The sequence below is a fragment of the Humulus lupulus genome, chromosome 3 (assembly GCF_963169125.1).
Source record: "Humulus lupulus chromosome 3, drHumLupu1.1, whole genome shotgun sequence".
In the NCBI taxonomy this organism is placed as follows: Eukaryota; Viridiplantae; Streptophyta; class Magnoliopsida; order Rosales; family Cannabaceae; genus Humulus; species Humulus lupulus.
In genome coordinates this window covers 277,507,237-277,579,325 of record NC_084795.1, presented here as the reverse complement: position 1 = coordinate 277,579,325, position 72,089 = coordinate 277,507,237, and the positions used below count along the sequence as shown (strand labels likewise).

The window sequence follows — 72,089 nt, the reverse complement described above, 5'->3', positions numbered from 1 at the left end:
AACATTACATTTATTTTCGGCAACTAGGGCATGTTAGGCACAATAGGAAAGCACGTTTGTGATGAATTTATACGAGTCATGCTAGTAGACAAAATACATTTGATAGCTCAAATTCAGATTTATTAGTCTTTTTCAATCATTATATCAAGCTTATATTCCTCCATTTTATGAATCTCCGTACAACTCATATTAGCACAAAAGAAAGGTAGAATTTTCAACCTTTCCAATTTTCGTGTGCTAGAACAAGACGAGGATGAATTACTTGCTCAAAGCAACAAAAGAGATCCCAAAGATAAAGAAAGCAGAACGACACCCAGAATTTTATCAACTGTCCAGAATTATTAATCTAGGCTAACAAACAAGAATACTTTTCTTAAAGAAGACAGTGAAGAGTAAGAGAAATTCAGTGTTGGATAGCCTTTGCCATGCCATAAGCAGCTGCTGAAGCAATGGCACCAATGAGAGCGGTTTGTAAAGCGCTTACGAGGGGTCTGCTACCCGTGAAGTAACCCTTGGCATAGCCGAAGATCATCAATGCCGCCAAGGTTACGACAACAGAGGCAACAACAGCATCCGTAGCTTTCTCAAAAAACATGTAAGGAATGAGTGGCACCATCCCTCCCAAGATGTAAGCAACAGCTATTGTGATTGCGCTCTGATATGCTCTCTTTGGATCTGGCTTCTCAAGTCCCAGTTCAAACCTGTCAAAGTTTTATACATTAAGGACACAAGAAAATGTCAAGACACAACACCCTACAATAGTTATGGTTTCATATCATCAGTTGGGTCTTCATATCTCCCACTATAACCTAAACCCTTTCCAAGTTAATTTATTTTCTTGGGTACATTGTTATGGTGTCATTGAACTCAAACATACCCATCAAGTAGTATATAGGACAGTGTCAGTGATCACTACGTTTAGTGAAGAGGAAAAAAAACAAATAAAACAAAGTTGGAAGAGATATTCTTAATTCAAAGCTTTTGATATTGTAATCATCAATATAGATATGATATTGAGTTAATGCTTTTCACTCTCATCAACCTTGCCCAGTCTTAGATAGAGTCACATGGCTTTTGTCCACATTTCAAAAGTGACCCAACTTTCAAAATACGACTGTTCCATAGTGGGATTTGGTTTTCTTATCTCAGTGGGTGGGCTTGGCCATAGCGAATGGACCTATGTGCACACACTCATCCTGCCAAACTGGTCCTCCAAGAATCTTCCAGCTCCACAAACCCACTATACGCATAACATTCTGTAACTTTTATTTATTCTTACACACCAAAAGATAAATAATAAAAAAAAGCTACAAACCTATATAATAATTATTATTGAAAAAATAATAAATTAGTCAATGCATATCCTATAAGCTTTTGGACATGTGGTTATGTTTACATTTTCTTATATACTTGCCACACACAAAATGAAATAATATAAAAAAAAACTTACTTCATCATAAAATCGAGCCAGGCTTGGGGCTTTCTCCTGAGAGCATTAACAACAGGATTATATTCATGTGGCTCGATCCCATATTCTGCGAGTATCTCAGCTACCTCCGCCGCCTCTGCCATTAATATACCATTTTTTTTTTACAAAATATATCTAAATTCAATAAAATATATAATTATATATTTTTTGAAACAAGAAAAACGAAACAACGAGTTTCAAAACCTGTTTCAGGAACAGCTATAATTTCCTCCTGTTCTCTTCGTAACTCTCTCAAATAGTGATCAGCTTCACTTTTTGCAGCAAGGTATCTGTGCACAATAACCAACACCAATGGTAATGGTGTTACAACTATACAAGAAACTTCACGTGTATTGTTTGGTTACTCGGAAAATGAAAAGCGTTCACGGACCCCAATTTGAAAAATATATAAAAATTTAATAAACAAATCGATTTCGTACTAAATTTCAATCGGTTCAATCTTCAAAAAGTACGTCAGGAAATCGAATCTGATATATATAATCGATTTTCAATGATACAACACACACATATACGTAACGAAAAAAGCATGTATTAATCGAATAGAATAGTATACCCGCCGAGTCCCATGGAGATGGCGCCGGCGGCAACCTCAGCGATGCCGGCGGTGAGGACGATGGAGGAGCTGGCATTGGCGCCGGAGAGACCAGCAGCCAAGGCGAAGGGAACAGTGAGCCCGTCGGAAACGCCGATGATAATATCGCGAACGATCTCGCCGGCGGTGAAGTGTTTCTCCTTGTGTTGACTGATGAGAAGTCTCTGCTTCTCCGGGTCCACGGTCCTCGCCTCTTCGTTCGCCATTGGAAGAGTTTCAATCTGATATTTTGGGAAGCCAAAGGACTGTGTAATAACGTGTTATATATATATATATATATAAATAATGATGAGAAAATTAAAGAGCAGAAAACCAAAAGTTGAGAAAAGAGAAGAGTGTGCTCTTATTAAGGATAGATCTCATATACCGCTTTTTATTTATTAATTTATTAATTTATTTTTATTTTTGGCGTCTACTACTAGGATTGACCGTACGTGGAATATAACAGAAAATAATAATAAAAAAATGTAATGACGCGTGCTCCTAACCTGTTGCCACGTTCCTTTCGGTCCACGTCATATATTAATTTGAATCCCAATTATTAAACCTCAAATAAATTATATATACAGAAAAAAAAATTATAAAAAATAAATGAAATCAGTTTATGAATTATTTCACGGTATTTATTTAGCATATATTTATTTGAAGACGAAGGATTGATAAGAAAAGAAAGTGTAGACAAGAGATTGCTTAGCATTTGTTTTGGAAGTGTTTTATTTTATATATATATATATATATATATATTGCGACAGAATCCTTTTATTTTTAGGGTTGACACACATGTGCCTTTAATAAAGAATTTTGACATCAAAACCCCCAATTATTAAGTGCCAACTAGATTTGTAGAGTGTCAGCAAAGAAAGCACGTGTCAATCTTCTATTGGTCCACATGTTAAATACTTAAGGTTATTTGCGGTGAAACTTTCTATTCATTTTAGGTATATTTGATGCGAAAGTACTTAAGTTATTGTGTTTGTAACACTTAAGTACTTAAATTATTTTTTGGCGACAAAAGTACATTCCGTCCATGTTTTGATACAGTTTAGTGTAGCGGCTTGTTTCGCCGTTAAGTTTGCCACCATGACGTGAAATTTACTTATAACTTGAGTACTTTCGTCGCAAATATCTCTTAAATTGAGTACTTTCGCTACAAATATCCATTTAATTTGGTACTTTTGTTGCAAATATTAATTTAGTTTGGTACTTTCATCTACGTGTCATAATCGAACGTTGTACTAAGTTGCACCAAAACATGAACAAAAAATATTTTTATCGCTAAAAAATAACTTAGGTATTTAAATACTACAAACATAATAAATTATATATTTTCACCGCAAATATCCTTTCTTTTTAAGTTGATGCAATTATAATTCTAATCAAAACTTTGAACATACTTAACGTCCAAAAATAAACAACTGCAACACAAATATAATAGTCGGGATTTCCTCTTAATTTTTTTGAATAAGGATATATGTGCGTAAACTCAAACACAATAAAAGATTTTGCCACAAATATCCTTCATTTAAATAAAATTATTATGTCATTAAATTAGACGTTTTTTTTCATGTCTTGTTATTTAATATTTACTTAATTTATTTAATAGATATTTACTTAAATTGACTATCTTACATATTTATTAAAATTGAAATTTTTACACTCATCCATGCATAAATATTAGTGTATCAAATTTTAAGCAATAAAGCAAAGAAGAGACGTGATATTTGAAGAATAAAAAAAAATATTTGTTGTTTTTTTTCTTATGAAAAACCAATAATAATGTGAAGAAATAGATAAAATTATTGACATGACATTGAGGGATTACCACCTTAGAGCACTCACATCCGGTGAGGTATATTACCAAAATTTGTAAAAAAATAGCTAAAGCTAAGAAAAATGAGTATCCATTGGATGATGTATTTTACAAATATTTTTAGATAAAGCTACAGTACAAAGCTATATCTAATGTATATTATTCATCATTCAACTCAATATTATAACATTAAAATATATAGGGATATTATTGATAGTTATAAAATATTTGAAATTAATAAAAAATGTGTGAAAATATAATATTTAAATGATATAGAGAAAAAAAAAATAGAGAATCTGATGTATGGTAAAATGTAAAACTCAGATGTAAAATAGAAAAATGTGTATTTGGGAAAAATATTTTAAAAAATAAAGTAGAACACCAGATAGGAGTGCTCAATGTCAAAATGCAAATGCCAATTAATACAATTAAATGTCACAATGTCTTTTCCCTTTCTATAACATTTAATTGCTAGATAGGGATTCGACAAGGGCTCCAAATTAATTATGTCCAAAGATTATGGTATTTTATAATTTAATTTTAAAGAAATAAGTCGGCTCTTGAAAGGATATTATTGAAACATTTAAGTACAACCGTTAAAAATTGTCCCTATTTTATTTGGTTAGTTTTAATTTTATTACTGTTTAATTGTGATATTATTTAATCTCTTATTTATTTGTATTTTTTTTATAAATAAATACATAAACTTATTTACACATTACAAAAAATATATATATATCTCTCGAGCTCACTTCACTACAACAAAAACTACATTTGGCATCACCTACTAGAGTGAGTCAAAAGTGTTAACTTATGCTTTTTACACTGACATTTTGACGTCAGTCAAATAAAAAAAATATCGTATTTGAGTATAGACACTAGTTAAAAACTAACACCTAAAGTTAAAATTATAGGCTTTCATTCTCTTTATTTGGCTTTTTTTAAAGAATACTCTTCCCTTTCATGTGGAGGAAAAAATGTGGGAATTCAAATAGAATGAGTACTCTAAAGAGAGCACGCCTAGACATATGCCTTACTTTCGACTACATGGAGAGTTCACGAAAGCTACTGTAACAAACATCCCAACTACCTCATCAGACCACAATCCCATCTTCTTGGATACAATGGGAGATAACGAGCGCCTGTGGAAAGTATTTCGATATGAAAACATGTGGTTCCGCGATGAAAGGAGTCTATGGGTAGTAAGGAGGGCTTGGTCGTTAGTGACTCACCATGACCCAATGCTCAACTTCAAACAAAAGTTGAATAGAACTCATGTCGAATTGTCCAAATGGAATAAATCTCAATTTAATGATGTGACTAATCAGATTAAGGAAGCAAAGGAAAATTTGACTAAAGCTGAATGTAACTTCGGGGATAACCTGACAAAAGAGATTCAGGCAAGGGCAACGCTTGCTGAAGCTTTAAGAAGAGATGAGATCTTTTGGAGACAAAAATCGAGATTATCTTGGCTTAAAGATGGTGACTGTAGCACCAAATTCTTCCCCACATCAACTATAGTTCAAAGGAGGCGGAACTTCATCCATGCTATCAAGAATGAAGATGGATTTTGGCTATACGACAAAAAATCCATTGGCCAAAGCTTCACAACTAGGTTCAAGACAACGTTTGTAGCACAACTGACTTGCTTCCCTCCAGATCTCGACCAACTCATCTCTAAATCTTTCACAGCAAAGCATAAGGCCATATACTTGACTCAACCTCGGAAGAAAGTAAAATCATTGAGGCGTTTTCAATTATTGACCTGACAAAGCTCCAAGTCCGGATGGTTTCCTAAGTTTGTTCTATAGACATCATTGGGATACTATCCACTTGGATGTGATTAATATGGTGAGGCAGTTCTTCCACACTTCCACTATGCCAAAGTTTCTCAACAATGCTAGCGTGATTCTCTTGCTAAAGAAAGAGAAACCTACCTCAACGAATGATTTCAGGCCAGTAGCTTTATGCAATGTGGCCTACAAGATCATCTCCAAGATATTGGCAAACAGGCTATGCCCAATACTACATGATATAGTGTCCCCAATGCAATCAAAATTTGTCAAAGGGAGGGTGATTCAAGCAATACGATGTTGTGAGGGAACTAATACACTCTATGAAGTCAAAATGTAGCAAGATTTGTTACATGATGATTAAATTGGACATTGTAATGTCTCAAATTCCCTAATGTGGCTTAGGGAATAAGCGTTCCTAGATTAGGAGGCCAGGAGGGCCAAATTGATTTAATAAGCGTTCATGTGATTATATGCATGATTATGTAAATTATATTATTATATGATGATAATTGCATGCATGTGGGCCCACTTTTTATTAGAAGGGCATTTTCGTAATTTTGACCCATTAAGGGCATAATTGTATATTTATGTGCGTGTATATGATATATGGGTGAGACCACATTGTTATGTGGATATGTTTGAGTTATTCGGCATGAGACTGTGACAGTCAGAATCCCGTGATCCGTAAGGGGAAAGATCGGGTAAGCTGTGCAATCCCACACCGCCTGGGGAAGGTCAAGTGTAATGATTCTAAGACTGTGTAGGTATGGGACTATACAGTTGAAGAGGGCTTAAATGGATTGATGGGTACTACCTATATCAGGAAGGTGCATCTTCTTTATGGTAGCCCATCACTTGAGAACTCCATGGTTAAGCGTGCTTGGCCTGGAGTAATCTAGGGATGGGTGACTTCCTGGGAACTTTTCCCAGGAAGTATGCGAGTGAGGACAAAGCACGCTGGAAAGACTTGTCTTGGTTTGTAGGGCCAGTCGTCATTCCAGAAAGCAGTCATAGTGACGTGGGGTGTCACATAATGGTATCGGAGCCTTGACCCAGCCGGAAGTGTGGCCGACGGGGACGTCGGGCCCGTAAGGGGGGGTGATTGTGACAGTCAGAATCCCGTGATCCGTAAGGGGAAAGATCGGGTAAGCTGTGCAATCCCACACCGCCTGGGGAAGGTCAAGTGCAATGATTCTAAGACTGTGTAGGTATGGGACTATACAGTTGAAGAAGGCTTAAATGGATTGATGGGTACTACCTATATCAGGAAGGTGCATCTTCTTTATGGTAGTCCCACCACCTGGGGAAGCTGTGCAATCCCACACCGCCTGGGGAAGGTCAAGTGTAATGATTCTAAGACTGTGTAGGTATGGGACCATACAGTTGAAGAGGGCTTAAATGGATTGATGGGTACTACCTATATCAGGAAGGTGCATCTTCTTTATGGTAGTCCATCACTTGAGAACTCCATGGTTAAGCGTGCTTGGCCTAGAGTAATCTAGGGATGGGTGACCTCCTGGGAACTTTTCCCAGGAAGTGTGCGAGTGAGGACAAAGCACGCTGGAAAGACTTGTCTTGGTTTGTAGGGCCAGTCGTCATTCCAGAAAGCAGCCATAGTGACGTGGGGTGTCATAGAGACGATCTAGGAAGCAAGTTAGCGGTTTAGTCATAACGGGTTAATTACCGGGCTAGGGGTGAGCCTAGGGGCAAATTGATGTTTAGTACATTACCGAATGAGTAATGAGATATGATTTAGTAATTATTTGAGGATATTGGAAGTAATGGGAATTGGATGACGTTAATTATGATTAACGAGATAGGTGAGAAATGACAGTTATACCCTTGGGTGGCTTTGAGGAATTAAAATGCAGGGCCATTTTGGTCATTGTGATCATTAGATATGTTTAGGCAAGGAAGGTTTTAGAATACACAGGCAGCAAAAACAGAGTTCCCCTCTCTTCTATCTCTCGATCATCTTTCTCTATTTCTTTCCATTGGACTTTTTAAGCTAGGTTGGAAGATTAACTTGAGGATTTAAGGCTTGAGAGTTTAGGCTAGTGATCAGCAACTGAAAAGGGTTCAATTCTGGGATTAAGGTTGTAACGCCCCAAACTCCAGGGACCGTTACAGTGTGCCTTGTAACCAGTGCTAAACTCTCTAATTGAGTCATTTGGCCAAAATCATGTAACTAAGTATGCTTAGCGGTTTAGGGATTAAAAATTTTGTTTAAGATGTAACGTTTCATCATAACGTTTACTATATATATTGGGATCCCAAAAATATAATTTCAGGATCTATTACAAGAAAATATTTACAACAGGCCGATCTAAATGGCAAAACAGGATTTAACCCTAGTTCCTCTTTCAATCCTCGGTCGTGGCGGTCGAGCAGCCGTATATGTACACATCGTCACCTAAGCTCTCCAACTCAAGGATGGTCCAGCTTTCTTTTGCCTTTACCTGCACCACATAGCACCCATGAGCCGAAGCCCAGCAAGAAAACTTAACATGCTCATGAACAGTAATAACATGTCATCAAATCATAAGGCACACGCCTAGCAGATATAGCCCAACTCAAGCAGGCAAATGAGTTCACATATTGTTGAGTATAGCACATCAACCAATGATCATAATAATCATTCAGGGCTTTTAGCCCCAAATAGAAGAGTGACAGTTGTAATAGTCACTAAGGTGGGTTTATTCCCAATAACCATGTGACGATAGGGTCACCGGGGCTTTATAGATAAGTGAGTCTTTCACTTGCTTAAATAGGATAGGTGCATGATGACTAGTCACCAACATAACCTTCCTCATGACCATAGAGTCATAACCATGGAACTTTGTTCCCTAGCCATGTGACAAGCAGTCACCTCGGCCTTAGGCCCTGGCTCTAGTAACTAGTCTTAGACTAGGCAAGCGCTTATAAGTTTCGTCGACCTTAGGGTCGGTCCAGCATTAATACCCCATATGAGTCATTCAATGCTGATATCGATTAGATCTAATCTTCATTCGGCCCTGCGTTCAGGACGCTTATGTCGTTTCTGACTCTTAGGTCAGTGTCCCTGACTAGTCAGTGCCATAAACAAGTAAGCAATGCCACCAAACATATATCATATATCCAATATCCGAATACAGGGCATTCATCATGCTTACTTAACAAATACTAGCACAATTAGGATCATGCATAAACACAGAGACTCAAGCTCTGAAAAATATCATACTCAGTATACAAAGCATGTCCTAATCACATGTTTCTCGTGCATCACATTTAAATATCCAACATGCATCAAGAATAACCATGCATGTCATATATACACAGGGTGCAGTTTTCTTACCTCAGGTTCGAGCAAGAACTAGTAAAAGAACAACCCTTGAGAACGATCAATCCTTTGATCCTTTAGCGGTCACCTTGTCACAACCATATATGGAATCCCATCAATAAAATAAATCATAAAAGGGTTTATAATCTAAAACCTCACTCCCGGGATCCATCCCACACTCTCGGAAATCTTAATATACTCAAACGGGGCAAAGGAATCCATCCCCGAGCCTTAAAAGTCATCCCGAGCCCTAAAATAGGCTTGCTGGAAAATGGACCAGCGCTGCAGCCCTATTAAATGGCGCTGAGGCGCTATTTCCAAGTTAGAGAGGCCCAGCTCTCTGCCCTGCCTAGCGCTACTGAGCCAATTACAGACCAGAAACTTTATGGTCCTTCCTCCTTGTCATTTCTCTTGAAACCAAACCTCCAAACCAATCCCAAACATCCGATTCAACCCCTAAACTTCATCTACATCACACCCTCATCAAAACCCAATCAACTTTACAAAAAACATCCCTTAATTCCCAACCATCCACATCAAAACTATAAGCTGAAAACTACCAAGAAAAATAGAGTATAGCCTATATTCAAGGATGAATTCTTACCTCAAGCTTGATTTAGATCCCCTTCAATGATTGAACCAAAGTCCTAAGCCCTCAAGCGTTGCTCTCCTAGCTTGTTACCTCAAGTTAGCTCTCAAAAATTGAAAGGAAGAAGGTGGAGAAATGGTGTACGGGTGAGGGAAAGAAAGAGATGAGGATGATGATGCTTTGTTTTCAACAATTCCACAGCCTTCTAAACTTAAAGTGCTGATATAAATCTTAGGGGTGAAAATACCATTTTCCCCTATGTCAAATAAAGGCTTCTAAAGACTCCCAAGGGTAAAATCGCCATTTCCCGCCTATCTCGTTAATTATAATTAACACCCTCCAATTCCAGTTATTCTCAATATTCTCAAACACCAATAATTCATATCTCGTTACCCTCTAATTCCTGACAATGTTCTAATCACCAAATTACCCCGAGACTCACTCCGAGCCCCGAACTTTATCCTGTTATGACTAGATCGAAAACTTGCATTCCATGATCGTCTCATGTCAAATAGCTCGAACCAATCCACATATAATGTGGCTATATTAATTAATCACAAACATGCACCAAAATACACAATTATGCCCTCAACGGGCCAAATTACCAAAATGCCCTTATAAAAAAATGTGAACCCATATGCATGCATTTACTATCATATAATAATATAATTCACATAAACATGCATATAATCATTAAGTAGCATAATCAATCAATTATGACCCTCCCGGCCTCCTAATCAAGGTCCTAAACCTTATTAGGAAATTTGGGGCATTATAGAGGTAAGGATTTTCAATTTAAATCTCAAGTTTTTACTCTGTTTTTTATATGGTTTATAAGTGTAACGTCCCAAATTTCCTAATAAGGCTTAGGGCCTTAATCAGGGGGTCAGGAGAGTCATAATTGATTTAATATGTGATTGTGTGATTATATGCATGATTATGTGAATTATATTATCATATAATGATATTTGCATGCATGTGTGCCCACTTCTTATTATAAATGTATTTTCGTAATTTTGGCCATTGAAAGCATATTTGTATATTTATGTGCATGTTTGTGGTTTATGGGTGAGACCACATTATTATGTGGATATGTTTGAGCTATTCGGCATGAGACGATCCTAGGATGCAAGTTAGCGGTTTGGTCATAACGGGGTTAATTGACGGGCTCGGGATGAGCTTGAGGGTAATTTGATGCTTAGTACATTACTGGGAATTAAACGGGTAATGGGATATGATTTAATTATTATTTGAGGAAATTGGGAGTAAGGGAATTGGAGGACATTAATTATGATTAACGGGGTAGATGGGAAATGACAATTTTTCCCTTGTTGACTTTGAAAGATGAAATTGGTCCTAGGGGCAATTTGGTCATTTTGACCATTAGATAGACATAAGCCAAGTAGGCTGTAGAAGTTTTAAGGCAAAACATAGTTTTTCCTCTTCCCTCTCTCGATTATTTCTCTATTTTCTCTCGGATTGGTGTTTGAGGCAAAGTGGGGAATTGAACTTGAGGATCAAAGCTTGAGGGTTTAGGATTGTGTTCAGCAACTGAAAAGGGTTCAATTCTTGGGTTTAGGTAAGGATTCTCAGTTTAAATCTCTGGTTTACTCTTTTTTTTTTTTTTTTTTTTGAGATAGTTTATAATCTTGATATCTTGATTATGTAATTGGATGTTTGAAGTGGTTTTAAGTGTTTCTAGGCTTGCGTTTTGCTATTAAAGTAGTGATGATGTTGTGGTGATGATTAATTACGATATTGGGGATTGGTTTGATGAGTTTTGGTTGAGGTTAAGATTGAGAAAAATGCAGGGGAGCTGGGTTCGCAGGTTCAAGTCGTGATTGAGTTCATGCAAGTCGCGACTTGAATGTGTTTCAGAGCCTCCCCTGGGCTCTGTCAAGCAGGCGCGTTGCGACCCATAGGGTCAAGTCGCAGCCCGTCCCTGGCACTCAGACAAGGGACCTCTCTACCTTGGGGGTGTGTCACGACCTTTGGGGGCAAGCCGCGACCCGCCTATCCCTTTTGTGCCAGGATGGGTTTTAGCAAGTTTTAAGCACGGGTTTCCAATTCTCAAGGCTCGGGATCGAATCTACTGACTGTTTTAGTAGGATTCGAGGTCCCAAGAGCTGGGTTTTAGTCCACGAACCTCTTATTACTCATTTTATTGATGGGATTTCATATTTAGTTATGATTAGGTGGCCACTAAGGGCTTAAGGACAGGATCGTTCTCAATGGGTCGTTCTTCATTTATTTTACACTCAAGTCTAAGGTAAAAAAACTGCACCCAGTATGTGATGCATGTGATGTATATGATACATGTGGTTATGGCATGGCATAAAATGTTGAATATGGAATTAATCAGAGCTTGAGTCTCTGTAATTGTGCATGCTTATGATTATTGGTTAAGCATGTTGAATGCCTTATATCTGGATGTTTGAATGTGCATTGTAACGATCCGGATTTTCAAGACTCGATAATGTGGAAATATAAATGTTTTCATTTAACAAAATGTCTCAAAAACCCATAGAAAAAAAAAACTTTTTAAAAAGTCGTATGGCCATACTTAACATTTAGTTACAAACATGTTTTATAAAGAGTAGAGTGAGCCTAGTTTAGGAAAATTACACAACATTTCCAAAAATAAAACGGCTTCCCAAAAGGTCGGTCCACATGTACATTTGCAAGGAAGACTCCAGCGCTCACTGCTCTGTCTTGCCCTTGCACTTACCTACAACATGAAACAACTAGGAAAGCGAAAACGCTTAGTAAGATCAACTTTCAACAAAGCATATAGAGAATTAGGGTTCCGGACCCTACACAATCAATTTCAAGAATGCTAAAGCGTCCTGGCAAACTTATGGTCATGCCTGATAACCAAGGATAAATTAATTCATAACTAGATAAAAATCCTGCACTTAGAAAATCCCAGAACAAGCAGATATATTATATCACAACTATATCTTATTAACAATTATATCCCTGCACTCAGAAAATCCCAGAGCAAGCAGATATATTATATCACAACTATATCTTATCAACAAATATATCCCTGCACTCAGAAAATCCCAGAGCAAGCAGATATATTATATCACAACATAATTCGAGACCAACGCTCGACAATTTCCAACAATTCATGCGTAACGCGCCCTCCAACATAATTGCTAACCTGTAAAAAAGAACCGAGTCCCCACACTAAGATCTAGCCAATAAATATTCTCATCAAGGATAACTATCGTGTTACCTAGGGCATCGCTACTTATTCGAGAGTGTAATCCAATTTACACGGTTTTACGAAGACTTCTATGTTAATCAGTGGTGCTGGTGAGCAGTTGCCCCTAGGGTGTTTAGCCTCACTCAATCTTGGCAACCCCTAATATCTCTAGGCACTCTCACTGAATGGCCAATATTCACGGGTGTTATCCGGGAATAACTTATCAGAGCACTTGCTCGGATTCTAACCGTCCAATGATTAAGTAAGCATGAGGGCCCCCTAGGTCCCATTTATTTTGGCGCCCCTAGGTTTAACCAGCTTATCCTCATCTCATGGCCACTCGTCGCGGTAATGAACCAGACATAAATAAAATCAAGCAGTGTGACGGGGAACAACCGTCTAGGATATGACGGACATCTACCGTTCATATTTTCTAAATCAGCACTCACTAGACTAACGTCTCTAAGCAACTTTCTATGACAGTCTATATATGTGCATGTATCCCTATACTAACAGACAAGACAATAATCATTTCATGTTGCAGCCATACAATATAAGTTGACTTACTTGGAGTCCTTAGCGCTCAGTAGGTTTTCACCCTCCAACGTTCAGTCCAGTTATGCTTAGCCAATACTGTAGTTATCCATACAGTATACTCGGATTAATTATGGCACTCATAATTCATTATTATTATTTTGGGCAGCTTGGTCATTTTAATAAAAGTCATTTGTAAGGATTTATAATCCTTATTTGGTTTTAAACCTATTAAGGAAAGTCATACAAAATATTCGAGATTAAACCCTAAGTCTCAGGGAGACCTATCCTAAGGTCTCGATACCTAGGCTCGGGTATCACAATGGTATTTTCCCACAATCCGCTAAAAATCTTATTATTTTAAGATATCGCTATTAACCCGCACTTTCGACTAGTTGGTTAAAATATGTAAGATTTTAGCCGGTATTATATCCAGAAAATACTAATAAATTCCTTAATTAATTTTAAAGAAAATAAACTCTTAAATTTTCCTTTTATTTTTCTTAAGGTTTTAATATCTAAAAACCGTTTTAAGAAAATTGCCTAATGTTGTCTTAATTAGGAAAGCCGTTAAAAATTTCCCATTTTGACTAATTAATTTTCCAAAATCAATTAATCAATTTTACTTACTAGAAAAATAATTCATTTTATTATTTTCACAAAATATAGGGTTTTAAACTCTCTTTTAATTTATTAACTATTAATAAATTAAATCTCTTATTTTTAGAAAGAATAAAAACTCTTTAATAAAAATAATTCATTAAAACTCAAAGGGGTAATTTTAGTGAAAATATGATTTAATGACTTACCAATTTATATCTTGAAATAAGCAAAATTTTACTTTTTACCTTATGTTCCAAAATTTCATTTTTACACTAAGTGTGAAAAGCCTATTTTTCACATTTTTAACTACATACTAAGTTAGTTCATAACTTGAAATTTATTTACCCAATTGTTACCAAAATTTCCCAATTCCATTTTTGTTATGCCATTTAGGTCTTTGTAAAATCTTAGGTCAAAATGAGCATTTTTTATTGGTGAAATCATTTTCCAACAATAAGGTAAAAATGACCTTATTTTCAAGTTCTTATTTTCTTCCAAACTTTGAAAGTTAATAACTGTCAAACAGTTCAATATTTTCTTACCAAATTTTACAGTGTAATACTAGGTTATGCCAAAAATATGTCCACAAAATTTTAGAAAAAAATGGGTTCATTTTCCCTATACAGTGGCTGTCCAAACTTGGTTCCGAAAATAAGAATACGAAAAAAACAGTTTTTTACCTAAACTTTGAAATAGCATATAACTTACTCATTTCTAAATATTTTTTTGTGTTTGAAAAGTTCAATTTTATGTACTCAATCTCAAAAACATCAAAGTACAATTTAATTTTACAAAATCAATATACAATGGCTGCTTGACCCCTTGGAAGTCACAACTCAAAACATGTTTTGTTTTACGGTTTCCTACAAAAACCCTTGGGGGTTTTGGTTCCTATTTTCAAAAATCAATACACAAGCATCATAAAAATTATAAAAAAACTACCATAACCTTATTACATCACCAATAAGAAACTTTAAGCATTAAATATTCAAAATAATGCTTAAAACTAAAAACCCTACAACAAAAATCATCAATAGTAAACTTTTTAACTTTTTGGTATTCTTGCTTAAGGTTTGGACCTTCCTATTAGCTTTGGCTCCTTCAAAACCTTTCAAAAACCCTAACCAACTTCCCCCAACAACATAGTTAATTAGCTATTTGAAATTCTATGCTTAAAACTTTACAAAAGTCTAGATTAATGAAACTTTACCTTAGGGAAAACCCTTCCTAGACCAAGACTTAGCTTCCAAGTTTCCTTGGTGTTCTTGGGGTTGAAAATGGAGAGAACACTTTGAGAGGTTTTCAAAAATTAGTTGAGTGAATGAGAGAGAGTGGTGTGATCGGTTGGGGAGGGTTGGAAGAGTTTATCACACTCTAAAATTCCTAAAAAAACACTGAAGTGCTTTACTCCCACTTGCCCACTTGACATTATCCCAAACCTTTAAATAAATGGGATTTAATCTCAATTAGTTAATAAATGGGATTTCAAAACATCACATGACCGGCCACCCATTGTTATATATGTGATCATTTCATTTTTTTTTTTTATAAAGGTTAATAAATGTTTCATAAGTAGAAAAGTCTAAATTGGCTTTTGACACATTTTTCACTCTTATTAAGTTTTAATCACCAAACTTAACATTAAATAATTAAATTAAATGTCTCTCACATTTAATTTAATTAATCACATAATAAAATTTAACCTAAGGTCCATTCATGGAATAAAATTCCTCATTTCGGCAAAATTAGGCATTTAACACAAAATGCCTTAAAATTTCCATTTTATTTTAGGTTTATTATTTTTTACCAAACTTTAACTTTTATGAATGTATTTTATGCCCAAAATATAATCTCCATGATTTTTCATTTTATTTTCCGATATTTTTACCCGATCAGGGTTTTTGTGTCGGTCTAGGACCGAAAGTCTTATCTTGACTTTTAAAATCACAAAATTCATATTTTGGCTAGCAATAACTCATGGAATACTTACAAACAAAATATAATATTATTTAAAATAATATTCTTAACCCGGGAGAAAAATCCCGACCCGAGTCGTTTAAAGGTACCCGAAAACGTAGGACGTTACATGCATGATTATAATTATGTTGGTGATTGTTGATGAGGCATGTTAAGTGCTCTATAAATGGACACTGAATTCATTACATATGTCTAGCAGCATGGCTTACTTGTGAATGACACTGACTTATTACTCAGAAACGACATTGGTGTTTGGTATTGGTTGTGAAGCTCTGACTTATCAGTCATGGTCAGCCATAGTACTGAGCACTGGTTGTATGGTATTGGCTTATGAGTCAAGAGCGGCATTAGCGTGTTTAACGCAGGCTGAGATGATTAGATCTAATCAATATTAGCATTAATTGTTTGACCGACCTATTGGTCGAAAAACTAAAGCGCTTGTCTAGACTAAAGGTTAGTTACTCAGAGTCAGGGCTAAAAGGCTCAGGTAATTGAAACGTCACATGGCTTGGGGCGTAAAACCCCAGAGAAACTTATTAGTCATCTATCTAGAGAGACTTATTAGTCATCTACCTCAAATAGACTTATTAGTCATCTACTCAGAGTGCAGGACTCCATCCTTAGTTATTAGTACTTGTCTGCATGCGTGAATAGAGTTAATACTACTAAGAATGCTTATTATGATTTGGTGACATGTTATTGTCTGTTTATTAGCATGTTTGAGTTTTCTTGTTGAGCTTCGGCTCACGGGTGCTATGTGGTAGAGGTAAAGGTAAAAAGAAAGTTTGACCATCCTTGAGTTGGAGAGCTTAGGTGACGATGTGTACATATGCGACTGCTTGACCACCACAGCCGAGGTTTTAAAGAAGAATTAAGGTTAAACCCTATTTTGCTGCTTAGGTCGACTGGTTGTAAATCTTTTATTGTAATTAATCTTTAAAATATATTTTGGGATCCCAATGTATACAGTAAACGTTTAAGTGAAACATTGTATCTTTGACCCAAAATTTTAACCCTAAATTGTTAATCACATTTAGTTACACGATTATGGCCGAATGATTCGTTTAGCGAGTTTAGCACTCTTTAAAATGCACAGTATAACAGTACCTAAGTAGTAGAGCATTACAACTTGGTATCAGAGAGAGCCAAGATTAAGATTAATTTATAGCAATACTCATAAAAAAAATCCTTACAAGTATCCAATATGCTTCATTAAATTAAGATATTTTGTAAAAAAATAATTAATTGTCACAAGTTTCAGCTTAACTAATATTATAATAAAGACACGTCATTACTAGTGCATATATCTTATTGGAAAATTCTCGGGTGCACTACCTTAAAAGGGCACACCGGAGCACCCCTAAGTATTTTCGGCAAATTTCTTTTTTATGACTGCGTACACTGTAGATATTTAAAGCGTATACTGTAGATATTTAGAACAGCAAATTTTAACACAAAAATTTATAAAAATATCTTGACTCGGTTTCTTTGGGTCACAATCTTGGGGTTTCTGCCACAAGTAGTATTAATGGTCCCACTGTATGTTGTGGACACATCAGTCATTCAAGATTAAGAGTAGTTGAAATTTTGAAAAGACACACTCGTGGATCTATTAATTACAATGGATCCAAAAATTTGTTTTGGCAACAGCTAAAATTTAAACAAAATAATTTAAAATTATTATAGTGGTTTTCGTGACAGATTTGTGGGGCTACTATATACCCTTTTTTATTTTATTAATTTTTTTTAGTGGGGTTATGTGCTTATGTAAATGATTACGTAATTATTACAATACATTAGTATGTTTGGTAAAGTGTTTGACGAGTAAAAAGTTAATTACTTAACTAAAAAGTTCAAGATTAAAACTTTTTAGTAAATATGTAAATAATAACTTATTAAATAATTTACTCACAAGCTATTTAAACATATAAAAAAATCGATAATTATTTTATATAATTTATTATATAGACTATGTAAAATACAAACATTTGAAATAAAAAATATATAAATGTAAATAACTGATTAGAAATTAAAATTTTCAAATATTAAAAAAGTAATGTGTAGCTTATATATATATATTCATTAGTTATATTAAAAGATTATTTATTTTAGTAATTTTATATTTATATAACACTTTAATTAAGAAATTTATCAAACACTACACTATTCCAACTCACAACTATTTTAAATTATAATTTACCAAACACAAAACACAACTTTATGCTTCTTATTATAGTGTGAAATCTTATACTAGCTAATTAATATGGCACTGAAAATCCATATATATATTTAAATGCAGAGAATTTTTACATGTAGAGAGATATTTTAAAGAAAACCCAGTAAAGATGACGAGTACAATAACACATAAATAGATAATACCCTCATATTTCTCTAGAGTACTAATTATAATAGACTAATTAACTAATAATTAATGTGTTTTTAGAATGCTCTGAAAGCCTTGGCAATACTATAAGCAGCTGCAGAAGCAATGGCACCAATCAAAGCAGTTTGGAAAGCACTTTTAAAGGGTTGACTGCCAGTGAAGTAACCTTTGGCAAAGCCAAATATGAGCAATGCCACAATGGTCAAAACTACAGAAGCCACAACAGCCTCCTTTGCTATTGGAAAAATCATATAAGGCAACAATGGCACAAATCCACCCATTATGTATGAAAATGCAATTGTCAGTGCACTTTGTATTGCTCTCATTGGGTCAGGTTTCTCCAACCCTAGCTCGAATCTGCATACACATAATCATGAAAAAGAAAATATATATATATATTAGTTGATTATTTTGACTTTGTTAATAGTTTTGTTTGTCTTATATATTTTGACTTTATTATTAGTGTTAGTTGAAGTAAGTAAGTACTTACTTCATCATGAAATCTACCCAAGCATTAGGGTTTCTTCTAAGAGCATTTACAACTGGGCCATATTCATGTGGCTCAACCCCATATTGTGCTAATATCTCAGCAACCTCAGCTGCCTCTGTTTTATGTATAGAAAAGTTAGTGATATGATAACCTATATACATATATATATATAATAGCTAGCATTATTAATTTAAGATATTCTTATAAATACACCCATGATGAGAGAGAGAAGAAAAAAAACAAGTAAAAGATATTATATATTTATATAAAGTAGTGTAGTGGGGTTGGGGTTGGGGTTGGGGTTGGGGTTGGGGGCTTGTTATATAATAATTAATGTGTTGTTTTGAGACTAGTGTTGGGTCCAAGCTTGACATACATAGTTTTTTAGGTAAGTAGTGGGTGGGTATAGTGGGGAGAACTGTTCCCTATTATCGCATTCTCTTTGTTTCACTCCCACATATATGCCTTGCTTTACCACTACTACTAGTACGACTACTATAATTCATTTATAAAAGGTATATATATATATATATATATATATATATATGATTGAGCACTTTACCAATTTCATGTATGATTACGCATTTATGTATGTACGTACGTACGTATATTATAATAATATGCCTTTTTTTTGCAATATATATTATTAAAATTTTAAGTATTAATTTGGTACTTTATTTTTTTATTTAGTATTATGTATTTTAAAATTGTACATATTTAGTATCATGTGTTTTAAAATTTTACATATTTATACCCTAACTCAAATTTAAATAATAAATTTTACTAATTTAATCTAATTGCTCTCAATTATATGAGTTCAAAATTCAAATTCAATTACTTAATTACATATAACTGATGACAGTTTGATCATATTGACAAAATTTTATCTATCAAATCTAAATTTATGATACAATATATGTATGGTTTTAAAACACATAATACATATGAGTATTATTAAAAAAAGAATGTACAAAAATGATAATTTGTAAAAATACATAATATCAACGAGTTCATTCCATTAATTAAAATGAAGATAGAGAGTTATGAAAAATATTTGGGGTGCTAATAGGTAAAAACTTGAGTATAATGAATATTCATTTTATTTTTTAATAATTGTACTCAAACAACACTTCAAAAGTCTTTTTTTTCTTAATATAAAAATTGACAAGTTAAATCCTCTTCCTCCATATATATTATTATGAGAGAGAGAAGAAAGAAGAAGCGGATCATATTATATATATATATATATATATATATATACTATATTCAAAAGTAAGTATTAAAAATGAATATTTGTTAGAACTAGAAAATATATATATATATATATAAATATAAATATATAGTGTGAGTGGTGAGACCTATATCAGGAACGGCAACGATTTCATCTTGCTCTCTCTTTAGTTCTCTCACATAATGATCAGCTTCACTCTTCGCCGCAAGATACCTGCCATATTTGATTTTCAGGGTCATTTTAGTAATCTTAAAACTTATTAGGAAAAACAACATTATTAATTATTATCTCTAAAAATACCATAATTAATATATATATATATATAATTAGGTAGGTGAGTAGGTACCCGCCAAGCCCCATGGAGATAGCTCCGGCGGCAACTTCAGCAACTCCGGCAATGAGAATAATGGAGGAGGAAACGTCGGCGCCGGACAAGCCGGCGGCGAGGGCGAAGGGGACAGTGAGACCGTCGGATACTCCGATGATGATATCTCTGACGACCTCACTTGACATGAAGTGCTTCTCTTCATGGTCGTGTAGACTCAGCATCTGCTTCTCTAGGTCTGCATATCCTCCATTTTCTCCCATTGTTATTAATTATATATTTATATATATAATCCTATTGGGAGAGATGGTCAGGAGTAGTGAATTAGAAGGCTATTTATAGAGGAAGGAGAAAATATATAATGAGGAATAATGATCAAGTAGTGTCTCTACGTTCATTAAGAAGAATTTAAAACTAAATAAGTAAATAAATAAAGTGGTTTGGAGAAAAGGTGGGATTTTTTGGAATATTCTTGAAAAGAAAAAAGAAAAAAAAGTTTGAATCCTAACTTTTGATAAATTACCTTGGTTTTGGTCCAATTTTTTTGAATTAAAATCATAGATAATTAACCAAAACAAATAACTCTCAATAAAAACAAAACAATTTCACCTAATGATCGTGTTGTCATATTTATTTTTTTCTTCGTCAAAATTAAATTCTTAGGTCTATATTTAAACTATTTTACAAAATAAAAAATTCAAAAAATAATATATCAAAACACATAGTTCAAATATGTAGTAAGACAAAATACAAAATAAAATAGTCCTAACAATTATTCCTATACTATTTACCGAGCTTGTTCATTTACAATATAAGTATAAATATACGAAACGTAAAGAAGCATGAACAAAACATATTTATATATACAAACTCACAATATAATTAATGAAAATAAATTTTTATTTAATCTTTATTTTGCAAAATGAGTTTTGATTATAATTTTAATATAACCATTATATATTTGTAATTTTAATATATACAGGGCACTCTTAATGATTACTGTTAACCATTAGATTAAGATCAACAGTCCATATTTATAGTTGTTAATTAATATTTCTAAAAATAAATTTTGATTTTTTTCAATTTTTAGAAATACTACCTGATTACATAGTGGTCATATATTTATTAAATTAAAGAATTAAAAAAAATTCTTATTTAAGCATTATATATTAAAATTCCAAATTAATATAAAAAAAAATTACATGTTGGTGACTTACTATACTAAATTACTATGTTGACACATCATCATAATTATTAGTACGACGAAGTCTTCTATGTATATATATTTTGGAAATTTCTTTGGTAGGGCCTTCAAAAATAGCTCTATTGTAGAGCTCTCAGTGTTTCTCGACTAGTGAACAGTTTTCGGCGCGAATTTTTTATGACCGTGTATATTGTAGCTATTTAGAGCATCCTGCAAAGTTTCAGAAAATTCCGAATAGTTTACAGTACCGAAAACTAGGTTCAAACATGTTGTTGCACGCGTGACTAATTTTTTTTATGCACGTGGAAATCAACATGTTTGAACCTAGTTTTCGGTACTGTAAACTATTCGGAATTTTCTGAAACTTTGCATGATACTCTAAATAGCTACAATATATACGGTCATAAAAAAAATTCGCACCAAAAACTGTTCACGGGTCGAGAAACACTGAAAGTCCTACCGATAGGGCTTAAAGTGAATCTCCTACATGATAATTGTCCTATATATTTTATCACATATATTCACATGGGTATTTTTTTGATAAATAATAAATAGGGGAAGAAGAGTCATTGTCGGTGGGGCGAAGCATTGAAAGAAAGAAAACATAAAGCCGCCCGAATAAGAAAATAGAAAGGAAAGTGCGTGTGTTGGGCACGGGTCTCCTACAAATGAGTGGAGCATGTGTGCGCCACAAGCCATGCCATGCCTTTCCCAACTTTTTCTTTCTTTCTTTCTTTTTGAAAATGCCTTGTCAAGTTTTTGTTGTTATTTTATATTTATTTGGATGATGACAAGTCAATTTTTTAAACTACCATACCATCGACTCAATCACAAAGCTTAATTATTTTGTCAATTAATGTTGTTTTGTCTTAAGCACCAAAAATCCTACGACCAAGAATAGAAGGTACATGCCCATGGTCCCAATGCTAACTCTAAACAAAGGGAATTCTTATGGGGCACCAGTAGTGGTGTACAACACCACAAGGAAGTAGTGTATCGCAATTGGTGCAGCTTAATATCGGATCCTATGTATTTAAATTTAATATGTATTATGGGATATCACTAACTAATTATGAAGTGTTGCCTCGTGTGGTGATGGGTACCTTAAAGTACTAAATAAAAATACTTAAACAATAACTAGGGTTGCACAATTTTCTCGTCGGAACAGATACCTACAGGATTCGCCCGTCCCTACTAAAGTGGGAATTCCCTATTTAATGGGAAATGAAAGAGAGACGTGAACAATTTTCTATTCTCGAATATTAAATTGTATAGGAGTAGCCTCGCCGTTAAAATTTTATTTGGTTTTTTTAATATTATTTTATTTGTTTTGTATATTTATTTATGTATAATTGTAGTATATTATAGCAGCTTTTTAAAGATTGTAAATTATATTTGAGACTTTCTCTAAAAATATTATATTTGAGATAAAATAATGTATTTTAAATTATAAATATTTTGTAATATTTTAATTTTTATATAACTTACTAATTTTATTTTAAAATGGTAATCCCTCGTCTCATCCCAATGAAAAATATGCTGAGATGGAGACAAAGACGGTGGAGTGCATCCCTTAAACTACTCATCCACGAAGCCAATAATTTATTATAATATGTATAAACTTATTTTATATATATAATTCTTTTGTATATTACCATTATTATTTTTTTATATGTGTAAAACAAATCTAATAAGGATATAGAATTAAGATTCAAGTAGGTTGTGATAAAATAGTAGGGGATCGAGAAAAAGATTAGAAGCAAAGAGATTTTTATTTTTATTATGGAAAAAAAATAGGGCCGGCTAATTTTTTTTGAAAAATTTACACAAATACCTTAAAAATACAAACTTATTCCAAAAATACATTCAACCAAATTATTTACACAAATATAAGTGTCACGTCAGCATAGCATACCCGATTTTGAAAAAAAATTAGGAAATCTTGCTTCTCGAAATTTTTTGTTTTTTATAGGTTGTAAAAAATTATATTTTGGTTGCTTACGATACTAATTTTTTTATATATAAAAAGTTTTATTTTTTTATCATATTATTTCATATACATTTTTATTACCTCCAAAACTTATTTGTAAACATATTAATATATCAATTAGTTATTTTTAGGTTATATTATGGTATCTTATTATTTAAGATATATTTTGGTAACTTTCAAACTTAATTTAGAAACTAATGAGTTGTCATATAATATAACAAGTTAATTATCATATAGTTTATTAATAAAAATTAATTTAGTATACTATACAATAATTTTTAAATGAAAACTTTTAATAGATTTTTTTAGTCACTAATATAACTTACATGTCTTATCATTTAATATATTTTTACGTTACTTTCAAATCTATTTTAGAAACTAATTAGTTATCATATAGTATAAAAAGTTACTCATATAATTCCAACTTACTATGAATAGCTTATTAGAAAATGATATTATTTAGTAAACTGCATAATTACTTTTAAGAGCTATATTTTTCGTTGTTTTTTAAATCTTTTAAAATACAATTTTGTTACCTTTTGATATATGACTAAATTTTTTGTTATAGCACAAATTTAAAGCAACAAACGAACTTAGTGAGTTACTAAAATGAGTATTCTTATGTTATATTTAAAAGTTACTAAACAATATCCTAAAGAATATTTTTTTAAAAATTACTTAAAATATTTTTAAAGTTGTTTAGAATATCACATAGTATCTTTGTAAAATAAGAATACACTTTTTTTGTATATTAAAATTTATTTATATTTAAAATATAGTTACCTTTTGGTTAATAAAATATAAAAAAAAAAAAAAGCTATAAAAGATTTCTTTTTATTTTAGTCATTTATTTTTGTGATGATGAAAAAATATATGCTTTATATATATTAAAATGACCGCCTTGAAAAATGTCTTAATAGTACTATTTTTGAGCTCATCCGACTAACGGTGTAGCAGGAAATATTTAAAAAAAAAAAGGAGAAGAAAAAGATGGAGATAAACTTAAAAAAAATGAAAAGAAAGAGATAGGGAGAGATGTTAGAAAAGTCAAACAATTTGTTTGGCAGCTTTTTTTTTTTTTTTTTTTGGTTATTATTTTATACACTGTTTATATATATTGAGAAAGAGATAGAAAGACAAATAGTAATAAAAATTTAGAAATGTTGTAGAAGAAAAAAACGGTGGAAAAAATAAAAAACGTTTAAAAAAAATACGATAAACTTGTAAATAAAATATTATACGTGATTTTTGTAATTAAATTAATAAATACGGTTACAGGTGTAAATATTTACTTAAGTTATTTTGTTTATTTATTTATTTATGTTTGTAGTCCTTTTAAAGTTAAAAACTTCAGATTGATTGAGCTCTAATTAGGGATCTTGTATTAATGTAATTTATAAAATGAATTTAGTACATTTATTTTACTTAAATCATATTTAAACAAATTTTTTTTAAGAACGGAACAAAACAAATTATTTAAAAATACTAGTGTGTAGATTAAGTATACATTTGTGGACTATTAATATTTTCATGAGGATGAATTTTTAATAGAATTTGTTGCAGATTTTCATTAAATATCTCACTGTAATAATTTTGTAATGATATTTACAACAGTTAGAAAAATCATGATTGTAATATCTTTAGAAAAAACCAAAGTACAAGTTTCATTAAAAATATATATAATTTAATACAAGGATATATATGTTGAAAAAAAATAGACCAAAACAATTTTTATCTCATTATTATCAACTATAAATTGTAGAATTGTATTTTTGTCAAAATGAATTCTAAAAAATTGAGTTCTCCTCTCCTTCAATCATAGATGTTGGGGATTTTTTTCTTCATATTATTATTATTTTTTTACCTCTTAATTTTTCATATATAATCAAGAGCAATTAATTTAGCTTTTTAATTTCAATCATAATTTTGTTTTTTATATACCTTTGAATGAAATGACAAAATGACTGAATAATAAATTATCATTTTAAGGGTAGTATATATGCATTTAAGATATAATAATCTTTTCGATTGTCAAATTCAGTATAATATTGATTTTCACATGATTATATATAGGAATGAAAATAGGACAGATCAATAATGATTTTTATTAAATTATTATCCTCATCTTTGCAGGTTTCACCTATGATATGTGTCTTAACCAATAAATAATAACAAAACTTATTATAATTATTGTTACTGTATTGATAATAAAAAAAAAATAGTAATAATCACACTAAAGTAACATATAATTGATTTAATTTTTTTTTCTTCACAAGTTAGATAACTCTTCAAACATAATAATATAAAAATTCCAAAACTATAATTTGTTGTATTTTTTCTATTAATAAACATAAAAATAATATTATATGTATTTACTTTATCTTTCATCAATCACCAGGTTAAAATGTAACTAATCTCACATTACTTTTTGAAAACTTTACAAAATATAGTATTTTTAAACTTTTTTTATAAAAATGGAAAAAAATAATTCTACAAAAATATAAGTAGTTGCCCAAAATAAAATATAAAAAAGAGATTATCATAATCAAAATTACAAAAAAAACCCCATCTCACTCTCACTTTCTCATCTCTCTCTCACCTCCTCAAACCCTCTTATAGTCTCTTTTCTCTTTGCAACGATAGAGCTCCAATCCCTCCAAACACCATCTCTCGGCAAAGCTTCGGTTCCCCTAACTTCGATTCTTTTATTTTTTTTTTCAGATCGACATGATTTTGCTTTTTAGATTAGTTTAAGTAACCATTTACAATCATTGTGATTTTTTCATGTTCCCAAATTTTTTAAATTATATGCATATTTTTACAATTATCAAATATGATCATTTATTTTGTAAAATAAAATAAAAATACCCTCAACTCAATAATTAAGACAATTGGGGCTCCTCATTCTCACTTTTTCTCTTTCCTTTGTTCAAAACAAATAGTCCTAATTGTAATTGTTTAAATCTGATGGTTCAATCTAGTATTAAAAAAATAGAAGATATAAAATAAAATGATATAAACCTTTTTTAGAAAATGTAATTAATTTCTTAGGGTTTGGGAAAGAAAGTTTTTGGTAGGGAACGTCCTTGACTTGATGACTGTACCAAGGCAGTGTATTTATTGAAATAATAAGTTTCAGTAGCTTTTTGGACAAAATGTCATCATGTACTAGAACCTCTTTCCTCCCAATATTATTATTACACATGGGGAGATTGTACTGTATTACCTAAAAAAGAGAATAATTTTTTGCACAATTTTTTTATGACTGAGTTGTTAAATTGAAAAACAATACTAGTGAGCATTATCAGTAAATCAGATTCAAAACAACATTACATGCTCATACAACAATCCAGGAACACATTTTATTTAGAGCATTGAATTGAATATACATAGATGAAACATACCTGACATTGAGTCTCCAATGTTCATCCTTGAATCTCTCCACGATCTACACAAAACAATATTAGAAAAGCAATGCAAGAGAGATCTTATGGAGAGCAACCCTTACCAAACCATATGCCACTATTTGTTTCCCAACAACATATATGTTCAATATATATGTCTCATATGCCTTCTTACCCTAAGGGGTATATTGGGCCTATTGGGCTTATATTACAGATATGGTGGACTATGATTTAATGGGCCAACCTATAGTCTTTAGGGTGCTACCATGTGCCTCAATTGCAATTAGATTAATATTAACCATCTCATTATGGTCTTTAACTATTCGTAGGCACTCTAGAAAATGATTGTGATAATGGAATAATGTTTGTAATTATATTAGTCCATATAAAATTCTAACATGAGTATTTTATAGTTATTTATTTAGAACATATTATCAATTTTTAGAAAATTTCAAATAATTTACAATGTCGAAAATTAGGTTTAAAACAAGTTGTTACACATGTGACTAATTTTTTTATGCGCATGGAAAATAACATGTTTGAACCTAGTTTTCGATACTGTAAATTATTCAGAATTTTCTGAAAATTTGCAGGATGTCTTAAATAACTACAAAATACACAATCATAAAAAAAATTGCACCAAAAACTGTTGAGTCAAAAATACACAAAAGTCCCACCCCCTAGCATAAAATTTTCATATATATATATATATATAAATAGTTTCTTCTCTCATCACTTTTCTTAAGTGCTTCACAAATTGGAAATTAATACAATGAACCATGATACAACAAACTTACAATTAAATATCCTTTACATGCCATATCATTTCATTATATAGTACTTCTCTTCCATGCAAAAGTTTCTAGCTTGTCTTACTAATTAATTAAGTGTAGTTTTGATACAATAATAAGGCTAAAGTTTTATTACTATGAAAGTAATAAAAGTTTTATAATGGTTTTTTTTTTAGTAAGTGATTATGTTATTGTTTAGTTTAAAGGCATACCTAACTAGCTAATTTATGAGTCTCTTTATTTTCAATTTGATCAACATGAGTTGGAGATGATCACTATGAAAGCAACACTACTTGAACTTGAGCCCCATTAATTAAATTTCCCCAAAAGAGTAAAAACTTTTTTACCTGAATAAAATCAACTGAGATATAATTAATAATAAGTCACCCAACAGGCATTATATCTCAGTTAATAATAAAATCAACTGAGATATAATTAATAAAATCAACTATGGCACCACTAAAGAAAGACAATATTTTTGAAGTAGTAGTATCTGATCTAACCACAGGGATTTCACTTTGTTTTCTATAATGAGGAGTAAGATTATATTTGCCCTTTTAGAATTCTCTGGAAAATTCTTATTCCTATTCTTTTTATTTTAATTTTTTTGACAAAAAGAAGATCTTTTTTTATATTAATATATTAAACGTGAGAGCATTAATATATATTTATTAATTAATTATTACCGGCCATTGATTGATTTTAATAATAATAATTAAGAATACTAGATAGAATCTTAATATAATTCTAAACTATATTTTATTGTTGTTCTGTTTTTGTTTTATTTTTTATTTGTACACACTCTTGTATATTCAAAATCATATAGCAATATATATAATACAAAATAAAAATCTAAAAGTAGGAACATATGCAATATATCTATATGGTACATATATTCTTTTATCATATGATAAATATATCTTTTCTATGTAAAAAGTGTGTAGATATCAGAAATTTTTTGTTTTAACGGGTTATTTTATTAACTTTAACGAAAAATTCTAAATATTTAACGGAATATATCTTTAAAACTAACTTAAAAATAGATATTTATTAATTATCTTAATGTAAATTCAAATATTGTAAAATATCATTATTATAATAATATTTAATATAAAACTACATATATAATAACTATATTAATATAAAATCAAATTCAAATGTTAGAAAATATCACTATTATAATAATATATATTACAAGATTAAATATTTAATAATTATATTAATTTAAATTTAAATGTTATAAAATATTATTATGATAATATATATAATCCTAATTTTTTACTAATTATATTAATATGAATTCAAATATTATTATAATAATATTTAATACTTATATTAATATAAATTTAAATATTATAAAATATCATTATAATAATATATAATATATAATCTTAATTTTTATTAAAATATATTATTTATATTTAAAAAGGTTATCATATTTTAAAAAACCATAAATAATGTTTTGGTTTAATTTTTCATTTAATATGATTATGTCATTCTTTTATATATAATATTGTTTATTTATTTAAATTTATATGACAATGATACAAATTTAATAAAAATAATTAATAAATTGTTTAAATAAAACTAAGTAAATGTGTAATGCACGTTGTTTGCTTAGTTTTAGTTATGGAATTTTTCAATTGTATTTATTAAATTTGTATAAATGTTATATAAATTTCAAATAAATAAACAATATTATATATAAAAGAATGACATAAATATTTTAAATGAAAAATTAAACAAAAATATTGTTTATGATTTTTTAAATATATATAATATGATAACCCTTTTAAACATACATTATGCATTATTTATTATTATAATGATATTTATAATATTTAAATTGATATTAATATAAGTATTAAATATCTAGTTAATTATAATATTTGAATTCATATTAATATAATTAGCTAGTAAAAAATTAGGATTATACATTTTTAAATATTTAGGATATTTCATTAAAGTTAACAAAACATATCTACACATTTTTTTATATAGAAGATATATATATATATATATATGCATATTGTTTTCATTCTTAGAGCTGCAAAAGAATCATAATTTTTGTGTGGTTTAATTTCTTTTGCTTTTTGGATTCATTCTTAGATTATATCTAGGAACATATATGGTATGAACCAACCATAAGAAAAAGAAGCCAAAAGTAAAAGAAAAGAAGAGAATGTTTCTTTTATATAATCTGTGAAGTGGTCCATATATATCATTTATATTTATATATATATATATATATATATATCCATATATCCATATATATTAAAATGTATATATGTAATGGCACAAGCAAGCCACACGCCCCCTCATTTGTTGGAATTGGAAACAACTAAATGATAATAAGATCACTAGCTATATACTTTGATAATAACTATATTGATTGATAAATTAAAACCCTAATATATAATTAATCAAATATAGTATCAGTATGTAAATTTGAATAGAATAATCTAATTTAAAAAAGCTTAGAGATTCTGTATATATTATTTTCATACTTTATCTGAAAATTGCCTGAATAGACCTTCTACTTTAATAATTTACAAACTGTCTTATATTGACTTGACTTATTCGACCTTTTGTATGGAGACCTTATTCTCCAACAAATACACTCAAAATTCAAATACAGATACATAGTAACTTTGAATATAAAACTATATGAAGTATTCATTAAATTAATAATGATATTCCATTCAGATATCGTCCTTTTTTTTATTATTATTATTACATACAAAGTTTCAATCATTAAAAAAGCAATACTCCAGCTATGAGATAGACAATAGCAATGTCAATATTATTGAATACATCCTAATCTTACCTAAGTAAATCAATATTAAATCTTCTTGTCTTTTATGATTAATAGTCAGGGACAATATTTAATGGAAACTAAATAACTCCCACTTGAATATTGATGAATATGTAGTGGGAAATTATAACCTAAATTTTTTTTTATATAATGATGTATATTGTAGTTATAGTAGATATCCACCAGTTATCAAAAATTTCTAAATAATTTACCATGCTAAAAACTAAAGTTCAAAATAGTTAGTTACACGCGTATTAAAAAAAGAGTAATGATATGTACACCCAAAATATGCACTCAAATATTACACACAGTGACGTGTCACTGCATTTTAAAACAGTGGGTTCTAGTTTTAATAAATATGATTGACTAAGTTAAACTACCACATTATTATATGTAATGTTTTGGTGTATATTTTGTTTGCACATATCATTACTCTTAAAAAAATACTTGTACAATTGGCTGTTTGAATTATGTTTTGGATACATGTGTCTAACATATTCACATCTAATGATTTTCTACAAAATGGTGACGAAAAGTATAATTTGTACAAATCTTCCCGAAAACTGATGAGATTTCTATTATAACTACAATATACAACGTTATATAAAAAAAATGATCATAATTTATCTATATATCGAAATCAGAAACACTCCTACCAATAGTAGCTAAATTAATAACCCTGCTATATAATTTCAATTTATATAATATTTGTGCGCAAGTACATATGCCCCCACTTTGGCACTTGATATGTTTTTCTTGGGAAATTTGATAGATAAAGGTGGGTGGGGTTTGGGTCCACTAAACTTGTTGGTGTGGTGGTGGAGCAATAATTTTCACTGCCATGGAATATACAAGAGTATCACTTTGTGATAGGTCATTATGGTATGACATTTTTTTCTCACTAACCTTTTTTCTTTCTTTTTTGTCTTTACCCTAATGGTATGTGGAGGACGCGTGCCCATTATTTTTTTATTCAACTTTCTATTATCTTCTTTTGTTATGGATATATATGACAACAACTACAGTACTTTATAATAGAATTATTGATGATATCACGTGTTGAAAATTTTATACCAATTGATTTTTGTATTCTCCGTTGAGAATTGCCAAGTAGATGTATTGTTATTGGTAAAATTTAATATCGGATTTCATACATTTTAATTAATAATTATCATAAAATATCACTAATGTCATTTTTTGTGGTGTTGAATAACTTAGAGTGTCCAATAGCAACACTCTTCTCAAATTTATTATAATGATACGCTGAAACTTTTAGAGATATAATTATAGACATATAATTTTGTACGGATGATCTTGATCTACAATTTAATTACACCCAAAAGAAAGAGAAAAACAAAATGTTAGTGAATATATATATATAGGTTTTCTTCTTGCACACCACCTTTATAGTGCAAATTTTAATACTTTATTATACAGCTAAAATTTAATAATATGATTAAATTACAAAAGTTTGATTAAACACTCTGAGAATAGTATTAATTAATATTTTTGTTACTATATATATTAAGCTACCAATAATGTCTTTCGCTTTCGTGTGTTGTTTTCTCTTATACGTCAATTGAGAGACATTTATACTAATTTATATATATGTGTGTGAACACATGTAGATTCCTTAGGACTAATTTGATGTCTTAATTACTATATATATATATAGGTATATGTGAGCATATATGGTTCTGGGTATTCTTCGATCGAGAAAGAAAAAAAAATTGCTTACTTGTAATTTTTCTGTGATAATTTTATAATGTCATAATCATGAGGTATATATGGTGTTGGAGCAATTAAAAAAATTGTGATATTATATATATATAATTAGAATTATAAAAGTCATTAATCATTGCCTTCTCATCATTGTGCAAACACTTAATTGTTTATAATTGTTCGAATTTACTCTTTTGGTACCTTATGTTTTTGCAAAGTATCATTTTGATACTTTCTGTTTTCAATAATGTTCATATGTTACTTTGTATTTTAAAATTATACATATTTGATACCTTAGACTCAGATTTGATAGATAAAATTTTGTTAATATGATCAAACTGTCATCAGTTATATATAATTAAGTAATTAAATTTAAATTTGAAACTTACATAATTGATAGCATTTTGATTAAATTGGTAAAATTTTATTAATTAAATTTGAGTTTAGGGTACCAAATATGCACAATTTTAAAATACAGGGTACCATATCAGCATTATTGAAAACAGAGGGTATCAAAATGATATTTTGCAAAAATACAGACTACCAAATAGTTACCTACCCAATTATTATTGCTAGAGTGCAAAAGTAAAAGATATCAAGTTCGAATTAATAAATATAATTTTGTGTTTTAAAATTTACATATAATGAACTTAATTATAATTACCATGCAGAACGAAGAAGATACTATATTTGTCCTAATTGTGTTCAGTTAAATATAGTGCTAAGATTTTAATTATAACTCCAAATTACTTTTAATTAAATTATAGATAAAATAAAATTATAAATTTATATACATCTTGATTTTTTAATTGAAATAATTAATTAATATAAAATTAAATACAAATATATAAAGATTTTCATATATAATGTGACTAAAAAAACGATAACAATATTTTCTAAGGAAATCACAATTATATATCAAAAAAATTAAACCAAGTCTTATGTATATATCACATATATAATCTATTTAAAATAGTAATATAATATATATTTATAGGTGAATTCTACTATAGAGACTTCACTTTAAGCCCTATCAGTAGGGCTCTCAGTGTTTACAACCCGTGAACAGTTTTCAGCGCAATTTTTTTTTATGACCGTGTATAATGTAGCTATTTAGAGCATGCTGCAAATTTTCAGAAAATTCCGAATAGTTTACAGTACTGAAACTAGGTTCAAACATATTATTGCACGCGTGACTACTTTTTTTTATGCACGTGGAAAACAACATGTTTGAACTTAGTTTTCGATACTGTAAACTATTCGAAATTTTCTAAAAATTTACAGGATGCTCTAAATAGCTACAATATACACGGTCATAAAAAAAAAAAAGTCACGTTGAAAATTGTTCACGGGTCGAGAAACACTGAGAGCCCTACCGGTAAGGCTTAAAGTAAAACCACTACTGAAAAATTTTCCTACATTTATATATGTTTGATAATTGCTATATATCACCGTATATCTATCAAGATATAAAACAATTATATGAGCAGCAAATAAACACATTATTGTTACTCTTAACGAACTGAACAAAACCCAAATTTTATTACCAATTTATCAAAACACTAGAGGACCGAGAAAGCTCAACTATGAAAAGAAAAAGAAAAAAACTACTAATTAATTACTGAAAAAATCCTCCACAAAGAAAAAAAAAGCAATAAACGTTCCAATCAATTTAAATTGCTGCATAACTAAAATTAAGGTGACGTTTATTAGAAGAAATAAAAATGGTGGACAGGGAGAAAAAAGAATATGATACTTGCCTACCATTTCACTAGCTTATTAGTGCAATTATTAATTGGTTCTAAATATATTTATAATATATTTATTAGTTACAATTTAATATATATATATAAATAGGATAATTTTTCTATAGGGTTTCACTTTAAGCTTTATCAGTAGGGCTTTCAGTGTTTCTTGACCCGTTAATAGTTTTTTGTGCGATTTTTTTTATGACTGTATATATTGTAGCTATTTAGAATATTCTATAAATTTTAAAAAAAATTCGAATAGTTTACAGTACTGAAAACTAAGTTCAAACATGTTGATTTCCACGCGCATAAAAAAAATTAGTCACTCGTGCAACAATATGTTTGAACTTAGTTTTCGATACTGTAAATTATTCGAAATTTACTGAAAATTTGCAGGATGCTCTAAATAGCTACAATATACACAGTCATAAAAAAAATCGCACTGTAAATTGTTCACAGGTCGAGAATACTGTGAGTTCTACCGCTACTGATAAGATTTAAAGTAAAACCCTGCATGAAAACTCTCCTTTATAAATATATATTACAATTAATTCCATTAATGAGATAATGCCTCCATCATCAGCATCACTGATGTCTGAATTATTATTCAATCTTCCATCCAAATAATGATGGCTACCACTATATATGAGGCATGATGATCATTATTATAGTTGTCACTTTATTAATTTATCTGTTTACATATGAGATAATGTACATATTTATATATATATATATATATATGTATATATAGATTTAAATAATACTGGTCAGGTATAACATTATCTTTGTCGAGATAAATAATTGGATCTCATGTTTTCAAAACAATATTGTCACCATGCAAGTTCTTCAAGTCGACTACTCTTTTTTCTCTCTTTTTCTTTTTTCTAACATTTTGGTTTTTCCATGATATGTTCGATGATTAATTATTTGAACATACTCTTTTTTTTAAGAAAGAACAAACTTTAATTTAACTCACTACGCAATCAATTTGTGAATAATAAAATATCATGATCATATTATAATGAGTTACTTATTATAACTAAAATTTGTTTTGTGACTAATTATTTTGATAGCAGAAAATATATATATTAATGAAAAGTTAACTACAAAAAAATACAAAAACAAAAGTTACGTTGGAGCCCATCAGCTCGTTTATTACAAGAATGTTCGTTTAACATGTAATAAATCTCCATTAAGTAAGAATAATTATAATCAACTCCAATTAATAAACTTAATTGTCTCGGCATCCTATAAATAGGGTTAAGGCACACATTATTAAGAATGTCAATTTCTAGTTTCAGAGTAAGCTCATTCGTTGTTTGAAACCCTCAAGAGAACTTGAGTTTTGCAAGTTCTTCACATCCTTACAAGTGACTATGGACTAAGGTACATTGATTCACAACTTGAACCACGTAAAAATCATGTGTTCGATCTTCTTTTCCTTCAAGCTTTATTTTATTTAGTTATTAGCAAAAAAACTAGTCAACAAATACTACTAGAAATATTTTGAAAGGCTTGGCTCTGTTGAGATCTTCTCTGCAAAATCTTAATTTGTTCATTTTGAAAATACTCACATAGAATCGAATCACTAAATCAAATTTAAATCTTTACCTAAAATCTTGACTAGTTATTAGCAAAAAAAACTAGTCAACAAATACTACTAGAAATATTTTGAAAGGTTTGGCTCTGTTGAGATCTTCTTTGCAAAATCTTAATTTGTTCATTTTGAAAGGGAAATTTGAGTTTTAATGCAATAAGTGACACTCCGTTTGAAAAATACATTATCATTATATAACTCTCGTTTTGGTGCTACTAATGCTATTACTACCCAAAATACCCCTGGCATAATTTTCCCTCTCTTTTTCTCGTAGTCTTCACTCTCTATCTCTTATGTTTTCCCTCTCTGTCTCTCAAACTCTCGTACACACAAAAAAAATCCAGCCACTATTAATTTGCATTTCGGATCTAGGGGCAAGTTGTGAGTCCTTTCAAGTCAAGAAACTTCATTTTGGATTTCGGATCTAAGGAAAAAATCTTATGGGTAAGTATATATTTGTTATATGTAGTGAGGAAACTTATCTGGTTACATTACTTGTCTTATTTCGAACAGATCTGTGTATGCCTTCATGTTTTATTGCAATTTTTCACGCAATGAATTTTGGATACTTCGTGCGTTTTTTTCTGGATTTTTTTCCTGCCTCGATGAGTTTCGATGAAACTTGATAGGTCTCGATGTGTTGCATGCATGCTGGCTCGATGGTCCTCAATGGACCTCGACATGCCTCGATAATGTTAGGATGTTAGTACCTCGATGGTACTCGATTGTACTCGATAAAACTCGATAGGTGTATAAGAGTTTAATTGAATTGTTTGCCTCGATTGTACTCGATAAAACTCGATAGGTGTATAAGAGTTTAATTGGATTATTTGCCTCGATAGTCCTCGATTGTACTCGATAAAAGTCGATAGGTGTGACCTCGATAGGACTTGACATATATCGATAGAAATCGATATTTTCTGTTTTATGTTGTAGTTTAACTTTTTGACCTTTTTTTTTGTTTTTTGTTTTTTGCAGATTCGACTGTTTCCGTATTTGTTGCAGTCAATGGTGTTTGGGAACTCGAAAATAGGGATTGGATTTTCAGAGATGTTAAAAATCAAGTTCTGCCCGTGGAGAAGGGTGTGACATATAAGCAACTGCTTGACATTCTGTACGATGAGCTTGAAGTGAATAAATGTGTGCATGACTTGAAAATTGAGGTCCCGTACACATGCCTATCACAATCCGTCAAACCTACCGTTATAAAAAATGATAGGCATGTGCGTGCATTCATTGGGTTAGCATCGAAATCTGTAGAGAATCTCATTCTTCTATGTGTCACATTGATTAAGAAGGGAGGTGTAAGAAATGCATCGACTTCTGCCAGCGTTAATAAAGAAGTTCGATTTGAAGAGAACATTTCTCCTCCATGTCATGGTTTCAAAGGAACTCAAGGTGACGTTGGAACGTGTGTTCCCGAGAAAAATCCATATGTCATAGTCCATGATGATATCCCAGTTAGAGATCCTTCATATGTGCATGACACGGCGAAGTACGATCCCTATGGCTACGAACCTTATGTCAACGACGATCCTGTTGCTGATGCAACAGATCTTGGTGGGCCAGATGTTAGGGCAGATTTTCCAACACAGAGTTCAGATGTTATGGTAGTTGAGGAGCGCAGAATAGGAGGCCGGCAAACACCTGGGACCAGCAGTAGTCATCCAGGTCCAAGTAGAACCAATGATAGTTTTAGATGGAGTTCTCCATTGGACTTAGGTGAAGATCATAGAACATGGAGTGCTCCCATGTTCACCAAAGAGGATATAGAGGCCTCACATCAACATCATTCCTCAACCAGCAAAGCTTCAGGAGAATTGCACCTTGGGAAGTTCTTTCAGAACAAGCTTGAATTGAAAACCAAAGCATCCATATTTGCGATGAAGAATAATTTTGAGTTTATGGTGAAGAAATCTGGAACTAATGTGTGGTACATTACCTGCAAGGATCCTGATTATGGTTGGAGATTGAGGGGTAAGAAAAAAATGCGATCTGAAATGTTCGAGATTACTGTATACAACAAAGTACACACTTGCTTACAAGAAATTCGAGATAAGGACCACCGTCAAGCATCACCATGGGTTGTTGGGCACCTAATCAAGAGGAAATTTGCTACCGATGGTACTCGGTACATGGCAAACAACATAAGGGAGGACATGAAGCACCATTTGGGGGTCGAAATGAGCTATGAGAAGGCGTGGAGATGCAGAGAAAAGGATCTTATGTATGTCAGAGGGACACCTGAGGAATCATACTCCAAGTTACCTGGATACCTGTGTCAGTTGGAGCATAAGAACCCAGGTACAATTATTGATTTTGTAGCAGAAGATGGTCGTTTCTTATATTGCTTCTTTTCCCTCGGTGTTTCTAGGTGTGGTTTCCAGTACTGTCGTCCTGTAATTTGTGTGGATGGCACATTCTTGAAGAATAAGTATGGTGGCCACATGCTCTGTGCTATTGCGTTGGATGCAAACAACCAGTTGTTTCCAATTGCGTTTGCATTGGTGGACAGTGAGAACCATAACTCTTTGACTAATATCATGAGAAAATTGAAGGAAGCCATAGGGAATGTTGAGAACCTTGCTTTTGTATCGGACAGGCATAAAAGCATTAATCATGCTTTGGAGCTTGTGTTCCCAGATGCGTATCACGGTGCATGTTACCATCATATATGTATGAATGTTGTGACAAAATTCAAAACTGACCACTTGGAAGACATCATGGAGTGTGCAGCGTACGCATTTCGAACAACGGAATTTCACAAGTTCTTTGAAAAGATTCAGGTAATTGATCCGCCCATTGCTCAATATCTAGAGGGAATTGGCTTTGAAAGGTGGAGTAGTGCTTATTTTCCTGGTAACCGATACAATATCATGACGAGTAACTACGCAGAAAGCTTTAACAATAAGACCAAGGAGGCAAGGAGCTTTCCAGTCGCCACTTTTCTTGAATTCATAAGATTCACTCTCCAGTCTTGGTTTGCAGATAGACGTGAAAGAGCTGCAAAAGCAACAACTGTGTTATCACCTGAGATGGAAAAGGATTTGAAGCAAATAGGTGACAAAGCAATTTTTTGGATGTCCAAGTCCTTGGTCATCACAAATTTCTTGTGGTTGATGGTAATGGTGGTGAGGTGAACTTGGCCACAAAATCATGCTCTTGTGGCATGTTCCAAACCATTGGGATACCCTGTGTACATGCTTTTGCTGCAGCCAGAAAAAGAAGCATAAACATTTACTCATTGTGTTCCCCTTACTATAGAATCGAGACATTGAATGACACTTATAAAGATACTATTTACCCTGTTGGGAATGAGGATGAATGGGTAATCCATGATCACATCAGAGATACAGTTGTCGGCATCCCCGCTGAGAAAACCCCTGTAGGAAGGCCCAAGAAACAGAAAGTGGGTAGGCGAAAGACAAATCGCTATGCTTCACGCAGGGAAAAGATTGTCAAGCCACGTAAGTGTAGCAGATGTGGTGGTAATTGGCACAATAGGAAGTCATGTAAGGCTAGGATTTAAAATATTGTGTTATGTAATTATTTAATTGATTTTGCTTCTCCTCTATTCTAATGGAATTTTATTTATAGGCTGTGATAAATGTTTTTACTCCAAACATGTTATTGAACTCGTTGTTTTGATATAAACATGTTTTCCTTTGTGCTTTGGTGAATATGAAGTATGATAAAATATTGTTTCAAAAAATATTGTTTGATAAAAAATAATATACAAAACTAACTATATGCTATACTATACAAGATGTGTAAGACAAAAATGTAAAGAGCATCACGGGGCCAAATTCTGATAGAACAAGTCCACACACCACTTGGTCCTGAAATGCTGGATGTTCTCATCGATAACAGTATCGAGTGGTAGCCTGGCAACCAGATGCTCGATATTTTTTGATGGCATTTTCGCTTTGGTCATATTTGTTATGATAGGATTCAAAGACTAACAAAGGCTGGGCCTTTGAGGGAACTCACTTAGGTGGCCTACCTGTTTGTGAATCTAGTCTCGAGGGCAGAATGACAAAGCGTCCATTCTTTGTGATAGGAGAAAGGGCCAAAGAACCACTAGAGCTAGTATGTTCAAATGTCTGGGGACATATGAATGTTCAAGCGAGGGGTGGTTATGAGTATTTCGTCACCTTCATCGACGATTTCTCTATAGACTCATGTAAGTACCTAAAGCATAGGAATTCTGCGAATTTGTTAAGAAGTTCAAAGAATTCATTGCTGTGGCTTTAAAACCAAATTAGGTAAAACGTTAAAGATCTTGCGATCTGATAAGGGTGGAAGATATTTGGATAATCAGAACCAAGATCATTTAATTGAGCTTGAAGATTTGTCTAAACCAACTGCCCCAAGGACTCCGCAATAGAACAGTGTTGATGAGCAGTGTGAATCGCACGTTTATGAAAATGTGTGCTCTATGATAAGCTATTAAACTCTATCAACTTCTTACCCAGATCTTTTCTGGAGACATACTACCTAGACCGCATGTGATATTTTTTTTAAATGTTGTGCCGTCTCAAAAGTTGTCTTCAAGACACCACTAGAATTATGAAATGGTCGTGAACCTGGTTTACGTCATTATGGAATATGGTGGTGTCGTGTTTTTGACATGAGGAAAAAGGTAGAAAGCTAGAACAATGAGCTGAGGGTTTTCTTGTTTTATGGCTATTCTAAAGGTACTCAGGGTGGTCTGTTTCATAGTCCAGTAGACAAGAAAGTGTTTGGCTCTACAAATGCGACTTTTCTGGATAACGACTACATAATGAATTTCAAGTCTCATAGCAAAATAGTATTAGATGGAAAAACAATAAACTATTGTTCCATCCTTACCGACGCAAGTCGATGAAAACAAGGTACATTTAGAAACCACTAATCCAAGTCAGAAAGTTACGATGCCTCGTCATAGTGGGAGGATTTCTCAGAACCCGGTACCTATGATATGGATAGTGAAACCCACAAGTTGGTTGGGAACACAAGTAACAATGATTCGTTAACCTTTAAATAGGCAATGGGTAAGTCTGAAAGGGATTTTTGACTCAAAGCCAAGTACCAGGTAATAAAGTCTAAGTACTCTTAATTTGTCTGAGATCTTGTAGATGTGCCATTGGACTTTAGGCCCATGGGGTGCAAGAGGATCTATAAGAAGAAGAGAGGAGCTGATAGAAAGGTCGAGACATTAAAGGCTCGCCTCGTGGCAGAGAGAGAAATTTGACTTAGAGAAAACTTTTTCTCCGGTAGCCATGTTAAAATTCATTTAGTATACTCTTATCCATAACCACAACTCTTGATTAAGAGATAAGGCAAATGGACATCAAAGAAGCATTTTCAATGGCTATCTTGATGAGACAGTTAACATGCATCAATCAGAAAGATTTAAAGTAGTTGGACAAGAAATTCGGCAAGCTGAGTAAGTCAATCTATGGACTTAAACAAGCTTCGCGCTCCTGGAACTTAAGGTTAAATGGAAACATTAAGACTTGAGTTTTTGAACAAAATATAGTTGACCCTTGTGTTTGACAACTTAGGGAAAAATACATTGTGGTGTTTTGAATCCTTTATGTAGATGATATCTTATTCATTGGAAACAATGTCAAGAAATTATCAAACATAAAGAACTGGCTAGAAATGAAATTTCATATTTCATTGTAGCAAGTCGTGTTCTTGGTATCCAGAACATCAAGGAAATAAATAACTGAACTTTAGCTCTAACTCAAGCGACCTACTTTAGTGAGGTGCTTGGTCATTACTCTGTAACAAATTCCGAGAAAGGATGTTTAGTGTCTTGACATGGAGTTTATTTTTCTAAGCAACAGTCTCCACAGACTCCTCAAGAGAAAGAAAGTAATGAATTCCTTATGCATTTGAAATTAGAAGTCTAAGGCATGCTATGTTGTGTGTTGTGATCAAAGATCTTCTATGTAGTGGGAGTGGTGAGCAAGTGTCAGTAAAACCTTGGAAATAAACAATATATGGAAGTCGGTATCTTTGATGGACTAAAGACTATATGTTAGTCTTTTCAGGTGGATCTTTATACCTATTAGGCTACACATATTCAGATTTTAGACTGATGTTGATGACAAGAAGTCTACTTCTAAAAAAATGTGTTTACTCTTGGGGGTGGAGCTATGATTTGGAGAAGCGTTAAGCTATCTGCCATTTTAGAATCCATTTTGGAGGCTGAGTACATAGCTGCGTCTATGGCGGCTAAGGAAATAGTCTGGCTAAGGAAGTTCTATATGAATCTCGGTGTTATTCCAGAAATTGATAAACCACTCATTTTGTCTAGTGACAGTAATGAGGTAATAGAGAATTTGAAAGAACCTCGAAGCTACAAAAGAGCAAAGCATATAGAGAGAAAGTACCACATTATCGAGGATGTGTGGCGAAGGTGCGAAGTGAAGGTGATGAAGATAGCATTATAAGGCAATCTTTCATAATTTTGAAGCATGTAGAATGGATGGTTTTGAGAAACATGTCCCATTTGTTTTATAAGGGCAAGTGGGAGTTTGTTGGGTTTTATGCCCTTATAAAACCATGTCGGACATGTAGCACGATTTCATATTATCAATAAAAGTAGTAGAAATCATTTAGTTTGAAAACTGTGTTGCTTGCTTGTTTTATTACATGATTATTGAAATAATACAAATATTTATAAAATCCCGAACATATGAATAGTTACAATTATAGTGACTAGGTCACAGTGGATTATAGTTGTAATTATATGTTCAAAAGAACGAGTCCTAAGATTAGATCAGTGCATTGGATTTTCACTGATTAGGCAATCTACGATATGATCTACTTACACATTCAGGGTGTGATGTCTTGTCCAAGGCATCGACCAAGTAGATAAGATCGGATGTATTTAGTTACATCGGACTATGACCGATATTGATTATTGATTGATAAATAAGTATCGTTGTTATCAAATCTAATCAATGTCACAACGTTGACCATATATTAAGTCAATCTTAATTCTGAGTGATAATATTCTGCTAATTATATTATTTAAATCTTTTGACTAGTTCGTTACCAGCTTACCCTACGGTCTAACCCATAGTTACATCTTGGAGATTTAGTAATGTAATTGAGTGGGAGTATTATTCATAGATATGAAATCTATAACTTCTGTATGAGAAGTGAAAAGATGATTTCCTTAATTGCTTTGTTCAAAAGGTTAAATGATTGAGATCTCATTTCTGTGATTAAGTTCATGGAAATATCATTTATAAGGAACTTAGTGGAAGTTAAGGATAAAATACTGATGAGGGGTAAAACGGTAATTTGCACCCAGCTTGTTAGTAAGTCATCGATAGAGGATTGACTAACTGTAATGGTTATAACAATGGATAACGTATTTATGGTTTGGAAAATACGTTCTATGAATTCAAGAGTTCAATTCCAAGTCTATAGTGGAGTCACGAGGAATTAATAAGGTAGTGAAATTATTCGTAAATAAATTCACGGTAACTTATTGGAACTTGATTTCATAGATCCATGGTCCCCGCATCACATTTGAGTAAATCATCTAGAATGTCTCAATTAATTGATTTAATTATCAATTATGATTTTTTAAAGTTGACTAGGTCAATTTTGGAAAATTTATAGAGATATGAGATTTAGATAATAAAATATAATCTTTGGGTAAATTTATTAATATTGATAAATTGGTATCAATATAAATAAATAATATTAAATCAAGTTTCAAATTATAATTAGTTAATTTGAATAAGGATTTAATTAATTAATTAAAATAAATAAATAAATAAAAGGTTTTGAATTTAGGCCCAGTTGGGATTTAAATTCAAAACAAAGAGATTGGGCCCAAGTCCATTTATGGCAGCCCAAGGCTTTTATTTTTGTTTATTATTTTTAATTAATTTAAATTTAAATAAATCTCATTAAATTGCCTATATAAGGAATATGATATCTACGGTTTTCAAAAAAATAAGTCTCAGTTGATTTGGGTAAGTGAAAACATAGACACTCTAATCCTTTCTTAGCCACTCTCTCTTCTTCTTCTCTTCAAGATCTCTATCTCATGTGTTGAGAACCAGCCCACACTAGTTCTAGGTTGATCAAAGGCTTGGTGAGGAAGACTATATTGCTGATCTTGTTCAATCTCTTGATAATACTCTACTACAGAAAGGAATCAAGGGTTAGAGAGATTGAAGGATGGAGTTGTTCCAGTTCCGCTGCGTATTCGTAAGTTTCTACATCATTGTGTTTATGTTAATTTACGAATCTAATGTGGATATGTATGTCATGTTATTTTATGTTTCTATTATGTGTTTGGAAAAATAATAGGAAGCATGCATCTAGATTTAAATTCCAAGATCCTACACTAACTGCATGGTTGAATAACATGTGTCAGAAAAACTTTAATAAAATAAATCGTTAATCAATTAATTTGTGACATTTAACAAGATAAAATGGAACTTACTCGACAATTGGCGAATATAGAAGCCAACAGAGCTGTCGAAATAGTGATATCAGTCTTCGTAGCTCAGCTGAGCATCCTCGGAATCTGATTCCCACTGTTCTCACCGAACTTACTCCCGAGAGAAGACATGGCCTCAAAAGCTCAGTAAAGAAGCGCGGGTGCATAGCAAGTGAAACTATACTTCGCCTCCTTCTGTTTTTTGCTTGACCCCTCTTTCTTCTTCTCCTCATAGTGTTTCAATTGCTTCTTCATGTCCTTTTGAAGGCCTTTGCTAACCTTCTTAAATGACAACTTCCCCCAAGGATACTTGAAAAAGTAATCAATATCCTCAACCATCCTCAGGGAATCTCCCCATATCGTTGTTGTCTTCTCTGGGGCATTCAGTACCCCCTCTATCAAATAGCACAAACCTAGCTTAAATGCATCTTCTGGGTTTGTGGAGGCCTTCAATGCATCTTCCAACTGACCAAAACTAACCTTCGAATCACCATTAAAATATTCCTGGATGATCCGATCACTTGAAAGATGCTCTTTCAATTCATCTGGGGACGGTGATTTCCCAAAATTTAGCCCGGTAACTAGGGCAAACTGTGCAATACCAAATCTACACAGAGTGTTGCCCAGGTAGAACTGACCCTCTTCAGGCTTCTTACTTTCTACCTTACGCAACATTATCTGATGCAGCAGAAACCTAGAAAAACTAAACGGTTTTGCCTTAAAGAACTGTCCCAACGGGCATGCATGTGCCCTTTCAATAAGACCATGCCTCTTAAACTGCTCTATAAGGGTATCCAAGTAGGCACTACCCCTATAAGTGACACGGCCAGGAAAGTGTTTCTCCAACGGCACAATAAGTTCAGGTGTCTGGAAAAAAAAAAAAAAAAATGTTAAAAATGTAAAACAATCTGGTAAGGTAGTTACTATCGAGGCAGAAACAATCGAGTTCTATCGAGTCTTATCGATACCTATCGAGGTGGGTTCCAAAATCATAAAAAATAATATCATCGGGTTACTATCGAGTCTTATCGAGGCCTATCGATTCCTATCGAGGTGGGTCCTAAAAATCTCAAAGCCGTGTATCATCGAGTCTTATCGAGTCCTATTGATTCATATCGAGGTAGGTTCTAAAAATTCCCAAAGCCGTGTATCATCGAGTCCTATCGATTCTTATCGAGGTAGGTTCTAAAAATCCCAAAGCCATGTATCATCGAGTCCCCTATCGAGTCCTATCGATTCCTATCGAGTTAGGTTTTAAAAATTCCCAAAGTCGTGTATCATCGAGTCCCCTATCGAGTCCTATCAATTCCTATCGAGGTAAGTTCTAAAAATTCCCAAAGCCTTGTATCATCGAGTCCTATCGATTCCTATCGAGGCACAGTCTAATCCATTCTTCATCCTATACTATCGAGTCATATCGATTCCTATCGAATTTTGATACAGAATTTTTCTACCGCAAGTGTACGGTGTATTGCAATATAGTTTTAAATTAAAAGATGTCGAACCCAGAGGGATTAAATATTAAATTCACTAATTACTATTACTGTTAAGTCTATAATTTTAATTAGAAAAGACAATAAATAAATCAAACAATAAAATAAAGAATATAAAATAACAAGATAACCAAATCTTATGCTCTTGAAAAGTGATTAAATAGAAGATAAATGTACTAGAGTAATGATTTCACTATTCAATTATGAACATAGTTTCTTTATTATTCTAATTAATTCTCCTCATTTGTAATTTCTAGAATTCTAATATAATGCATTTATCTCTCTCAAGCATATATGCAATTAATCTCAATTAATCAATATGATATCTCTATTCGCTATTAATTAATCAAGACGTCATTAAGCAATAATTATTCTAAGCCAAATTCATAGAGTTCAAGGAATCTCTCAATCTCACAATCACTCTATGTCAAATCTTCTTATGTCCAATCTAGGTTTATCTTTCTCAAGCATAAACCCTAGATTTCAATTCACAATAATGATGGCCAAACATTAATATGAGAAAATTAAATCAAGAAGATATGAACAAACGAGAAGAATTTCATAGAAATAATAATAAAAACCACAATTCAATAATCAAAATAGATTCATCTAATACTCTAGCACAAAAAGAGTTTAGTTCTCTATTATAAACATAAACATAATAACAATGTATTTGTTCATAATTAAAAACTAAAAATGAAAGGAAGAAGAAATAAACTAGATGTAATGGTGATGATCTTGATGATGTCTAGCCTCCTCTTCTTCTCCGAGCCTCTAATCTCTTATCTAATCTCCTTTCAAAACGTCCTTAGACCCTAATTAAACTTTTCCTTATATATCCCTTGCAAAAAGCCCTCTTTTGCCCTTCAAAAATCTCAATTTACGATCTCCGTACGGCTCCCGGTGCTGCAGCCCCTAAGACAGGCGCTGCTGCGCCACAAATGTGCCAAAAATGAGTCTCTGTTTTAGTCAGGCGCTGCAGCCCTTAAGGATGGCGCTGCAGCCCTAATTCAGCCCAGAAATAGCGATGCAGCCCCTGAATATGGGGCTGCAGCCCTAATTCACGAATTTTTCATTTTTCTTCGTTTCACTTCCGTTTTGTACAAATTTCTCGGCACTTTTCCTTGGACCCTGCACAAACACAACACAAGTATAAAACCAAACAAAAAAACACCCTAAACACCTACAAATTAGATATAAAATGACACTAATAAGTGAATCTAAAATTCACTTATCAAATTTCATGAAAATATCGAAAAAAAATTCAGATTTCTTCATTGCCAGCCCCGATCTATCCTATGAACAAAAATCAACAAAAAAAACCAGGCAGATACACATATTGCAGATTAAAAACGAAATCCCTCACCATCGCTTTCTCTGAGGTTGTTTCCTAAAAATTTGGTTGCCTTACTCGACGTTTTCTCCTTCCCCTTCTCTGATCATCAAGTCCGACCTTTGGGAGCTCTTGTTCGTGCTCGTGGAAGACAATGAAGATTGGGTTCTATGGATTCAATCGAGGCCTATCGATTTCAAAGTTTGCTTGGTTCGGGTATTTTGGGAGAGAATACGGAGAGTTTGAGAAAATTATGCCAGGGGTAGTTTGGGTAGTAATGGCATTAGTAGGACCAAAACGAGAGACTTATAGGGATAGGGTATTTTTCAAACGAAGTGTCACTTATTGCATTAAAAATCAAATTTCCCTTTTGAAAATACTCACATAGAATCGAATCACTAAATCAAATTTAAATCTTTACCTAAAATTTTATTTTTCTCTATATATGGAGTCATCTAATTTTCTTTACTCATTTTGAGCTCGTAACATTTGAATTTTATAATTTTGTGTATGTTCGCAACAAAATTTATTACTTAATTATGTTCATTAATGTTAATATTTATTTATTAGTTAAATTAATTATTGATGATAAAAAATAATATTCTTTTTTTGAAGTATTGTATTAGAGATAAAATAGTAATTTAAAGTGATATAGATAATAAAATAAAGTTGAAGATTTAAAATGAAGTTTAAGTTGGAGATGGGGATAGGTATTTATATTTAAATTTGTCTTTATTTTATGTCCTTTTTCATTTTATAGAATCAATACATACATGACCTATAACTCATTCAATTTTAACTCTTTCTTTTTTGTTTTCACCAAATTTGTCTTCTCCATATATATATATATATATATATATATATATATATATATACACATTCATTTCCCCATAAAACAACCAGTTATTTCTTGCTTCCTAAGTCTAAACACTTTTTGTGTTTATAAAAGAAATATCATCATCCATTCCATACTATGTTACTCTTCTTATAACCCTAATATGTATCATTCTAATTCTTTTTCACTGGACACACATCAGAGGATCTATCTATTGTAAATGTCTAATAATAATAGTAAAAAAAAAAATTGACCATTGTGTGTGAAGAAGAGAATTCATCATTGTTCTTGTTTCGATATAGTGAAACAAAAATCAAAGATTCATTGTTTGAGTTGCACCATAACATGCTTCATTTATCCAAAAAAAAAAAAAAACAGACTTAAACATGCATTGGTATTTGGTAGATGACAATTTGTTTCCCATAAATCATGTAATAAATTGTACAATATTAAGTCTACATAATTCACAATTATTTATATTTTTTATTATTTTAACTTATATTTTACTATGTTAAAACCAATATATTATGTAAGACCTTCTCCAATAAATGGGGCAAATTTTATGCCTAATTTAGTACAAAAAATGAACCAAAGTTATATTTAACCTAATTTTACAACTAAACTCTAAGGTACAAAGTGCAAATTAAGATATACAAAAAAAAAATTATTTAAATAATTAAATAAAAATTAAAAAAGCTTTTAATTAAGATTTTGTATTAATTAGTGGCAAAATAGTACATGAAAAATGTAATATTTATTGTGTCAAATTTTTGCCAAATTTGGTACATTTTTTTAGAACACCATTTCAGTGATTTTTTTTGTAAAATGGGCTAAATTTAGAGATGCTCTAAGATATATATAATTTCCTACAATTTATAATATTGAACACTAAGTGTTCATCGACATCGAGGATTAGAAAAAAAAAATCAATCTGCATTATGCTGAATAAAAATCAACTATATTAATCAAAGACAAATAGGTTAACAAAACTGTGAAAAAACATATTTATAAACGTACAAGTTTCACATCTCCCACTCGAGCTTTTATGTTCTATTTTTTTTTTTTAGCAATTCTTGTGAAACTCAATTGCTCTTCATAATGGTCACAGCAAGCCAATCTATTATTCTTTAAGCTGATTTTTCATTGATAAAACCTTCCTTCCTGCCTTCAAATCCCGGTCGCATGAGCTTCTTCTCCCTCTTTGCGATTCGCCTCTGCTTCTTATCTTGTTTCTTCAGCTCTATGTTCTGTGACCTCTTCTGCTGTCTCTCTGATTTCAATTTCTCAGTCGTTTGAACCCTTTCCTTCCACTTCTCAGCATTCTTCTGTTGCTTCTTCTTCTCCTTGTGTAAGCTCTGTTTCAACAGCTTGGGATCGTCGTGAACCTTTTTCCCAGCGGCTCTACTTGTTGCTGCATCCCAAGAATGCTTCTTTGAGATAATCTCTCCTTTCTCTGGATCATTCTTTGCTTCCTCTAACTTCTTGGCTCTCTCCAGTTCTTTCGCCTTTGAAACCCTCCTCTTCTTCTTCTCGTGCTCTTCGTCATTACTGAGCTTGACATGACCAAATGAAAGCACCTTTGAGGCTTCTTCAATATCTTTCTCTACTTTCTTCTCTGAAATACCAGTTTCGGCTGCTGCTTTGTCTCCGGACTCATTTTCCCTTTTACGCTTCTTATACTCAATGCTTCTCCTCTCATTTCTCTCGTACCTCTTGGTTATTCTAGGCTCCGAGTCTCCAGTGTTTCGACTAGACTGAAACTCTTCGATTCTGCGACGCAATCGTTGCCGCAGCTCTTCGTATGTGACCGACCTATTATCATCATCCAAACCAGACAAAACAGGCTTAGTCTCGGTTTCATCTTTATCATCACTCTCAACATCCTTTTTCTCCTTCTCCAAGCTTTCCTTCAGCAAATCAAGGGTTGTTGCAGAAGACTTATCGGGGTCTAACCGGTTCCTTCGAGCTTTCTTAATGTTCTCCCTAGCTTCCTTCTTGGCCGAAGCCTTTTGGGCCTTGCTAAGACCCTGATACCAGGGCTTATCCTTGTCATCAGTAGGTAGATAGAACTTAGCAGGTATAAGCTCAACTAACTTGTCAAAGAACAGAGAATGATTATGAATTAAAGACTTCAAATCCACAACAGTGCTCGATTCACCACCAGACTTGACCTTTTTCTTCTTCATCTAAACCAGTTATTGAAATTTAAGATTTTTCAGAAAGTTAATCACCAGTAACAACAATTTTCATAACAAATAAATCAAACAAAAACAGACAATTAAACAACCATTTCATAAACATATATCAAGAAATATCAACATATACAAATAAATTGTCACATAAATTAATAAATAAGCAAATAAAGTAAACTCAAACAACAAAGCAAAGATAATTATAATTGTTAACATACACAAGACTTGCTGTATGTTATAATTGTTAATATACCAGCATGTCCTCATTTTGAACCAAATTAGTTGTATGCAACTTTGTGTAAGTTTATGTATAACTTAAAAAACTTAATTAATGGTGGAAAAAATTGGAATATAAGAATAAGTAATCATAGATTAAGATTATAAAGTTGTGGTTTAAGCTCCTTTATATAAATATACAAAGGAATAGATTAAACAATATTCACCAAGTAAGAAACTTCTAAAACTCTTAAAGTATATGTAAGATTTGTAATTAAAATAGTTTATAGCAGTTTAAATATCTATAACAATTGGTTCATATCTTAGAAACAGATACCTTAGAAATTTCCAAAACCCATTTAAGTGAAGAACACACACACAACAAAAAGGGTACCAAAGATGAAATCAAATCCCACACAGAATAAAAGAAACCAATTTTCTCCAAAGCATAGACAGAACCCCTTATGAAATCACTATTATAGCTCTAATAATACAAACTCAATAGCAGAGATTAGGCAAGAGGTACTTATAGAGAAGAGCACAACCAATAGACAATTAACAAAACACTTGGGAATATTTAGTTAGCTTCTGGCAATTATCACAAGTTGTGACTAGCATTTGGTAATGGAAATAGCACCACACAAGACAATACATGTATGGGTTTCAATAATTTTTGCAGTCACATGTAATGGTGATACAACATATGGAGGGAGAGATTTGAACCAATTTCTATTCTGTGATGATGATGTGATGAGATGAGGACCACACAAGACTGGATAAAGATACTCAAAATGAAAATGAGCACGAGGCATAATACTAATCTCATCTTCTTTTTCTTTAATTTAATAAGATGGTTGGTTATTGAAACATGGCGGTTACTACTTGTCAGTCAAAAAATGGGATGATGTCCCTTTGTTTACTTCTACCAATTCATATGATCCACAGTGCACATGCATATGTTGCTTTTTACTCTCTTAATTACTAACTTCAAACATATGCCCGCCTACCAAGATAAATTTTATCCATAATCTCCATCTGTCATTTAGGTAAAGGACTCTCCCAACTCCATACTTTCCTATTACTTTAACTCATTAGTATAATTATATCCAAACAACCCATATATATATAATATTAAAATCTCATAATTTGTAAGCATCACATTACGCACCAAGGTACTCAGAATACACACAATTAAGGTTCTGGGAATCTAAGGTACTCAGAAGACATAGTTTACGAATCTCAGCATCACATACTCATACTCAGACGCATATACTAACACTAAGATAATCTCAACCAGATTCGCACAACACAAGGATTTGAGGGAAAAAATAAAGAAACACACGAGTGTGGGTATCACTGCTACAACTTCGAATAGAGACAGAGCTGAAGAAACCGCCGCCGCGAGGCAGCTGCGACAGTAAGTAAAAGACAGAAGAATTGTGAAATTGTGAGAAAGGCAGCTAAGCTAATGTGTGAGAAGAGAAGAGAAAAAGATTTCACCTAGCTTGTTTTAATTTATTATATTACAACTCCAAGAATTAACTTTGAAGAAACTCATTCGCTCTAAATCATTTTATTCAAAAGTGCCCAAAAAAAATCAAGCAATGAACTAAAATGTCTCTTCAGTTCAGGTCTCCATAACATTCCTCACATTTTTTATCAGAAGAACGAAAGTTATTTATCTTCGATCATCTTTAGAGACCACACAAATCGACGAAACACGAAAAAAAGAAAAACCCTAAAATCAAGATCGCATAGATGAAGAATTAATGATACGAAAATTCCAAGAGAGGGCTAGAGATTTGCATACCTTGTGGAGCTTCTTAGTGTCCGAGTAAGATGTACAATTTCAAAATAGACGAAAGCGAAGACTACCTGGTTGTATAATGAGTTAGAACGATAAACCCTAACCCAGCGATGCAGGGGTTTTACGCAGACTTCTGTTAATTAGGGTTTGGGCCCAGAGAGAGCCCATTAGTAAAATTGTGGGCCGAATAAACAAAGTCGAGAAATACCACTTTTAATTTCAATCATTTTTCAACCTACACTTTTAAAATTAGTCTTAGGATGTCTCCCTTCGTAAAAATATGATATAATGTCGAATAAAAATAGTAATGAAATATTAACTGCTTCATAAAAATATCAACTATTAAAAAAAAACATTAGTATAAAATGACAATCGCTAGGCAAAATTAATTACACGAAATGTCAACAATTTCATAAAATATCAACATAGTGAGAAAATTACCATGAAATATAAATTGCTTCATTAAAACACCCGTGAAATGCTAATTGCTAGAGAAACATTATTGTAAAATCTCTAGTTTAGAATAAGAAAACCTATGACAACCAACAAAGACAAATTATCAAACACAAAGAAAGCAAGAATACTAAGAGGGTGGTTGTTTTAAGTAGTTGAGTGACTTTAAAAAGTGTAGATGAGCTTAGGAGGATGGATGTGATATTAAACTGAAGTTTATAAAATAGTGGGACCCACAAAAATTAAACATAAAAAATGTTTTAGATTCTCATTCTCACTTTCACATTACCTCATACCAAACACCTCCTAAGTTTATACTAGTTCGGACCACCTCCCCTCGCGAAAATACCCTACACTATTTTAATATATTTTAAATTATTTAAAAATCAAAACTTAAATAGATTCAATCAATGTAGTAATCAAATGTTTATTTAATGCATATTAGTATTAAATGAATCAATTAGATCAATTAAAAAATTTGGTTCGTAGATGCTCAAAATCACGGTTTGGATATATTTTTTATGGTGCTTCCATGCATGTCGATGCAAGCAAGAAATGATAGTCAGAGAAAGTAATCGAGCAAGTACTCTTTATTCAAACAAGACCACAATCCTTATCCAATTTCAAACTGTGCATTTAAAAAACTGAAGATAGTAAGAGAAATTTTTTTAAAATAAGTGTACGATGTATCTTTGTTTTGAAATATAAAATTTTCTGTGATAGATAAGTATCACACCAAATTTGTTAACAAAACTGTGAGATTATGAAATAATTTTATTATTACGGTAATAACTAATAATTCAGGCAAAGTTTTGGTAGATTGATTAAATGTGTATTGATCATATTGTGGAACTGAATTTATGAGAAAAACAAAATTCTACATAGAATCATAAACTTAGTTTGATGATTGAACTATAACTTTAGACACAGTAAAAGCAAACCCAACACAATTATACAACAGATCACACTGTTGTATAATAGGATCAACATAATAGATTTTATAAACTCTACAGAAATGTCACTACAATTTGCCAGAGGCGACTTTAAGAACACAGACACTAACCAATAAGAATATAGTTTAGCATAAAAAACAAAACGTTTCACCTATTTGTGGGTGCCGCTTACCATTTTCTTCGCAATGCCAATTATAATCTAGTCTGAGTCATGTTTAGATGAGTGTTCTAAATCGAGTTTCAGCTTGAAAAGCATAATATGCATATAGATAACCAAAAGATCTGTCCAATCCCAAGTAATCAATTCTTCAGCAAAGAACAAAATGTACAAATTAAGATGCCATATAAACAAGCTACAAGGATGGCAACAGCCCTTCTAAGACATTTGTGGAGCAAGATCTATGGTCTCAAGTCATTAATGCAATTAGTAGTAGTAACCGAGTGCATGCCAGGTAAGTTCAGCTGCTTACAGGTATTACTAGGGACTGTTTCTGCCATTAACAAAATGTACTTCTCAATGCTATCATGCCTACTATTTCACTTGGGATTCCTAAGCACTATGATCACCGAATCTCCGCGGAGGAACATTTTACTGATGAATCTGTCTTTGTTTACTGGTTGAGCCTTTTTCTTGCCTTTCCCAGTCTTTGGTACCTAAACATTACAAGTCATGTATTAAATAATGAATGAATTGAAGTATGATGGGATGAAGAAGAACAATGACTAAACAAGAAGTACCTCGGTCCACATTTCTTTAACATTTTCGAGAACCATGTTGCAGTGCCTATCAAAAGCTCTCACTCGACCGAGAAGCTTTTTGTTGTTTCGACAATTTATGAGCACCTATTTGACAGAAAACATTTTCAAATTTATATTAAAAAAAGAACCCTAAGATGCAAAAAGCACAAATAAAACAAAGATTTTGGAATCATAAGAGAGCATTACTTGGGTGTTGTTTTTGACACTCATCATCAGAACAGAAAGTGGTCCTGTATTAAATTCCTCGTCTTCAGTCTTGACAACCTGCAGTGATCAACTTCCATCAGCATCAACATTTAAGTAATGCAAAGATACTTTCAAAGCGTACATAATAAGCAACAGAGTAGGATTGACTTACATCTTCTTCAATTGGCCGACTGGAGAAGCAAAACCACAAATCCAATCCAAGAAAAGATTCATCAGTAAATACAGATGCAGTTGAAGATAATGAAAAAATAAATGCAAAAGCAACATAAGAACAAAGCAGTACCTCATTGTGAACTTTTAATGCCTCTTAAATCCAATCCACTCGAATCCAATCTTTGCTTTGATCTGAAAAATCACATACAAACAAACAAAAGATATCAAGTTAGAAGAGTCAATACTATGAAATATATATGTCTTCAAAGAAAAATTGGAACACTTGCTGAAATAAGGCAGAACATCAAATAGTCACATTATATATTAAAATAAAACTTCTAACAAACCAAGAATCCTTGTTACAGGAAAAAAATAAAAATATCAACACACGCCACTACAACAGATGTATGGTTCTATAAATCACCTAGTTCAGCCTCTTCAGTTCAGGTCTCCAATAATTTTCCACATGGGATATCTCGGAAGAACGAAAGTTAATAGTTTGATCATCCTCAAAGGCAATAGAAAATTTTACAAAATGTCTGAAAGCAGTAACAACATTCAGGAACGAACATAAGTAAATGAACTATTCACCCTAGCAATGGAAACACCTTGAGGACTAAATGCCCAATAAATAAATGAAGATTTGCTTCAATATCATTTCAGAATAAAAAATGGCAACACAACCACACCCTATATGTCCAATCGTCAATACCCTAATTTTCTAACTGTGGTTCCACAAATCACCTAGTTTAGCCTCTTCGGTTCAGGTCTCGAATAATTTTCCGCATAGGGTATCTCGGAAGAACGAAAGTTATTCGCTGCTCATCCTAAGAGGCAATACAAAATATTCTTCTAAAACATCAGATAGCCGTATCAGTTTTCAACAACTTCCAAGGTCATAAAATGAACCTTACTCCCAGTAATGGAAGCAACTTCAGAATTAAATACACAAAAAAAACCAAAATAGTTCGCTTCAATATCAGTTCAGAAAGCATAAAACACTCAAAATCTAAACAGACCCCCACTGTATAAAACAGTCTCATAATTCCTAGGTCACTAATTCCTGAAAAATTAATGTTACTTCCCAATCCAGAGGTCGTATATCATTAAACTCAGCCTCCTCAGTTCAGGTCTCCAAAAATTTTCCACATGTAATATCTCAGAAGGTTGAAAGTTTTAGTTCGATCATCCTCAGAGGCAATATTACCATAAAACCCTATTACAACTGACTCCCAAATAAAAAATCAAATTTGAATGGTATTCGGTATTCCAATCGAGTTCAAGAATCTCACTCCACCAAATTCTTAAGTAATAAAGTTGAGAAAACTCTGCAAGACCCAATTGTAAACAAAATCAGGTGACTACCAAAAAACTTTAAATCAAAAGAAGGCCCCGATTCCTAATAGTTTCTTATCTTTTCCAGAAATCCAAACATTTTGGAAAGATTTATCTTATATACATTGTTTTTTAGTAAAACTAAAAAAGAAACTGCAATGAAAAATATCACAACTCCAAGCATCAACTCCTTATGCATCGAAATTAAACCGAATAAACATTTGCTCTAAATCATTTTAGTGCCCAAAAAAATCAAGTAATGAATTAAAATGTCCCTTCAGTTCAGGTCTCCATAACATTCCTCACAATTTTTTTTATCAGAAGAACGAAAGTTATTTAACTAAGATCATCATTAGAGACCACACAAATCCACGAAACAGTAAACACGCAAGAAAATAAAAACCCTAAACTCAAGATCGCATACAAAAACAACGGAAGATACAAAAACTCCAGGGGAGAGTTAGAGATTTGCATACCTTGTAGAGCTTCTTAGTGTCCGAGTGAGATCTACAATTCGAAAGTAGAGTAAGAACGATAAACCCTAACCCAGCGATGAAGGGTTTCCCGCCGACTACTGTAAATTAGGATTTGGGCCCAAAGAGCCAGCCCATTAGTAAAATTGTGGACCGAATGCCCCCAAAGAGAGTTGTAGAAATGATGAGAAGTTAAAAACCAAAAGAAGTTGAGAAATACCATAATTTGTTTGATTGTTAATTTCATCATTTTTCAACCTAACATTATAAGTAAACTTTTAAAATTAGTCTTAGAATGTCTCCCTTCGTAAAAATATGTCATATAATGTCACTCGCTAGAAAATATAAATAGTTAGGGTCCTTTGGCAAAATGACCTATTTTTTAAAATCATTTTGCACTCTAACCTAGTTTTAATAATTATTTGCAAAATGACCTCTCATAATTTAGACAGCTAATCGAAAATTTAGATAGGTGGTCGAAAAATTTAAACAGCCGGTCGAAAAATTTAGACAACTGGTCGAATTTTAGACAGAGGTCATTTTGCAAAAAATTATCAAAAGTAAGCCAGAGTGCAAAATCACTTAAAAAAATAAACAATTTCCACCAATTTCTTAAATAGTTATGAAATATTAACAACTTTATAAAAATATCAACTATTAAGTGAGAGAGAAGATAAGTGTTTAGTGAAATTGTAAGGGAGGGTGAGGGCTTGAGCATTGTTATTGAGAACCCATGGTGTCCAAAATCGCCTTACAATGATTGATACAATTTAGTATCAGGTCCCACATATAATATTTAAAATTAAAATATGTGGGACTTGATACTAAATTACACCAATAGCAGTATGTCGTGTGAGGTGGTGTTAGGCTCCACTCGTGCTTCTTAGTTATACTTGTGAGGGCTTATGTGTGGCGTTTAGGTTCGTGTGTGTGAGAATTTTTAACCTAACTTATTTTTCTTTTTTCTTTTTTTGTTAAAAAAATTTATTGCATACTTTTATAAATGATTAAAAATGTAATATTTTAACTCTTTAATTCTATTTGTAAAGTTTTATGCTTTCTTGTTATATCCAATGTCTAACTACATTAAAATTTTATTTTATTTTTCATTTTAATTGAGTCTTTAAAGTAATTTTTGTAAGTTTTTATTTTTTTCATAATTTTATATTTGAGATTGTATTAGATCTTTAAATATATTTATTTATTTTAGTAAGAACAATTCAAATTTATAATTTATTAATTTTTAATAAATGAGGTGCATAATTTCTTTTACTTATATCATTTTTTTTATTTTAAAAAATGTATAATTCAAACCTAATATAAGCATTAAATGGAGTGTAGTATGTTTTTATATTTATGGATTAAGTGTATATTAGTTTGGGGTGTATTTATATATTTATGAGGTGTAAATATAACTTTCATTTAATTTATTCTATTATTTTACTTTTTCACTTTTAAGTTATTTCAGAACCTTAGGGGCTGATTGGTAGTGAATCCAAATTCAATTTTATGATTTTTAAAACTTAAATTTGGTAGGGCCCACATGTATATTTGATTGGTTATTTGTTTTCAAATTCTCAATCCAAATACTAATTCTAATTTTAAGCTACAAAATAGAAAACACTATTTTAACGTTTTCTCCAAATTCAAATCACTACATCCTAAAATCCTACAAATCTATTACTTTTTTAAATTTTCAGATTCTCTACCAATCACATATTTCGTTTTTTAAAATTCAAAAATAGTTTACGGATTCTGGATCAATCACATTTTCAAATACTTGTTTTAAGACTATAAATCCAGATTTTCATTTTAGAAACATAATTTTTTAAAATACAGTTTTCCAATCACAAACCAATCAGATCCTTAGGATCCAAGGTTTCCCTTTCTCCTTCCTTCTTCTCGACTATGGGTGTCATCGCCTGCCCTATCGTGTGTCTAGCACGCTCTGTTTGAGAGGGGTTGTCTTCAAGGCTTACTATGGTGGGCGGTTCTAGGTTTGTTGTTGGGGAGGGGTTTTGTGATGGTTGGCTTACTTTTGCAGTGTTTCCAACTTTGGTTCCATTGGTAATGGTAGGGTAAAGGGCACTTGTGACGGGATTTGGTGTGCTGCATGAATCCACGGCCTCATCGACATCAAGGATTGTGGAGCTTGTTAGTGGCAGAGGCATTTCATTGTAGGTGTTTGTGCCTTTGTATCTATTTGGTTGCAACGTTGTTTTTGGGGCCATGATCATCTATTATTTGGTGGTCGGTGGTTAGGGTTGTGGTTTCATGGCGGGGGGTGGCGTGGTGGTCTTTTTCGTTTTGGTTTTTGTTTTAGTTTGTATGGTTCTAGTTATTGTTGTTAGGATTAATGCTCTAGCATGTAAAGACATTTTATTGATTTAAATAAAAGTACAATTTTATTATATTTGAATGTTATAATTATTGTTTGAATTAATTATATAATAATATCAAAAAAATTCATTATTCATTCATGAGAATATGATCTTGTATTAGTACGATAGAGATAAGATCATATATATAATGAATAAAATAGTCAGTAACATATTAAAGTAAGGAATCTTTAATGAATGGTTACTAGTGCGGTTTACTAAGCACACAAGATGCAAGTGATCTAGATTCAGATTACTGATGTGGATGGACGTCTTAGTAAATGTGTTGTATATAATAGATATTATATATGACAGGACCGATCATAGTTAATTATCATTATAAACTTGTCGTTTGACATAAATATTTAATTCTTATCATAATAGATGATCATTTGTAGATCAGTCTAAATCCTGAGTATTCATGAAGTTCTGTTTATGTTTATTGGATCTTTTGATTCATTTGTTAATGTTTCCTAGTACAATGAGGGTAATGATTTTTTTTTTTTTAAGATTCAATATCATGAATGGATGGGAACATGATTTACAATAATGGAATTCATATTTTCCTAACAGTTCGAATATTAGCTCCCTTAAGGGCTAATTCTGGAACCAGATAGTTATTGAGATCTAATATATAATTTTATTATAGATTAATTATTCGCTAGTGAATTAATGCTACTTAAGGATCAAGAGGTAATTAGAAAGGTAAAACGGTAATCTTGACCAACTTTAATTAACGAACCAATAATTGGAGGACAATACTACATTTATTGATTATATCAATGGACTACAAGAGAAAACTCTGTAAATATAATTCTATAAATACTTAGAATGCGATTCCATATTTATAGTGGAGTAATCATGAAATTAATAAATAAGATTATTATATTACAGAGTTTAATGAATAATCTAGTTTATTAGAGTTTCGTATTATAGGTCCATGCTCCCCACATCACATTTGCCCTACACTGTCAAGGGTAAGGCTATCAAAAGAAAGATTTGTAGAGAGAATGACTTAATTGCAAATGAATTAATTTTCGAGGGCAAGGAAATAATTATGGGCAATCAATTAATTGTGAATTAATTAATTACTTAACTATATAATTTTTATTTTGAAAAACTATATACTAAAATAAATATTATTCATGTTTGGATTAATATAAAGAAAGAGATTAATAATTATCTTATTTATAATAGTTTATTTATTTATTTAACGGTGTTAGTTCACCCTTGTCCATCATGGACTTTGGCTTTGGCTAGTTTTGGTTCGATCTCTTCTCCTATCTCAAATTAGTATTGGTCTTGGACCTTTGTTGGTGTCGTTGATTAGGCAAAAAGTATCGTCACTCGATTGTAAGATCTTTAAAAGGTGTCTCACAGGTTGTGTATCTATTTTGGGGGTTTAGTTTTGACTTTCCTAATTGTGGATTTTCATTATATTTGGTTGATTTATTATACCACTCTATTTGGCTTGGTTAGCTATTATTTGAGTCATCTTCATTGTGAGATCTATGCTACTATTTGAGTATTGCCTAACTTGTAAGACAAATGAAAGTTCTACCAATATGGTCCATTTTAACTAATGAAAGTTCATTTTCTTTTAATTTTACATCATTAAGAATATAATAATTCGTGTCTTAATAAATGAATTATTTTCAGGTTAATCTGACCTGAGTATTAATTTTATATTTTATCTAATTTTGAGTTTGGTGGGTTGACTTGATTTGGATATGAAAGTTTAATCGAGCTAAATTTATTTTGACCTAAACTTGTTTATGTTTAACTCAAGCTTGATAATTATGTATTGTTTTCAAGTCGTGTTATAATATTGTGACCTATATTGTAGACCATATCCCAATAGGGATGGAAACGGGGTAGGTAATGGGAGAGGAGTACTATCTCGTCCCCATCCTCGTTAATTATTTTAATCCTTGTCCCAACCCCATCATTGTATATTCCCCATCTAGGGTAGGTCGGGTGATTCCCACAGGGACCCATTTGTTCAAAACACAATAAAACTTATAAATAAAAAAGATAGAGCACATAAAAAAATTAAAATATTATACTATATTTATAATATAAAGTACTAAATATTATCTAAATTAAAATTAAAAATCTTTCAAAACTTTATAATATGCTACAAAAATACATAAAGAAACATGTATATAATAACTAAATATACTATCACAAATTAAATAAAAACTAAACAGGGTTCCGTTGGGGCGAGGAATGTCATGCTCATCCCTACCCCATTTAACATTTAGAGACAATAAATTGTATTTGTCCTTGTCTCGTTCCCCATTTAGGTAAAAAATCCCCACCCCATTAGAGGCAGGTCTCCACGAGGACCCATTCTCATGCGAAAAAATTTCATCCCTAATCCCCACTATATAAAACACACTCATAATTCATTGGCCACTAATTTGTAAAAAAAATCATGTTACTTCCCAATCCAAATGTTGTATATCATTAAAGCCTTTTCAATTTAGGTCTCCAAATGTATTTCTCATGGAATATCTCAATGAACGAAAGTTTTTAGTTTGATTTCTCGAATTCATATTACAACTAGCTCCCAAATAAATTTTATCTCAATCCCAATAATCTTACTCCACCAAATTCATAAGTAACAAAGTTGAGAATCTGCGAGTCCCAGTCGCAAACAAAATCAGGTAACAAAATCAGTTGAGAAATGCATTCCAAATCAAAAGAAAACCCACACTTTTAGTGGTTTCTTATCTCTTTCAAAATCAAAGTTTGAAAAGATTTATCTTATAAACCTTGTCTTTAGAATTAAAAAAGAATATACAATGAAAAATATCAACCTCAAGTCACAATTAATTATTATTAGTAAATTCATACACTTATTTAAGAGATATTGACTGCAAAATCTTTTTACTTTTAATTTAGTTGCACTTAAATGTCTAATATTTTTTCTTTTCTTTTTTTATTTGGGATTTTTGCCCTCCGAATTATAACCTATATATTATTGTGCCACTTGATTTTTTCGGCCTATTAAAATTGCTCCGCGAACTATTCATAGTATTGTAAAGTGAGACTTTTGTCACATGTGTAATTTAAAAATATTAAAAAACTCTTTTTTTATTAAAAATTAATATGTAAAAATAAATCATTACACTAAAAATAATTTAAATTAAATCAAATCTTACTCTTTTGTTTATAAACTATGATTTATTTTTAATTTATTAATTTTAATAAAAAAAGAGATTTTTAATACTTTTAAATTATTTTTTAAATATATATGTGGTGCTAAGGTTGACAAGACACATCAGCAAGCACAGAGCCACGTCAGTATGTCGTTAGCCACATTGGAAAAAATTTGATGGAAATCCTACTTTACAATACTGTGAATAGTTTAGGGAGAATTTTTAACAGCCCAAAAAAATTACTGGGCACGATAATGTATCATTATTCGGGGGCAAAAATCTTAAATAACATTTTTTTACCACAAAACTCCTTCTTGTGTATAAAATGGTGTGTTAGTTCCTAATCTATAAGTGCAATATAGACACTCGTGTTGCTTTAAATTTTTCCATGTCATTTAATTAAAAAAAATGTAGGACCTATTTGACATTATTTTCTGTTATTTGTTTTCAAAATTGTGTTTTCAGAAATAAGAACAAAAAACAGTTTTTATGGTTGTCAAATAACAATTTTTGTAGTTTTCAAAAAACAACATGCGTTTGGTTAATGTTTTTTAAAAATAATTTTTTAGTTTTATTTTTTTAAAATCTTAAATAAAAAATTAATAAATATATTTACAAAGAGAAAAATCTTTTATAAGTTTGTAATAATACTGAGATAAAGTAATATGAAAGAAAAAGTGATGAAAAATAAGGAGAGAGAAAATGGCTAGATAAAAAAATGAGGAGAGAGAAAATGAGAATATAGGGAGTGATGAGATAGAAAATAATGAGATAATAAGTGATGAGAAAAAATGTAATGTGAGAAAAAAAATTGACAAAGAAAAAATTGAGAACAACTAAAAACAACTTTTTGTTGTTCTCATAATTTTTTGTGTTTTGTAACTTTGTTTTTAAAAATTGTTTTCTAAAAACAATGCCAAACACCCCTACTTGTTTTCATAAAACAATTTTAGGTTTTAAAAACAAAAAACTGTTTTTTAGTTAAGGAGCCAAACACCCTCTATAGTTTCTTAAATGATTTTTTTTAGAAAAAAAAAACATAAATCAAAACTTAAAATAACTTATTAAAAAGATGAGGGATATTTGCAGAGTGAAAATACCTAAGTTATTATTATATATAGGGAGCAACTACGGTGCATCCATTTTTTTGGTTGCATCGGTGCAGTCATTTGTGTATTTTGGCATCTAAATAATTTTTATATGAGAGTGTACATTGTAGTCATTTAAGACATCCTGCAAATTTTTAAAAAATTTAGAATAATTTTCAATACTGAAAACAATGTTCAAACAGTTGAATTTTATACACGCATATAAAAAAATAAATACGCGTGCAACAAGTTATTTGAACTTTGTTTTCGACACTATAAATGATTTAAATTTTTAAAAATTTACAGGATGTCTTAAATAACTACAATGTAACTCAAGAGTCAAATTTGCTAGGGTCGAATTCGCGTGCGCACATCCCCTGATGCATGCTCCAATCGTCTCCATCAAACCAAATCTTGGTTTTTTCGGCCAACGAACTAGAGGTTTCCATGGTTGAACGCTACCGATGGGGAGGAGGCAAGACAAGCTGGGTCTGGAGCCTGAATATGTTGACCAGTTTTCTATTGTGACATGGGATCATCCCTCTATCTATATACAACAAATTGATATAACAAGACAATCATGCAGACTAAGAAGAACATATACAACATCAAAACAAATGAGGAGCTTCACACTGAAGATCCTTTGCGACCAACATCCTTTTTTATTAATATGAAGGTCAACTGGACTTACCAAGATAAGTCTTTATTTTACTTAAATCAAAACTAAAAGTACTTAGTTACAGACACCCAGATTGACCAACGTCACTGGATCAACTTGTTCCAAAGAATGAATAAACAACTTAAAGGGCAATTATAAAAGACCAAGCTATATAAATATATGTGGCACTCAAATTCTCTTTCAAAAGTACACATTACCCCACATGAAGTTCGAAACAATGAAGGGTAACCTAGAGTATATGCAGAAACATATTGATTGATCGTACATAATCTTACTCTACTTCACTGAGGATTGGAACGATTAGTGGTTTCATCTGTGCGAGGTAAACAATTGCCCACCTAACAGATATGAAAAAGTAACAATAAGTCATTGACTATACAGGTAGTGCATATTTAAAGAATTATCAAAAGATGAGTGTTGGGAAATATTTGCAAAACATGCTTCTCGGGGAAATCTTAATATGTTTATTGAGAATCCAAGATTGGGAAGTATTGGCAGAGAAGTTGCTAAGAAATGTAATGGCTTACCTTTAGCTGCTAAAGTTCTAGGAGGGCTCTTGAGATCGACGTTGGATGCTGAGAGATAGATGGGAACAAATAGCAAAGAGTAATATTTGGGAGCTGACAGATAAAGGTAGCAAGATTCTTCCTGCAGCTTTAGAAGTGAGCTACTACTATCTTCCTCCATACTTAAAAAAGTGTTTTGCTTATTGTTCAATATTCCCAAAAGGCTATGAATTTCAAAGAGAAGGGTTGGTCTTAATATGGATGGCAGAAAATCTTGTGAAGCATTCTGAGGGGAATAGAAGAATGGAAGAAGTTGGCGATGAGTATTTCAATGATTTAGTATCTGTGTCATTTTTTCTAAAGTCCAAGACCAGGACAGGTGAATCTTGTTTTGTCATGCATATCTTATTGTTGATTTGGCTAGAACTGTTTCTGGGAAATACTGTTGTTTATTAGAGCACAATGAAGACATTGCTAAGTTTGAGAAGAAGACACGTCACCTTGGATATGACACAAAACTCTTTCATTGTGATGACAAGAAATCTAGTTACGATTTTGAAGCTGCTCATTTGCGAACTTTTTTATCAATTAGTGAAAGTGGTATACGCATTTCTAAGGAAGTAGTGCACAATTTGCTGTTGCAGTTGAAAAGTTTGAGAGTTCTAGCTTTACCTTGTTATGGTATCACCGAATTCCCTAGTTCGATTGGTGAACTAAAACATCTTCGCTACTTAGATCTTTCTTATAACGACATTGTGATGTTACCAGATTCTGTTGCTGTGTTATTCAATTTACAAACATTGAAGTTAGAAGGATGTTATCACCTTACAACTCTGCCTAAAGATATGCATCATCTCATTAATTTGAGGCATCTTATTTTGAGTAGTACAATTGATTTGGTAGAGATGCCAACCAAGATAAATAAATTAACGAATCTCCAAACACTGACAACATTTGTTGTGGGAAAGGAGAGTGGTGCTAAAGTAGAAGAGTTGGCAAAACTTCCAAGTCTACATGGAGAACTTTACATTAAGAAGTTAGAAAATGTGGAAATAGCATCGGATCAAGTCAATGTACTGGATAAGAAGCAGCTTGAGAAACTGAGTTTGGAATGGAGTGGTAGAAGGAGTTTTGATAATGTTGTTGTTGATCCAAAACATGGAGAGAGTGTGCTTGAAATGCTTTCACCTAACACAACGTTGAAGCAGATTAAGATTGTTTACTACCGAGGCACAAAATTTCCAAATTGGGTTGGGAATGATTCGTTTACCAACATTGTCAAAGTAAGGCTTGAAGATTGTAGCCGTTGCTCAAATTTACCACCACTTGGGCAACTGCCTTTGCTGAAAGATCTTTACATTTCAGAATTTTATTCGGTAGTAATGATGGGTGCTGAGTTCTACGGGAATAGTTATGTGAAAAAGCCATTTTCATTATTGGAGTTCTTAAGCTTCAATCTAATGTTATCTTGGGAGCAATGGGATTCAATGCAAACAGAAGATGCAACAACATACGGTAAACTCAAAACACTTGAGATTAGTAATTGTCCTAAGTTCATCGGGAATTTGCCTCGCTTCTTTCCTTCGTTAACAAAGCTTGACATTAATGGAACTAGTGAGCAGCTTGTTTTCAATAACACAAGATTACCATGTGTTAGAGAAATAAAAATTATGCATTCAGAAAATATAGAGTCAATGTATGATGCAATAAAGCCAACGAATCCTTCTTCTACTTCTACTGGATGTTTGCGTACCACTACTCCCAATCCATTCTACCAACACCCTCCTCTTCAATATATTTTTTTGCATGAATGTGGATCATCCTTTAGATCCCTCCATATGGATTTATTTCCCAATCTCAAATCTCTTGTTCTTAGTGAATGTTACTATGTTGAAGCCCTCTCAATGTCTGATGGGCAATGTCACGAACTAACATTTCTATCTTCTCTAGAAATCAGGGATTGTCATAGGTTTGTATCTTTTCCAAATGGTGGACTTATTGCTCCCAAACTGGCTTACTTTAGAATCATGTATTGTCCTAACTTGAAGTGGTTGCCAGAGAAGATGGCTTCCCTCTCATCTTTGAAAACTTTGACAATAAAAAATTATCCGTTGATAGAGACTTTCCCTGAAGGTGGTCCACCCATTAGTATGTCTAGTCTTGAAATATCCTATCGTAAATTTTTGGTGATGAAATGGAATGAGCAAACACTACCCCATCTTAGGGATGTTACAATTCGTGGAGAGGGAGAAGATATTGAATCATTCCCGGAGGAAGGGCTACTACCTGCCACCATTACTTCTCTTGATATCCACTTCTTTCAAGAACTTGAAAGCCTGGACAAAAATGGGCTTGGTCAACTCAAATTCTTGGAAGTACTTAAAATCAGTTCTTGCCATAAGTTGCACACATTGTCAGAAGAAGGGTTTCCAACCTCCCTCAGAACTTTGAACATAGACTGTTGTACTTTGCTAAAGGAAAAGTACGACCAGAATGAGGAACACTGGAGCAAGATTAGTCACATCACATACCCCACGTTACATTTCGTTGAGCTTACATTTACCATTCATAATTTCCTAATCATCCAGACAACAACTCCGGTTGATTTTAATTCAGGTATGTTCCAACTTAACCATGCTTTCACCACTTAATCAATATCTATTCGCTAAAGCCTAGCTTAGTTTCAGCTCAAGTGGACATTTTTCTTGTCGATGGATTTGTTTTTTCTAACTAACCACCATTATCTCAATCACACAATCACCTCGTACAATAAATGTAGAAACAGAATTCTTAAAAGAATTAGATATCAGGCACTATAATATGAACTCAATCCAATTTTATGCAAAATGATCTTTCTGTGTATGATTTGTTATGGTTGATATTCTTATTCATTGCTCACTTTGTTTTCACAGGCTTTTTTATTATTTTTTATGGAATCCTATTTTTCTGAAATATCAAGATCATCAAATTTGAATTGTAGATAGCTCCGGAGCCAATGGTGTGCATGAGCTACCTAATGCCCAGTTTCCACAAGTTTTATGTACTCTCAAATTCATCAGGTGTGTTGAATTACAACTTACGGTTTGGGTTCACACTTCACACTGTTAAATCACACTGCTTGAATTTGAATCTAATTTATAAAATTTTCTAACATGAGGGTCTTAAAAACATTTTCTTGAAATACTTGTAAGATATCTCAATAATAAGTTATTGAAAGTTTTGAAGTCTTTTGTCTTTTAAAAAATATCTGTGGTGGTTTTAACAGAGTTATCCCCAGGTTGCTAAATAACAGAATCATTAGATGTCCAGATTTGTTAATTGTTGTTGTTGTGGATTATAAAATGTGCCATACATAATATAGCTTATAATTTATAGTTTCAATGGCTTTCATTATTACACAAAAAAAAAAGCATATAGTGTGCAAATATTATTGGGCCTTATGTACCTAATAGTAATCATGTGTAATTAGATTGAATATTTAAAGGATAAAAATTACTAGAGATATCCTACTTAGTACATTAGGACAAATGATAATTTGAAATGGGATTTTTTTTTTTTTTGTTATATTTTTTATGTGATTTCTTTTTTGGGTAATTCTTTAAACCCTCACTTCATTTTGAAGGATTAAGTCCCTCATAAGATGTGGGTCGTTAGATTATCTAATATACAATCTGATTCATTGGATATCTATATTTTATAAAATTTGTTAAAATACCATTTCATCCCCAATATGTAAAAAGCAACCTGCAACTGGTTAGTTTATTTTTATTTTGGAATATTTCTCCTCTCCTTCCCTTGAAGCCTCACATCCCAAATCTGGGTACGGCTACAACAACGATCTCGGAAGCCATGGAAAACTTGGTAAGGATGGAGCTTGGGTGGTTGGGTTCCGGAAGACAGTCATCTACTCTTCAGAGAGTCTTTTCTCCCTTTGTTTTGGCTTTCTCAGTGTTGGGCGACTAGAGTTCGATCACTTGCCGAGGATTCTCTCCACTGCTGTCTTGCCTAGGAAGTTCGATACGAAGTAAGATGTTAGTTGATTTCGATTAGCTAGATGAGTTTGTTAAGGTTGTTTCGTTCATTGCTTGTGTTTGATTTTTGAATTTGAACTAATTGAAATAGGTTTTTTTTTTACTCTTTCATGGATTGATTTAAGTGAGTGAAATGGGTATATTTGTGTTTTTATTTCATTTTACCATATGGGCTCTTCTCTGATTTAAGGAAATTTGATGTTTTGACTACAAAAAAAAAAGTATTAAATCCTCTGATATAGATTGCATATGACTTTTGAAGGTTGTAGAGCATATGTATACATACACATTTTTTCTAGAGGGATCTAACAACCATTTAGTCCCTTCAAAGTCTTAAATAATTTATCTTTTTAGGAAGAAAAAAAAATTATTATTGGTCACAATTAACTATTAGTAGCAAAAGAAGGGCTTACAAAAACAAAATTTGTCTGCTTGATCAATTTTCCAACATCCATCACTGAAGAAATTGTTATATCAAAATATAAATGTTGCACTTCTTCTTTGCCATTTTATCCCCATCTCTGGTCATGATAGTTTAATATGTTTTATTATTAAAGGTCACTGTCTTGCCTAGTTGAAGCTTACAATCTTTACTGGTGGATGACTTGTTTAATTGTACTTCTATGTAAACAATTATTTGATTTGCATTTTATGGGCTAGTATTTATTAGCAAAAGTTATTTGTTTCAGTGATGTGTTGTTTATTAGTTAGTAGAAAGAGACTCGATGTGTTTGAGAAGAGTCTGCACTTCTTTTTCTTTGTACTTGGGATGGTAGTGTTCTTTTCTTTTTGGTCATTTGACATCTAGTAATGCTTACTGTATGTAATGTGATAATTCCAATAGCTTCTCCTTCTTCATTAATATTTGGAAATACTTTTGCATATCTAGTAATGATTAAGTTTATGCAATGTGTAACTCAAAAATGGATTTCTGTTATCTAATTCAGAGCCCACTATGTGTATAATGTATAATACTCCCAAAATGATATTGTCATAATTTTGTATAACTCATATTCAAGTTATCATCACCAAGCAATTCTTCTAATTTTGTATATCTATATATTATATATATATATAAATTTGTAGGTATGACTCTCCATAATAATAGGATTCCTTTAATTTTCTTCTCTCTCGGTTGATATGTGTGTATATTAGTATATATATATTTAGATATATGCATATGTTCTATGATAAATTAAAAAATTACTCTACTATTTAATTGTAATGCTGATTTATTTACTCTAATAACGTGGAATTCAATGGAACTAAAAGAAAATAATTTAAATACTCTTGTGTCTCTCTTACATTCAGTTGTAATATGTAAATTTGATACCCAATGGAAGCAGCAAAGAGTGTTTATTTATTTATTTAAAACCAGTCATGATTCAACCTTGTATTCTCTCATGCTCTATTTTTCTGACAAATGGACATTTCCCACTACTACAGACTATTTGCTATCAATTGCTCAATAGCTATTTTGTGCCTATAATTGCAAATCGTTCGTCCTTTAGTCCCGGAGAGGTTTGCCTGAATTTTGTAGAAAATAGAGACATCCACAACATAATTGGAATATATGTTGTCTTGTGTAACATAGAGATATCCAAGCACCAATAATATAATCCTCTTCCAGTTGTTAGTGCAGTGAAGATTAAAGCTCAACAAAGCACTGCCACTTTTGCTATTGTCCAAGCAGGTTTCCTTCATTTCCAATTTTAAATTTTTTATAGAATTTTGTTGGTGGGTATTTTGTACCACAGGCCATGTTTATTTGTTGGCATATTCTATTTTGAATATGCTTAATTAATGTCGTTCAAAGGTAGTATGTGATAAAACTATAACATGTAATTTATCAACTTTCATTATATAAAATGTCAAATGTATGTATTTTTGTCACATTAGTATGTCATCTTGTTGTTGCAACATGATGTTAATTAGTACTTATATATAGTGATATTATTACCATGTCTATAAATATATAACTCTTATATAAAATAGATCAGTTTATTTTTAATGGAATCGGGTTTTGGAGTTTTTCTTTTTTGTTAATCTAATCTTTTTTTACTAATTAATCAACTATATATATAAAAAAATTAATCAAATATAAGTTTTGTTGTTCAAAATCAAGACCATATATGTGTATTTTAAATAGTGATAAACTCGCTAAACGAGACATTTGGCCATAACTGTATAACTAAATGTAATTAGCGGTTTAGGATTAAAATTTTTGGTCAAAGGTACCATCGTTTCATTAAAATGTTTACATCATACATGGGATCCCAAAATACATTTTAAAAAGTTAATTACAATGGAAAAGTTACAACTAGCTGACCTAAGCAGCAAAATAGGGTTTGACCCTACTTACTCTTTAAAACCCTCGACCGTGGTGTTCGAGCAGCCGCATATGTACAGATTGTCACCTAAGCTCTCCAACTCAAGGATGGTCCAACTTTCTTTTCCCTTTACCTACACCACAAAGCACCCGTGAGCCAAAACTCAGCAAGAAAACTTAAATATGTTCATAAGCAGTTAAAACAAACTTCTTATTCAAATTATATAACTTTGTATTGATCTAGATTTGTGCTTACTAAAGAGTGTTAGTCCCATCCACTTGTACAATTTTACTTACCCAATATCATAAATAAGTTCAAACACAATACATATTTTATCTTATTGCCCTCGATTGTACAATTTTTTGACTGCAAATTACTTTATTGTCCTTACTTTTCATAGTCATGTCAGCACAACTCTTTGATCCGATTTACATAGCCAGTTCATCAACTATAAAGTTTAAAAAAGAAAAACACCAAAATTGTTCAAAACTTGACAATTGGAAAAGTAATTGGATCCTACTATAATTTTGTAAGTTCAAAGCTTAGATTACACAACCGTGATTAGGGATGTTCTACTATAAGACGTATTCGTACAATCGACACATCCCAATTACTTGACCCCATCTTCCATGCAATCAATAACAAATTATTAATTTCCTCGTCAACTAAGCCCCCAATGTGGTTTGCAATTTAAACCTATGTACTTCACCGTACATGTCAAATGAACTTACAAAAGTATAGTATGAATGATTCATCAATTAATCATCTTTTTATATTGTATGAGATTAAATTTTTATTCTCCATTTATGATAGAAATATTTTAATCACACTTTTTTTAACGAAGTAGTGACTCCTAATCGAGCAACCATATAAATATTATAACTTAAATATGGTACATTTAGTGGTATTATTATTATTATACTCTAATTGTGTTACACATCAGGAGATTATAAAATAATTTATGCAAAGGGAAAGTCTTACATACCAAATACCATATAATGGCCAAAATTCATTCTAAATTAACTATACAACCTAAAACTACATAATCAATGGTAATTCATTCTTCTAACCATTAAACAAGTCAAACAAAACTGAGATATTCACTAGACAATTCATTTGTTACTCACAAAAAAACAAACAATAATTACTTTCGGTTTTTTTACTTTAAGCTATTATGTTATTACTAACCACTCTATTTAATATGACTTACTGACATCAAAATGTTACTTATATGCAGATAAGTTACTGGAAATTCATTACTTTTACATGCAACATTATTCCTGACTATTCCTTTAAAAATTACTAAGTGACTCTTAAACATTACTTTCCCAATTTCGTAAATATGTTTGAACACAATACTAATTTTACCTTATTGCCCTCCACTGTAGACTTTTTATACCTGCAAATTACTATTTTGCCCATACTTTTCAGACCATGATTCAATTTTTTTTTACAACCGGTTTACATCACCGGATCATCAAGTAAAATCATGTAATAATAAAAACCTCAAATAATTCAATAGCTTGACACTTGGCAATTTTTTTTGGATCCCACTTGTTGGACTAAGTCCGGTGAGGGACTTAAGAACTGGCCTTCTTTTTTATGTTTAGTTCAAAGAAGAAAGGT

The 72,089-nt window shown here is 31.8% G+C and overlaps 5 protein-coding genes and 5 non-coding genes across 12 annotated transcripts; 1 reads left to right on the top strand and 9 right to left on the bottom strand.

The window, feature by feature from the left end:
* Positions 1 to 98: 98 nt before the first annotated feature.
* LOC133824455 (vacuolar iron transporter 1-like) lies at positions 99 to 2,384 on the bottom strand. Its single transcript, XM_062257343.1, has 4 exons — positions 2,043 to 2,384; positions 1,673 to 1,758; positions 1,451 to 1,565; positions 99 to 701 (listed from the first exon to the last, which is right to left on the bottom strand). Exons 1-4 carry the CDS (start codon positions 2,285 to 2,287, stop codon positions 404 to 406), a joined length of 744 nt encoding a protein of 247 aa, XP_062113327.1. The 5' UTR covers positions 2,288 to 2,384; the 3' UTR covers positions 99 to 403.
* Positions 2,385 to 18,102: 15,718 nt separating this feature from the next.
* Positions 18,103 to 20,652, bottom strand: LOC133824453 (vacuolar iron transporter 1-like). The gene is made up of 4 exons (XM_062257341.1): positions 20,371 to 20,652; positions 20,152 to 20,237; positions 18,794 to 18,908; positions 18,103 to 18,660 (listed from the first exon to the last, which is right to left on the bottom strand). Exons 1-4 carry the CDS (start codon positions 20,610 to 20,612, stop codon positions 18,360 to 18,362), a joined length of 744 nt encoding a protein of 247 aa, XP_062113325.1. The 5' UTR covers positions 20,613 to 20,652; the 3' UTR covers positions 18,103 to 18,359.
* Positions 20,653 to 48,675: 28,023 nt separating this feature from the next.
* On the bottom strand, positions 48,676 to 52,091 carry LOC133824450 (ribosomal RNA-processing protein 14-C-like). 2 transcript variants are annotated; one of them, XM_062257337.1, is made up of 2 exons: positions 51,958 to 52,091; positions 48,676 to 49,925 (listed from the first exon to the last, which is right to left on the bottom strand). In XM_062257337.1, the coding sequence occupies exon 2, from the start codon at positions 49,923 to 49,925 to the stop codon at positions 48,867 to 48,869; it is 1,059 nt and encodes a 352-aa protein (XP_062113321.1). In that variant the 5' UTR covers positions 51,958 to 52,091; the 3' UTR covers positions 48,676 to 48,866. The 2 variants fall into 2 exon arrangements, with proteins under 2 accessions (XP_062113321.1, XP_062113322.1); XM_062257338.1 differs by lacking the exon at positions 51,958 to 52,091 and adding an exon at positions 50,485 to 50,630.
* Positions 51,764 to 51,849, bottom strand: LOC133828399 (small nucleolar RNA Z159/U59). Its single transcript, XR_009891021.1, has one exon. It is a non-coding gene; the product is annotated as a small nucleolar RNA Z159/U59 (small nucleolar RNA).
* A 1,507-nt stretch (positions 52,092 to 53,598) lies between the features above and the next one.
* Positions 53,599 to 56,441, bottom strand: LOC133824449 (uncharacterized). Of its 2 annotated transcripts, XM_062257336.1 has the most exons (7): positions 56,291 to 56,418; positions 54,904 to 55,018; positions 54,610 to 54,671; positions 54,478 to 54,496; positions 54,306 to 54,383; positions 54,099 to 54,203; positions 53,599 to 54,014 (listed from the first exon to the last, which is right to left on the bottom strand). In XM_062257336.1, exons 3-7 carry the CDS (start codon positions 54,612 to 54,614, stop codon positions 53,898 to 53,900), a joined length of 324 nt encoding a protein of 107 aa, XP_062113320.1. In that variant the 5' UTR covers positions 54,615 to 54,671; positions 54,904 to 55,018; positions 56,291 to 56,418; the 3' UTR covers positions 53,599 to 53,897. The 2 variants fall into 2 exon arrangements, with proteins under 2 accessions (XP_062113320.1, XP_062113319.1); XM_062257335.1 differs by lacking the exon at positions 54,904 to 55,018 and having other exon boundaries at positions 56,291 to 56,441.
* LOC133828397 (small nucleolar RNA Z159/U59) lies at positions 54,912 to 54,996 on the bottom strand. Its single transcript, XR_009891019.1, has one exon. It is a non-coding gene; the product is annotated as a small nucleolar RNA Z159/U59 (small nucleolar RNA).
* Positions 55,232 to 55,315, bottom strand: LOC133828402 (small nucleolar RNA Z159/U59). Its single transcript, XR_009891024.1, has one exon. It is a non-coding gene; the product is annotated as a small nucleolar RNA Z159/U59 (small nucleolar RNA).
* On the bottom strand, positions 55,595 to 55,678 carry LOC133828401 (small nucleolar RNA Z159/U59). Its single transcript, XR_009891023.1, has one exon. It is a non-coding gene; the product is annotated as a small nucleolar RNA Z159/U59 (small nucleolar RNA).
* LOC133828400 (small nucleolar RNA Z159/U59) lies at positions 56,086 to 56,174 on the bottom strand. Its single transcript, XR_009891022.1, has one exon. It is a non-coding gene; the product is annotated as a small nucleolar RNA Z159/U59 (small nucleolar RNA).
* A 7,727-nt stretch (positions 56,442 to 64,168) lies between the features above and the next one.
* LOC133825752 (putative disease resistance protein At3g14460) lies at positions 64,169 to 66,753 on the top strand. The gene is made up of 2 exons (XM_062258654.1): positions 64,169 to 64,481; positions 64,559 to 66,753. Exons 1-2 carry the CDS (start codon positions 64,169 to 64,171, stop codon positions 66,751 to 66,753), a joined length of 2,508 nt encoding a protein of 835 aa, XP_062114638.1.
* Positions 66,754 to 72,089: the final 5,336 nt, after the last annotated feature.

Bases quoted from the DNA above. Each gene is read 5' to 3' on its own strand.
- LOC133824455 (XM_062257343.1), bottom strand. From the start codon at position 2,287: ATGGCGAACGAAGAGGCGAGGACCGTGGACCCGGAGAAGCAGAGACTT. The intron at 1,759-2,042 runs GTATACTATTCT...TATTGTGCACAG, and splicing joins ATCTCCATGGGACTCGGCGG to ATACCTTGCTGCAAAAAGTG. The intron at 1,566-1,672 runs GTTTTGAAACTC...TATTAATGGCAG, and splicing joins TATAGCTGTTCCTGAAACAG to AGGCGGCGGAGGTAGCTGAG.
- LOC133824453 (XM_062257341.1), bottom strand. From the start codon at position 20,612: ATGGGAGAAAATGGAGGATATGCAGACCTAGAGAAGCAGATGCTGAGT. The intron at 20,238-20,370 runs GTACCTACTCAC...CAAATATGGCAG, and splicing joins ATCTCCATGGGGCTTGGCGG to GTATCTTGCGGCGAAGAGTG. The intron at 18,661-18,793 runs GTAAGTACTTAC...ATGTGTATGCAG, and splicing joins TGGGTAGATTTCATGATGAA to ATTCGAGCTAGGGTTGGAGA.
- LOC133824450 (XM_062257337.1), bottom strand. From the start codon at position 49,925: ATGAAGAAGAAAAAGGTCAAGTCTGGTGGTGAATCGAGCACTGTTGTG.
- LOC133824449 (XM_062257335.1), bottom strand. The intron at 54,204-54,305 runs GTAATGCTCTCT...TCTGTCAAATAG, and splicing joins GTGTCAAAAACAACACCCAA to GTGCTCATAAATTGTCGAAA. The intron at 54,015-54,098 runs GTACTTCTTGTT...TGTAATGTTTAG, and splicing joins TTAAAGAAATGTGGACCGAG to GTACCAAAGACTGGGAAAGG.
- LOC133825752 (XM_062258654.1), top strand. From the start codon at position 64,169: ATGCTGAGAGATAGATGGGAACAAATAGCAAAGAGTAATATTTGGGAG. The intron at 64,482-64,558 runs GTGAATCTTGTT...GTTGTTTATTAG, and splicing joins AAAGTCCAAGACCAGGACAG to AGCACAATGAAGACATTGCT.